Source organism: Apus apus, chromosome 3 (genome assembly GCF_020740795.1).
Source record: "Apus apus isolate bApuApu2 chromosome 3, bApuApu2.pri.cur, whole genome shotgun sequence".
NCBI lineage: Eukaryota > Metazoa > Chordata > Aves > Apodiformes > Apodidae > Apus > Apus apus.
In genome coordinates this window covers 112,664,954-112,737,042 of record NC_067284.1, presented here as the reverse complement: position 1 = coordinate 112,737,042, position 72,089 = coordinate 112,664,954, and the positions used below count along the sequence as shown (strand labels likewise).

Sequence of the window (72,089 nt, the reverse complement as noted above, 5' to 3'; positions counted from 1 at the left end):
TTTTCTTTTTTTTTTTTTTTCCTTTTAATTTTCTTTTAATTTTTATTTTCTCCTTTCTTTTTAATGGTGAGTCCCAGCAGAGAGGAATTGCCAGTGTACTCATGAAAAACTGACAGACAGTTCATCTGCAGAGGAAACAAACACACCAATAACCAAGTCTCCAATCCAGGAGAAGTAAATCAGCTTGCACCTGGCATCAAAGTGGCTTAGTCTAATCAGGTTGAAAAGCAGGAAAGTCTTGCTGGCTAGAAATAAACACATAGAATTTCAGGTGTGGTCAAATATGATTTAAAAATATATGTTGGGTTAGTCTTCCTTCCTTCCTGGCACCTGGGAAGCTGGGAATGTATTCCTGGCCCTACCACTGACCTGCTCTCTAGGTGAGGTGAGCACACCTCAGTGGTTCTGTTTCTTCCACTTCTAAAATTTGTGCTACTCTGACTACTCTGAAGTGTGTCCTCTGCAGATGAAACATTCTGCAACAGGGTAATTATGGCAGAGTTTATAAAGACAGACAATCTTTTTTATTAATGCCAGAGATACAGTTGAAAAAAATTCAAGCTTCTGAGATTCCCAAACCTCCTGGACTTCGTTATTGGTCCTTGTTCAGAATGTTTGAGCTCATTAAGATCTCATAGTGTTCATTCAGCTCCCATGATAAAAGCTTTTCCTCACACCCCCAGAGGAGCACAGAGAGGCAATGATGAGGGGAAGCCCAAATAACACCCTGCTCTGGTTTCTTGCAGGCCTGTCCCAGGAGCCACCAACCCATCACAGGCCATCTCTACAAGGTCAGGAGAGTCCAGAGGCACAAGGGCAGGTGGCAACTCAAACTGAGGACTCAGAGGAAGGGACACCCCATCCAGGCCCCTCCCTGGGCTATCACAGGAGACCCTCAGCCCCAGTGGCCAGGTCTGAAACTCAATATGACCAGCCAATGCACCTTTTGGGTTAAGAGTGTGGGACACGTTCCAGGATGAGCTTCAGGATTGCATTGGACTTACAGGGAGATGATGATGGGAGGAAGTCAAGGGGGGGGAAACAAGGGATTTAGGTGATCTGATGAGGAACCAGCATGGGCAAACAGAGAGATAAAACATTGCTGGTTGCATGAAAATAGTTTGCTAGTCAGTATGTTCACCTGGCCATACCTGGCACCTGATCAGTGCATTCTGTCCTGCCTTCTCACTAAACTCCATTTCTCTCTCTTTCCTGGGTGAGGGGCTCACCCTTTGGTGTCCATGTGTGTGTACAGGGGTCTGAGTGCCAGCACCTGGACTCAGACTGTTGGTCAGATGGTGTGACAGCCCACAGTGCCAGAAACTCTGGCAAGTGTGGGTGTGCTGGCACCAGTCAGGCTGGACTACCTGTTGAGTAGATGAAATGGCCAGAGAGATAGGCCAGTGTGGGTCTCAAAGAGTGACACCATGGGTGAGTTGGCTACTGGAGGGGCCAGGGGAATCCTGGCCAGATGCTGGAGAGCTGTACTTCTATGTGTGCCCACACTTACATGTGTTTTTGGGATGGCTTCTACCAGCAGCTGGAGTGGGGCTGCTGCCTTGGCAGTTGGTATTGCAGGGTGGCAGCAGCTGAGGAGACTGGGATCACAGGCAGCTGCTGGGCTCAGCTGATGGAGGAATTGGCATTGCACATTTCTATATACAAATACACATATTTGTCTAGGTATATATTTTCCACCAACAGACCTTCCTCCTGACCAGCCAGAAGGGGCAGTGTTTGCAGTGGTGTGTTTTGAGTGTGTCCGTGGGAAAACATGCTCAGCCCCCCCACTGGTTGGACCTGGGGCATGGAGCTGCTGCAGCCTCACCTCTGTTGGGCTTCCAGATTGGGCCCTACCTAACAGACACCAGTGTTCTTCTCTCATAGGATCAGAGAATGGCTTAGGTTGGAAGGGACCAGATTGCTCAGAGCTTCATCCAGCCTGGCCTTGAGCACTTCCAGGGAGGGGCTTCCACAGCTTGTTTGTGATGACAGAGTCAGATGACTCAAAGTTGCCACATTCAGCTGCTGAGGGGTTCAGTAAAATAGGTATTTAACACTTTGCATTGACAACCACTAACACCTGGAGAGGTGAAGCTATAGGGTGATACTTGAGAGCAGGGCAAAGCAGGTAAGCTTGGCAGCTGAGTGACCCAACTGAGCATGGATGTTGTCCTGACTGAAGTGAAACTTTGCATCTACCCACCCACGCAGCAGACATGTGAGTCCACTCCAGTTATGTTCTTTTCGTTGAAAAAAAACCAACAGACTGTGGTTCAAAACCTGCTGCAATTGCTCAGGAGGCTCCCATGTGTTGGCATGATACAACATGATGAATATAGACATGAGTCTGCTTTGGGAAATGACATTATGGCGTGAATGTATCCCAGAGCGAACCAGCCTGGAAAAGAAAAGCCTCACAGCAATGATGTTGGAGTGGGATCTTCCTCTACATGTCCCCAGCTACTCCCCTTTGCCTCCCCCTGTGTTCTGTAAAAGACAATTGGGCTCAGTGTTGAAAGCTTAGAAATATTGTCATAAACATTATTCTTGGAACATTGTATGTATGTGCTGAGGGATGAGAGGGAACGTGGGGTTCTTAAGGAGGCTTCAACCACATTCAGATTAAGGCCAGATTTAGGCTCAGCCCAGGAACTTGGATGGGCATTTGTTTCCTGTTTTCCAAAGCTGAAATGGAGAACACTGATTGAAAAGAGGGAAAGAAGTGTGTTTACAATGGCAATCTATGGTGGGGTATGAACGATGGAGGATTAGAATTGTCAGGCTTTATTAGGGAAAAACAGACACTGAATAATTTCCAGTGTTTGTTGTAAATGCAAGCACAGTTTAGCAGCATTTGCAGGGTTGTACTGTGGGATCTGCAGAGCAAAGGGAGGCCTGGAGATCTTGTCTACCACCAGGTTTTGTCCTCTCTACAGTGGGCAAAGTCAAGGCATAAACTCTGCTGATTCTCCAGTATAACCTCTCCACATGAAATGGCACCTGCCTGTTTCACTGAAAAACTGCTTTAGGAACGTGTTCGTGAGGAGATTTGAGGATCTTGCTTATAAAACCTCTAGATCTCTCTTCTACGTAAACTCTGAGAAAAAGAATAACCAGTAAATAGAGCTGTGTGTCCTGCTTATTGTTTTTTAATTCAAATTTTAGATTTAATAATGCAGCAATTTTCATAGTTTTCCTCTTCAGAAGAAAACAGAAGCACTACAAAAAGTGAGATAGCTTTTCTTTGCTCCCCCGAAAAATCTAGTGAGTTTGAGTTTTTTTCAGATGTTTGGTTTACTTTTTTTAAAAAGAAAATTGATTATGAATAATACTGTCAAATACTACTGTCTATAATAATGATGTGGTAATGGAATGAGACTGTCTAAAACAGTAATGAATAATGCTGACAGACCTTTTTGGTTTTCAATGTGATTTTTACATGGGAAATGTTTTCCATGCAAAAAAGGTTGGCCAACTGCAAGAATGCAGTTTTTGAAAAATACCTTTTCAAGAGAAAGCAATGCCACTGGAGGTGATAAAACAGCCCCTGATATCCCAGGCTTGCTCCTTGGTGTACAGCAAGTGGCATAGGAAAGTGGCCTATTAAAATTCAGCTGGTATTCTAGAACACCTCATGTATCTAATCAGGGCTGCAGGAGAGGAGAGCTTTGTGGCTGCTGAGACGTTTAACTTGAATTGTACCCAGCTAGAGAACTTCTAATCAGTCTTTCAGGCTCTGCTGAAATGTTTTTCCCTCCGATTTCCTCCATGAAAAGAAAGGACAAAACAGAGTGGAGAATTTTAGCTGTGCACGGGTTGAGTGAAAAGACACTTTTTAGCTACGAGAACCAGCTTGTTGCCAATTTCCTTCCAAATAATTCCCCAGGTTAAATCCTGGCCCTATTGAAGCCATTGTCCAAGTGCTCATTGGCTGTGAGGGGAGATCAGGATTTGTCCTGTTCAATTCATTAGTGATGGTAGGAACCCCAAGCAGTATTATGCCTCCTTTAAAGAAAGAGAAGCTCCTGCTTACTGTTACACATCCTAACGTTATTTCTCACACGTTTATTGTGTTCCCCTCCTTAATTTGGTGCCATGCTGGGTCCCTGTGGGATGCCACTCAAACATTATGTCAGCGATCTCAAAATTGAACTCCAGTGCTTTATTTTACAAATGGCTTCTAGCAGATGTGTGGCACACTTTATTAACTTAAGTACCCATTAGTTGAAAATTTCATTAGTTTGGGGGAAAGGGATCAGTTTCGTCAATAGATCTGGTATGGGTGGACCCTTTGTGTCAACCTGACCCATATCAAAACGGATTATTGTTGTAAGTGAGACAAGTGACCTAATGTTCTGCCTATTATGCACACATGATCTATAACCTTTTAAAATACTAGTGTGGGAAAGGAGCACACTTCACTGCATCCCCAAACCACGGATTCTTAACAGGTGGCAGCCCCTCTCTTAGCAACGTTTGCCATGGGCCGTCTGCGCCAGCGGGTGAGTTATCGGGGGGTACAGTTTCCAACCAGGTAACCAGGGGCAAAACCGGGGTGGAGAATGAAACCAGAATAATGAAGGGCTGAGCAGAGGTTTTAATGAGGGCAGAAGGCAGCCGGGGGGGGGAGCTGGGTCTGCAGTGCCATCGTCTGACTGATCTGTGCGCTTTCGGGGCCTTCCTCCTGCTGCCTGGAGCTTCTGGGCTGAGGAAGCCCCCGAGGTAAAGCTGGATGTGGTTACAGCAGTAACATATGGTACGTTTTACTCCACAGTTGTAGTGTTTTGATGCTGTTTGCTCCTTGAATGATGGCAGCAGTAGTTTCCAATGCATTCACTTGACCTTGTTTTGGAAACCGTGTTAGGGCCAACTTGAAGGCCCCGTGCAAAAGTATTTGGTGGGACCACCCACTGAAAGGTGCACTACATGACCCTTTGCCTGTTTTGTACAGCAGCTCTCACACCTGCCCTGAGCTCCTTGACCTTCTGAAGGGGTAAAATAACTGAGTCTGGAAATTGAGAATCATTCTACACAGCAAAGGACAGTCATTTTTATTAAGTTATTACTTCAAGTTTCTCCTCACCTTGTCTTCCACACTATGCCAGGAAATAACAATAACATTACAGTAGCATAGCAACTTGTTTCTGGAGAGCAACCACGAATCATGATGAAACCTTCAGCCCACCAAGAGCTCTGCCAATACACAGGCAAAACTGTTGTACACTGTTGGAGTGTAATAAGTGGGCAAGACTACGTAAATCTTTGATGGTCCCATAAGTGGATTGGTAGAACACACTGTTGAAAAAAAGCCAAACAAAACCAGCAACTCAGATGGAAAAGTATAACCCTCCAGAAGTGCTCCCAAGCTGCAGGGCACTGGTGCCCAACCATCTTGTCTTGGTGGCTACCTTGCTGTCCTTGGAGATGTCCTGTTTCCATTCCTCCATCATCAGGCAGTGAGCAATGTAGGCACATGTGCAGCAAGACTGATCTGACTTTGTGTCCTTACCCCATCCTAAATGAGATACATCATCATTCATGTATGTGAACCATAAAGCACATGCATCTTCCTGCCATATAAACCTCTACAGTGCCTGGGAAACCCCTGAAAGCAGGATGCTGTTGCTGGGAAGCTTAGCTCTGCTGAGCTCTGTGGGGTGGGAAGCAGGGTTAAGCTGCAGGAACTGCTCCATCTAGGGCAGCCCACTAAAGCTACCATCCTCAGGGGGACTTCTCATCCTTTTTGCATATATTTCCATGTCATTCCCATATGTTTGCCATATATTGGACACTAGCATGTTGGTGATGGGATATGAGGTGTGAGATAGCCAGGAAGATACCAGATGGGATGAACTGATCCTGCCAGAGCCATTGACCTGATTCACAGGCAGTTCCTCCCAGCAGTGTCTGGACAACCAACAGATGGGACTGGTCAGATAGGACTGATATAGAAAAAAGGCTTGTTTTTAATGTCCTGAGTTTGGGAGGCAAAGTTTGGCTGTGCTCAGTGGTTGTGGGGAGAGAATCAGTTGTGGAAAGACCTGTTCATCTTCAGTAACAAAAGTATGTTTTCCTGGAGCAAGACACTTCTTTGTCCTGCTACTTAAAAGCAAAGACAAAACACAGAATAACTAAACTCCTAATTGAACAAATCAAGGTGGGCAAACTAGATTTCCCAGTTCACTGAGGGTTTTCCTTCCTCCTCCTGCCAGCTTGGATTGATTCTCAAAAAAGCAAATAGGTTTTTTTGGGCAGAGCCAACTGAGCAGACAGAGGTTGTCTAGGTTCTTCAGGAACTAACAGGTATGCACTGATTTCTCTGAGATACACATGTTGGGTACAGAAAAAATAGCCCAGGAAACCATAAAGGATTTATCTTGGCCCACATAAATGCAGTTGGGTTTCTGGGCTCCTAAGTAGTTGTGGGACAGTTAGTTCACTTTTAGCTGCTTATGCCTGTTTCCCAGCTCTAAAATTCAGGGATGTTTGCCTCCTACAGGAAGTATTTTCACGTAGACTGAAGAAAATTTATGAGAGAACAATGTGTGTCAATTCTTTTTATTCAGTGTCACATCATCACCAGTCATGTCGTGAAGCAAAACCATGTAACCATCTTCATATTATGTTTAACTTTCTGCCTTGCACTGAACAAAGAGCTCATGGAGATTTCAGTTTGCTTGTTGCTTCTGCTGACAAGCTGAGGACCTGCCTCTCTGAAGTCAGCAGGGAAACATGCATTCCAGTTGCTTCTTCAGCTCAGGTTCATTGCAATAATTTCAGTATATTTTGCTGGAAAGTGCCTTCTCACAGCCAGGTCTCCCATGACACCAATCTGAAGCACACATTATATTCTCTCCCTGTTTCCTCCAGAGCCCCATATATTCTGTGCAGCACTTTCAGCTTGAAATGAAGTGTATGACCTACAGTCTATAGAATAACATGAATTACTGGACAGTAATTTATAGGTTCACTTCATAATTCCTATTGAGTATAACATGACCCTGCTTATTGGAACATATATAGGAGAAAGGTTATCTTTTTAATTTTTTTTTCTTGTTTTTGCAAGCCAAGATTGCTCCAAATCAGACTGGATTTTTTGACATCATGTTAAAAATAAGCATTATCAAAACTACAGGGGGGAAAAAAACCTGAAAGTAGCAGCATCTTCCTGCTCCTGAGGCTTTCTTATGGGGAAGTGAGGATTGATTGGTGGTTTTTCTGAGAAAGGAGCCTTTTTTCATGAATCAGAGAATCTAGGGCTTCAAAGGGACCTCTGGAGATCATCTAGTCCAAGCTCCCTGCAGGTTCCCCTAGAGCGGGTTGCAGAGAATGGAGTCCAGGCAGGTTTTGAAAGTCTCCAGAGATGGAGACTCCACAACCTCTCTGGGCAGACTGTCCCAGGGCTCTGTCACCCTCATAGTAAAGAAGTTCCTCCTCATGTTTAGATGGAACTTCCTGTGTTCAAGTTTATATGAAGAACTGAGATCTGTAATAAGAATGTACTAAGCAGATGACAACGAAGCATGTTGCATGTTAATGTTAAAAAAGCCCAACATACTGTATTTGGAAGGAAAGCAGGCTAAAGCTAAGAAGAAACCAACAACTTGAAGGGCGAAAGTTATGTTTTGGGCTTGTTTTGCAGATTTTCAAGTTTCTGCATTTACTGCCCTTAAGTTAACCCCCCACCCCCCATGCTCTTATACATGGAAAGGGTAGAAGCAGTGAGGGGTAGAGCAGGCAGTGCTCAAAGCAGTGGTGGTTTTGGTAGTAAGCACAAAAAAATATTTGGGCGAAACCCTTTTGTGTTATTTTGATTATCTGGAAAACATGGAGGGTCTGACAATGAGTTTTCTTTTTCGTGTGGCCATACGTGACTTTCTTGGCCACTGGGAGCATCTGTGGACTCCTGAAAAGGCTCAACCTTGATGCTGTAGCCCCCCTCTGTACTTCTGGTGTTCAGCTGAGGGAGGAGGAGTTCTGACAATCACAACATTTTCTCTTCTCACACCCCTCCTTGACCCCCAAGCCAAACTGTCCCCCCCTCTCCAGACTGGGGTAGGGAACGTGAGAAACACACTGTGGGTGGAGAAGATGTGAAGACCCATTGCCTTTTTTTTTTGCTTGGACAATAGCTGCAGGTACAGGAGGGACTGTGGGGTATATGACCTTGTGTGCTTTTAAAGAGCTGTGGTAGGAGGCTGGAATGTCTGACTGGTGTCTGAGCAGGGCTGCACACCTGCAACCTGGTTGGTCATACATTTTCAGAAGCTGAAGGAAAGATTTTACGCTGCCAGGAGAGGTGTTGTACAACAAGTCTAGCTTTGGTGTATATTTGTGGGATCAGAAACAGAGACCTTGTTGAATTCTACCAAGACTTGATGGGTTAAAAGCACCAAGACACTTCACACCAGAGCAGTGACCATTAGAGGCCCAACACAACCAGAAAAAAAGCAAAACCTGTGCAACCAAATAGTAAAAATATATATAGTAAATGCTGTGCTCCAGAAGCCCAGCTTGTTACTCTTCTGGTATCCAGGATCCCTTAACTCTGTCACACATTCCAGATGTGCATTCCGAACTGCTCCAGCTCTGCAAGTATGCTTGGCTTGACCAAACATGTTTTTTTCTTATTCCAAGTAGAGATGTGTTCATTTGCAGTCATCAAAATATGTATATTTATGGAGGAAGGCTGGGGTGCAGCACGCCAGCCCACCAGTTCTGAGTGTGTAGAGTGAAGAGGTACTGTCAGGCTGCATATGTTTAAAATATCTAAATTCAGAGACCAAAATACTTGGGGATAGCAGATGGATTAGTGACACGTTCAGAAAACTTTGGGGACTTGTATTCTGGTAAATTAAACAGTGTCAGTGGGCACAGGAACATAACTGTCCACACTGTTCAATTGTTAGAACAGTCCTTGGTGTGGTTTTGGCCCAGAGCAGCTAACAGTCTTCCAAACAATTCCTAGGTATGGTTTGGGAGTTAGTGCAGGCCAGGGAGCATTGCCAGTAGGCAACATGCAGGCAGCTGTCCTGTTCTAGAGGTTAAGAGAGTTTAATATTATAGATGCAATCAGATGGTTCCAGATGGCTTGATGGTCCTGACACTGTTTAGTTTACTAATATAGATGTAACCTTTAGGTTTTTATACCCATCCACTTGGACCCGTGACTCACACACAAACAAGCAGCTGTGGTGATTTAAGATGTTATTGCACCTGAGCTCTTTGTTACTGGCTCTTGCTGGAAGTTGCTGACCCCACTGTGGAGCTGCCAGAAGTAATGTACTTCAAGTGCTTTAGACCACTGAAGGTCAAGCCACGATGTGAGGTCTGTGCACGTACTGAATATGGGGAAAAGACCAGTTTAGGGAGATTCTTTCTCCTCCCCTTACATCCATGTATTTCTAAGCCCTCAGCTAAGGCCAGAGCTCTCACCAGAACCATCACAGTCTCCTTTTTCAGCATGGGTTGTCCTTAATCCTGAGTGACCTTTTGGATAATACCCCTTTCTTACAGCTACTATTTGGCTTCCATGGGCTGCACTTCATTTCCTGAGCCTGTGCCTCTGACTGGTATTGTACTGGAGATTTGCACCATAAAATGTGGATAGCACTGTTTTCCCCAGTCCAATCATACTTGCTTTTAGAGACAAATAAGCTTTGAAGAGTTTAATGTCTGTTCAGCTGTGCCAGGCAGAACTATTGTGATCAGAGCTTCCAGCAGCCTGCAGGACCACGGTGGTGCAGAGAGATGGTAGGTGGTGCAGAGATGGTAGCTGTCCATGGCTGTGAGGAACCTCTGGCTGCTGGAAAACCTATGATGTGGTACTGACTGGGGCTCTGTGTGTTTCCTGATATCTTGGGAAATTTTCCTCTTAGAAAGTTGCAACACTCTTTGGCTGATTGGCAGAGGCTGTGGTCTCATTTCCATATCCAGGGCTGTGGCTGTCAAAGGAGAATCAGCAACCCGGGCAGTCACCATCCATCTCCATGGAAACCCTTTGCCTCGTGGTCTCCCAGTCTCATGCCAAGATTGTTTATTCCATGTCTCCCTGATAGCCAGGAGGCAGCCCTCCAGGGCCACCCCCACCCATGCCACTCATCCCACTGAGACATGGGCCACCCCCAGTGTTCTGCCCACCATGACAAGGCCATTTCATCAGCAGGGATGGTGCCAGGAGATCATGTGGGGCCCAGGCAGCACTTGGCTACCCAGGGTAAAAGGGTGGCAAGCTCACTCTGCTCATAGCTCTGGAGACCTTCAAACTCCCTGCAAGACCGTGGTGGGATATAGGTGGGGTTACTTGTCTGTGCTGTATTTCTTTGACAGCTTTCCAGAGGGACAGGACAGGAGCATTCTGTGGTCTGGTTACATCCCTGTCTCTGTGTCCAGCTGCAATGCATAGCAAAAGCCACAAAGGTGGAGCAACAACAACAGCAATAGCAGCTGATAATGCTGGGGAGGGAAATTAAGTAGCTATAGGAACAATTTAAAGAACAATAGCTCAGCAAAGGTTAAAAGAAATTAGAAAGCAGTGGTTCTATACACTACCTGATTTTCAAGACTTGTGCTGCTGCTTGTTGCTGAGATTTGTGGGTTTGAAGGCAAATTCTGGAAGCAAAATGCTTGCCAAGTTGGCTGAAGGTACAATTTCACACCTTTGGAATTAAAGACACATCCACCTCCAAACCTGCATCTGCCAGTTCCCGGTGGCCCTGGGGATGTTTCAGTGTGAACCACAAGACATCTTTCTCCCCCTGATGTTAACCAGAGATTTGGTCACTGTCCTGTGCTATGCATTTCAGTCGGACATTGGAACAAAATACATATATTAGCTTCCATCCTCATGGTTCAAAAATATTGCATCCTCTTCAGCTGACAGGATCAGAGGTAACAGGCACAAATGAAGCACAGGCAGTTCCCTCTGAGCAGTAGGAAACTCCTTTTTATTGTTGACTGAACACTGGCACAGGTTGCCCAGGGATGTTGCAGAAACTCCATCCTTCAGATATTAAAAAGCTCTCTAGACAAGGTCCTGGGAAACTGGCTCTTGGTGGCCCTGCTTGGGTAGGGGTGTTGGACAAGATGATCTCCAGAGATCCAATCTCAACCATTCTGTGATTTTGATTATGTGAAAGTGTTTAATGAACTGGGGCACGATCTGACAGTCGCTCACTGTGACTTTTGCCAGCCAGAGCAGTGGCTTTAAAAAGGGGTAGAATATGGAGAATTCCCCCATGGCTTTCTAGCAGACACCTCCAGGGCAGTGTCTGAAAGGGTTTTGAGAAGAACATTAACAGCTTTGAATACAAGGGATTCAAGCCAACTGCAACCCTCTGAAAAGGGTTCCCAAACTCTGGTGTGCATATTGCAGTTGGTGAACATATTGCAGACCAGGAAGATGGGCATGTATGCAGGAATGGCCTTTCTGTGCTCTTTTCCCAGAGGACACTATCCCAAACAAATTGTGCTTCACAACCTGGTATTAGAAGACAAGCTCAGGGATGAAATCAACTGGGCATGGGCTGCTTATCTTGCTTAGAGTCTCCCTTGCTTTCTTACAGAGCCTGTTTGGCTGGAGCAACATAGAACAGTAAATGTAATTTAAAAGGCATCCTCAACATTTCTGACATCCTCAGCATCATAGCACATGCCATTCTTGTCCTCTAAAATATGTGGGGAAAGTGTGGTCATCTCACACAGTGCAAAAGGACAGCTGTTGGTTAATGGTTCTGCTAATCACAAGTGCATTCTAATAACAAACAAATTCTACAACTTCTTATTTTAAGCCAAGTTTATGTGTTTATTTTAAGAACAAAAGCCCAATTGCATAAAAGATCAGTGTTGCTCTAGCCAAAAAAAATGGTAGACATCCCACCCCTCCCTTCCACAAAAGAAAAAAGAAGCCTTATCTGGTTGACTGCAAGAGCAACATTCTTAGATTAATCTCAAAAAGACATCTAATGAGCAAGAGGAATGCATTACATCAAAACAAAAGATCACATTTATTGGCCTATCTTTTCCCAAAAACAGTCTCTGCATGTGTTGAAGATAAAAAAGCAGCAAAGCAGGGAGTCTGTGGCTACAAAATGTTGGCTAGGGCCATTTTTGATGACTTCCAATGTGAGCAGGAAATATGAACGTGCTCCACTTACATTTCACTAAATGGTTTTGGGAGCACAAGAGGTGCTGAGGCAAGGTTTAGTACATGTTGTGTTGCGTGGTTGATCTTGAGTTCCACTGGAAGGTTTTTCCTGGGGCTGGGACATCCATAACTACATTTTCCTTTGAGGAATCTGCCCTTAAATAAGTCATTAAATAGCTGTGAACTCACAGCCTTTCACATTTTTTAAGTGCTTGCAGGTTAGGTCTTGCCATGAAATTGAGTAATGCTGGGTGGAAGATAACTCTGGAGATCAGCACCCTACCCAGAACAGGGCTCACTTTGAAGTTATTTTGAACTTGGAAGTTAGATGAAGTTGCTTGGGATTGTGCTCATCTGAGTTCTGATCATCTCCAAAGGAGATTCCACAGCCTCTCTGGGATCTGGGCTGGTGTTTGATCTCGCTCAGGGCAACTTTTTTTTTCACGTCATATGACTTTTGTCCCTGGCTTCTTGTCTTTTCAGGCTGAAAACAGCTTGACTCTGTCTTCTCTATAACCCTGCAACAGGTCACAAAAGGCAGCAATTCTCCCCTTAGTCTTTTCCTCTTAAGGCTCAGCAAAATCATGTATCTCCCTCGTGTTCTCACGTGGTGTGCTCTAGCCCCCTGACTAGGTTGCTGGCCACTGCTGAACTCACTCTGGTATGTCCATGGCTCCCTTTCACTGGGGATCCCCAAAACAGATGCAGATGTGGGCTCACAAATGCCAAACAGAGGAGAAGGATCTCTTCCCTCACCTGCCAGCTACAACTGCCCAGTATGCCACTGGCCTTCTTGGGCAAAAGACCATACTGCTGACTCTTGTTCAACTTCTTGTCCACAAGGAGAACACAGACAGGTAGATATAACATGTAAATGGATATATTATGCATTTAATATTACATATTATACTTATAAATATCCCAAACTTAATCCTCCCCCCCAAAAAAAACATGTGCTTAAAAGAGTTCTGTTGCAACCTCATCCACAGCAGAACAACTGGGCTATCTGCTAACTACATTATGGTGGGTATCAGAAATCACTAGGGGAGTACTTGACTTCAGAAACAGAGACTGGCTGCACACCAGGTACAGAGCAGAAGTGGAGACAGGGTGAAGAAGCAGCTGAACTTAACATCAGACTTTCCAGCATGTGCTGACTTTTCAGTATCAATCTTTGCAGGCTGTGCTTTTCTACTTTAAACACTTTTTTTTTCGGGTTGCAATTCCTTGTTGTTTTTTTTTTAATGGAAAAAAAAAAGTAGTATAATTTTATTAAATAAATCATCCTCTCCCTGTAATATGGACTAGTTTGCATGTTTTGCTGAACATTAAACCAGATGAAATGGGGCTTGGTTACCTACGGTTAAGTGGCCTGTACTTTGTGAAGGGTAAATTAGATAACTATTTGTTATTTTTAAATACATGTTCACCAGTAGAAAGAAACATCTCTATGAAGCAGAGAAATGACTTCACAAAGGTGCATTATGTGGCAGCCAAAAACTGAAACGGGTGGCAGATTATTTCCAAAGTTAAAAGTTTATGGCAAAACCACGATATAAATTAACTGCTGGCAGCCCTTGAGTCCGTTCCTCGGATCATTTATCTGTGTGAGTGTTATATGTTTGATGCCTGGTATGTGTGATGGTTTTGGGGTGGACTAGAGTGTTTCTGAGTGATTTAGCACATGAAACCAACTCCCAAGTTTCTAAAACAATAAACATGACGATGGGAGAGAGCAGTCAATACATGTATCTTGGTTTCTTATTGCCATTACAAGGGATCTATCTACTTTATGGTCTTCAGCACCATTAAAGTTACTGGTTTATCTCCAGGTTGTGATTTAGTTTTATTCTGTCAAATCCACTGAAAAGTAGAAAAGTGTAATTCCTATTTTACTGCTGGGATATTAATATATGAAGAAATGAGGTCACCAAAGCATGCAGTGGATCCAAAGCTGTTGTAGGAACTGAACCCCAGTCCAGAATGTGAGCTATCAAGCTAGATCCTGTCTCTGTAATGGATAATATGTCATAAAGGTCATCAGACATGGGTGCATAGTAAGGAGATTTGTAAAAAGCAGAAAGATACGTTCAGTGGAAACCTTAAGAGGGAAGACATAGAAGTCCACATGACACACACATACACACAGCCACAAAGAAATTGCCAGGTTGTTATCCCACCAGTAAAATATCAGTATACTTTTCTAGAACAAAATTGAGTTTCTGAAAGGACTGGAATATTTCAGTTCAAATCTTTTGGAGGAGGAACTGGCCCATGTTAAAGAAGATGAACCATACCATTTTGCGAAACTGCATCAAATTCATCAGGTTGTTTCAGCTAAAAGGAGAACAAAACTAAGTCAAACTGCCTCAAAACAACATTTTAAAAAATACAACTTTCTGATTTTGCGTTGAAGCAAAAGATTGAAGCTTTAGATTGTGAACTTGGTGGAACACCTTTGGTGAAGCTGCTGGATTAATGGAACCTGAGTGGGAAGAGTTAGGTCAGCTAGCTGCTGACAGGCATGTTGGGGAGGCTTGGCTGGCTCCATGTGCTGAAATGAAGGGGATGACCTAAGGATTAAGGATTCGCTTCAGGCTTTTAACTTGACAGCAACGTAGAGTGTAGGTGTGCCTGGGTGTGTGCACTTACACACAGATGTGTCTGAGAGAGGGACGAGGCTGCAGTGCTGGAATGCATTTGACTTCACAGCTTTGCATGTATGGGCTGTGCGTGAGGGATGTGTATCCCTTCAAATTTGGCTGGTTTTCTGTTCTGCAACGTGAAAATGAAATGCTTTTGCCTAACTTTCCATGTTGCTTGTAAGTAGTTGTAAGCCAGTCATTACCATAGAGAAAAAACAAAGGCTTACTAAAGAGGCTGGTATACTGACAACCCAGTAAGGGCATTATGGGGAGACAAAGAGTCTGCCAACCATGTGAAGTGTCTGAAGTGTCACACAACTCAAGGGTAGTAGGTGTTCCTGAGACCATTTGTATTAATGGCTCTTGGAGAACATTCAAAAGTAGTAATCCTGAAATAAATTAACACATATGCTAAACTTCAGAGACACTGATACCACCTCATCACTTTTCTTCCTTTTTTTTTTTTTTCAGCATAATGTGAATGGGAGTGTCAGGGAGTGACCGTGAACCAGGGAAATGGGGATTATCTGGTGAAATGCAGCAGCTTGGTTTGATTGCCTTTGCATAAGGGTCTAGCATCTTGTTACTTGGCTTTGGATCTTACCTGCCTCTCAGGCTTGCCACTGATTCAAAACTTAATAGTAAAGGGCTTAGTAGGAAAAGGAACAAATAGCATTTCAGACTCACTGGTGAATGCTGTGTGGGGAGAGACTGGTGACAAAACAGGGTGTGAGTAGATATACTAAACCTTCCACCAATGAAACTTGCCAATAGAGCTAGAATTACCAGTGCTTTCAGAGCAATGGTAGAGTTGAATACAAGGGCATCCATAGAACAGTTTCTACAGAAAAGAGAATAAGCAGATTGAGCAGAAACCCAGGAGTCCCCAGCCTCTTTCTGTATAACATCCATAGAGTTAACTACAGAAGTGACAGGCAGCATTCAGACTTGCAGATCTGTTACTTTTCCTCATCATTGCCTTGATTAAGACCATCTTTACTCACCCCAGTGGCTTCCTCTAAGTGTCTGACCATGCCATTGTAAGGTAAATGTTAGTATTTTCATTCTGTGTGCTCTCTTGGCTGTCCAGTTGGTTCACTCCTTGCTTCAGACGAAGTCTCAGGTCCCCCAGACATCTATACTGCATATGGTTTTTGGCTCCAGTCAGAAACAACCAGAAGTTCCCTCTTTAAGGAAACTTGGATACTGAACAGAGAGTTGTTCCAAGTCCTGTTTCCTACAGGTTATATAATGTTTAAGCAAGCTCGTATCATTTGTCCAGAGACCAGAACTTGCTCCTCAACTCCCAAAGGCAGTATAGATTTATCCATAAATTCAAGATTGTTTCTAGCATGTCCTCAAAATAATGTGCTGGGAAATCAAAATGTGGTTATAACTTATGGTGGGTCTCTGCTTACATCAAACACCTGGCAAATTCTTCACAACAGAAGCATCTCACATGACTTCTGTTACTTCTGTAAGTCGGTGGTGGTGCAGCTGCTCAGTGTGCTTGATCTGCAAATGCCCAGACTAGCAGATGACCCTTCTTCAGCCATTCTGAGAAGCTCTAATGTTGCTATTTATTCTCCTAACAGCTACCAAAATCACTCTGTCAGAATACATGTGCTATAAGAATCTCAGCATGCCTTTGTGGTTGGTTCCTGCATGCTAGGAAAAGCATCCATGGTTTGGTGAGGTAGAGGGATCCTTCTGCCTAAGCTGACAGGAACAGCACAGAAGAAGAAAGATGCAAACTGGCTGAGTAGATTTAAATTGTTGGAATGTTTCAGGGAAATTTAGGATGCTTTCAAAGTGACTATGGACCAGATAAAGAACACAAGATATGGTTGTGGGGAATGACAGCATCAGCCATGAAGAATTTGTCCTACATTGTTACGTGCTACCCACCTGATTTTTCAAACTTACACTCACGTAGGTACATAGCCAGTATCCTAAAGAGTGACTGGCTGGTTGTGAAATCAATTACATGCCCCAAATGCGTGGCAAGCTCACAGAGAAAAAGTACTTAAAGAAAGGTAAAGTCAAGGACAGGCCTTTGCCCATCCCCACTGAAGAGACATTCCCATCAGTAAGAGAAGCAATGAGGTGTTGCTTCTTGTGCAAGAGCAGGTGAAAGAAAAGGTTTCAAACACTGTAGTTTAGAGCATGTTTGAAATCTGCTGGACTCACAAATTCTGATGAGGCTGGAACCCCAAAATATTAAAGAGAAATTAAGGAAGATTTCCACAGAAGATGGTCCAGGTCAATCCAAGTGAGTATCACAGACTCAGTACCCTGGGAGCTGTGCAGTTTGCTAGAGAGTTTGTGTGCTTTGTGTATGGTTAGGGATGGAGCTGTTTACTGGTGAGAAAACAGCTGGAATAGAAACATGGTGGAAGAACTGTTGGAATATCTTACTGTCAATCTAAAGGCAGAAGCTCAAGCTTCCTGACAAACTTGCCCTGACACCTGCTTGCCCTTAGTTCAGCCATGACTGGTTATCAGGTTGCTTGAACTGGAGATAAGAGATGGACTGACCTGACCTAGTTTGCCTTGATCACACTGTTTCCATTTCCTGCTATTGAAACCTGCCTTGATCATACCAGTTCAAAACTTCTGGCTCTCCTCTAATGGGACTGTTGAATGGTGGTTTTATCAGAAATACACTGGTATGTACATGTTGGTCTTCGATGCTGCCAGAACAGTGGCAGGCTAGTGACAGAAATATTCAGACTGGTGGTTGCATCTGAGTTTGGTATCAGGGTCTAAGCCTCATGGTTGCAGTCAGAATGATAATACATTTACATGCAGGGATACCATGAAACTTCTCTGTCTTCGTACCATATATTAGAATTATGATGAAGCCAACTGCTCAGAAACCATTTACCAAAGGGTGAGTATGGCAACCTAAAGCCATCCCACCTCACACAGAGAATCACAGAGTAACTGAGCTGGGAAGGGAGGTCTCCAGTGCAACTTCCTGCTCAAAGCAGGGACAACCTCCAACTCTCAGACCAGGCTGCTGGAGGCTTTGCCCGCTCAGATCTTGCAAACCTCCAACATACGCTTTTGTTTTACAAGGTCTCAGCTTCCCTCTGTGCCCTGATGGATAATGAAATGAGGGAAGGGGTGATGAGAGGCATAAGGATGTTTACATGTCTAAGGTATGGGACCGGAAGCCAGGATTCTTGGCCCTGGCAGACTTTCTCTGTGATACTAGGTAAAACTGGATAAAAAAATATATCAAGAGGCTCTGGTTAGTGTTGCACAGGCAACCTTCATTTTAGCATGTCCTGAATTGGTTAGTGATTTTCCTTTCTGCATGGCTTTTGAAAGATATTTTTGTGTAGAGCTTTTAGAGGTAATAACACACCCTTTGTCCTACAGGTTCCCCAAGTGCTTCTCAAGTTATACAAGAAACTGGCCAAAGTCTACTCCTGCTGAGGCCAATAGACATTTTGCCATTGCTTTCATTTGGGCCAGGGTTTGGCTGTGTAGAAATGGAATACAAGCAATTCCATCTGTCCGTATGGCCTTTAATAAATTCTGGTTTCCCACCTGAGCTATAAATCTGCCAGCAGAAGAGTCGTACAAAATTTGGTATCACTTACTGAACCACTAAATGTTTCAGTAGAAACTTTGTAAGGGATCAGCAGGCCATGATGATAGGTGCTCCAAAAAGTGTCAGTCGCATAATTTGGAGCTGGAGATGGACAATGCACTAGATGGTGTGTGTGTGTGGACGTGGAGAACCTATGCAGAGGCAGCAAATGATACATGTATTTTTAAATCACTTAATAAAAGATCATCTCTAGTCAGTTGCATAATCTAAAATTCTGGAACATTTTTGCTGTCCTACATCTGCAAAAGTTTTTCATTTAGGAACACACACGTTTCTTGTCAATGTTATTTCTACAATCACTTAGTTAGAGCAGGGCATATTGTTCTCTGAAATTCTTGTTAAAATGTTTCACTTAATTAAACTTTTACAACCAGTACTGCTCTATGTCTGATACTTGCTGTAAATTATAAAGAAAAAGCCCCTCTGGCATTTATGAGAATTCAGACCATGAAGACTATAGAAAAAAATAAATAAATTAACAGTGTCACTGAGCCCCAGATAAATGCTGATTCCCTCTTATCTCCCACATGATTCAATCCAATGAAACAGAATATTTCTTATTATATATAGTAGAGGGAAGGGGCCAAAAGACAACGAAAAATATTTCAACTTATGATATTGCAAATGTTTCATGAGTGAAGTGCTGCATGATTTGAATAATCGTGGTTTTGTCCACACTTCAGCAACATAATGCAGGGGGAAAAAAAGGCTAAAATTTGTAAGAACATGAAAGAAAAAAACACCAACCAACCAAACAAGAAACAACAGAAAATAGGAAAAGCCATGGAAATTGAAGCACCTACACCTGGTTGTAGGTGCTTGTGGGACTTACCTATACAAGCATATACAGCCCCTTCCTGTGCTAAAACATTGCCAGGGTTTCAAAGTGGTGCTTGGGGTGACCCCTCTGGTGTGGGGATTGAACGACAACAAAGTTGTTCCAGCAAGATCTCATTTTTGAAAGAAATGTTCTGCTTCCAGGCCCTCCCCAAACCAACCCTGGGATGAGTGCAAGATGGCTGTGCCATTGACTGCAGGCCTGAGAGCTTTCATCCGACTGGCAGCAACGCTGCTGTGAGAGTTGGAAATCTCCTCTAACCTCTAACCACAGTGTGCAAACTATTGTGTTTGCTCTAGGGAAGCCTCACTCTTGCCAAAGAGAGCCAGTATTTATGCTATTTGGCATATTTATTATTCACTTAACCCGTTCCTTAGAAGTAAATCCTTTTTTTAGATTTTTATAACCCTCCCAAGAACTATGGATGATGGACAGAAATAAATTGCCACGAGGGGGAAAACAAAAGGAAACAAATCTTTAAATCTCTCTTCTCCCATAACTTTAGTGATTTCTTCTATTGTCCTTTGTTTCATAGGGCTATTTGTCGTGATGAAGGGAAGCAAGACTCAGTGTCTGAGAAATCTGGTTGTGTTTGAACATTTGTGGAATTCAGGGAAGCAAGTTGTACAGTCTGACATCAGATAAAGATCAGATGACCCATAGGCTTCAGTTGCCTTGTGAATGAAGGTGAAAGGGCCCTGCAGCCAACATCTTTGTTTTCTGAGATACTCAGTAGGACATATAACCAGGGATTTTTTATACCTGTGGTTCCCTCTGGCAGGGTGATGTATGCAGATTAGTTCTATTCAGAATGAAAACTCCTTATTTTGCAGTCCACAGGGGACAACTCATGTTCTTTAACTGAGAATTACTGCTGTAGTTGTGATGGCTTAAAGCTCTAAAGAGAAAACGGGTTTGCCTTACTTTTTTGTCTTTTTCTGTTTTATTTTTTTTGTTTGTTTGTTTTTTTTTGCTCATGGGGGTAGGAAGGCACTGGCCCAGGTTGCCCAGGGAAGCTGTGGCTGCCCCATCCCTGGAGGTGTTGAAGGGCAGGTTGTATGGGGCTTGTGCAGCCTGGTCTGGTGGGAGGTGTCCCTGCCCATGGCAGGGAGGTTGGATCCTGATGATCTTCAAGGTCTCTTCCAACCTTCACCACTCTGTGATTCCGTGATTGTAAGAGACACCCACTCTCTGGTGACAGATAGATAGGTGTGTGTCTACTACTGTGATTGTCAGATTCTGATTTTGGGGTTAATGTACCTCATCTGAGAAACATCATTAAAGGCAGAGTAACTCAGGTAATATTTTTAGATCAACATCATACAGACCAACTTCCTCTGAGATCTTGCTAGACTGGTGTGGACCAGCTATGGAGCAAGGACCATTGTTTCTGCATAAACCCAACACATGCAGTGGAGTCTCCTATCTCCAGGACCTCAGCTAGTATCTTCACCTGGTGCTGTTCTGGGCTGTAAATATGTATATGCTGCCACAAAACTTATTCAGGTATTTGTAAACTGGCACTCCACTGTTCCATGTATGTCATCAATCATAGCATGGGATGATACCAGGCTCTAAAAGGTCATGGCTGCAGACAAAGAGATAGGAGACTCTGTTTTCCCATGAATGAACAAGCAACAACCACATTACAGAGTAAACTGATTGGATCAGAACAGATGTGTACACAAAATTTCTAGTGGTGTTTGTTAAAGAGTTTATTCTCAAAGAGGTAACATTATTTCAGCCTGAGCATTCCTTGCTCCAGGACTATATAGTATTCCAAGAGCTGAAAAAAGCCATAACAGGTCCACACATTTTCCACTCAGAAGTAGTCCTGTTGTGTGAGTGAATTCTTCTACATTCTTTAAATTCATCTTTAAGTTGAGAATTCATTTAAAGGAGGTCTAGGCTTCAGCCTGGGGGACTGAGAGGGAAACTTTTGGACTCCCATTATATTCAGTGATGCTAGTGAAACTCTGACAGTTAACTGAACTCATGAGAAGTGTTAGGCGACTTGGTGTGAAACCAGAAATATCATGGGAAAACAGGTAAGAAACCCCTGTATTTCTGAATCATCAATTAGCCAGTGGAAAGAAAACCCATCTAAAATTCTTGGCATAGTTTTCTGAAAACTGATACATGCATAAACTTATTTTTCTTAACAGAACATTTTCACTTCTTGATGTTATTTCCAGAATTCATTTATTTTTCATTTTATTTGTTTTGTCCATGTTTTTTTCCTCTTTCTCCCAAACTTATCTATGAAGTTCTCTCTATGCCAGGGAACAGATGTCTTTCCAAGTGATTCTTCAACCGGCTTATGAATGTGACCTTTTTCTTAAAACCTGTTTATTCTATGTATTCCATAGCTTGACTATTTACAATATGTATTGCACATTACTGGCTTGATCCAACATACAGTGAAACCAAAACAAAGACCTCCCATTGACCTCAACAATTGTTGGATTAAGTCCTACAGTCCAAGCAGAAGCAGCTGTAATGAATGACACAAAAATGTAATAAAGAACTCATTTATTGGCTTATTAAGCTTATTAAAATAACCTCGTGTAGATTATTCAGTTTTCATTTACAAATTCAAACAGTATCTATCTGAAGCTCCAGTGTTTTGATTGCTGTTATGTTTAAATACATTGTGGTACAAAGTTTACTTCTCCTCTTCTGGATGTCCATTCAGGTCCTCACGTGCTGCTGGATATTTTCCATGATCTGCTGCAGACTCAGTTGCTCAGTGGCCAGTTGTTCATCAATGAATCTCTGCATTTCTTCCCATTTCCTGCTCAATGCCTCGCTGGATCAATGCACGTGTTAGTTCCACTTGGTTTCTAAGAGCCTATCTGCTTTTTTGGGGCACTTCAGAAATGGACTGCCAGTCAAATGGCTTGGGCACATCTATTCTAAGCTCTCCTGGATGAACAGCTATGTAAGGCTTTATGCTCTCAGCTGTTCTTTGCTCAAACCAACGAAGAAGCTCTGAGATGTATTGCAGGAGCGCAGAGTAATTTTCTATAGTTAGATCAATTAACCTTTGGGCCTCACTGATGAGCTTTTCTTGGGAATGACTAAGCTGCCCATAGATCTCCTGGAGTTTTTCTTTGACTTGCTTATTATGTTCATCGATTTTCCTCTTAGCAGCTGCAGACCAGGATCGGATTTTTTCCTGAGCAGCAGCAGAGAGCTCCATGACCTTCTGTCTTCCTTTTCCTTCAACATCAGTCAGAAGGTCATAATACTCCCTGCTGTAGGTTTCCACCAGTTCCTTTACTTGGTCTGTCAGGCGTGTAACCGAGTGAGCAAGGTCTCTGACAAACTCCTTGTGCCAACCCACCACTGTGTCTATTAGATTCTTCAGCCATTCTAGTACCTTTTCTTCCACCTCATAGTATTTCACTGACCATCCAAGCACAGTTGGATCAAAATACTCCTCCCGCAATGCCTTTACATAAAGGAGCAGCTGGTGTAGCTTTTCTGAAAGGTCCTGGAATGTCTTCTGGCTAAAATATTTAAATTGAGAAATGTATTTTTTAACATCTTCTGCCAAGGATCTCAGTTTCTGTGCATAGTCTGAAGCCATTGCATCTTTGTACAGCTGCTGCATTTGGACTTTGAGGTCTTCAAAATTTTTGGATTGCAAGCTTCTAACCATTTCTTCTGCCTTCTCAAACACTTGTTGCACTACTTGTTTCAGTTCCTTAAGTCTTCCCACAAAGTCAGCTTCCTGGAGAGCAGCAAATGTCTGCCTGCTTTTTTCCTGCAAATGTTTCAGCATTTCTTTAATTTGATCAAGTACCTGTCGACCTCTAAGAATTGTTTCAGAAGCAGGAACTCGGACTTCCAGTTCATTGATAGCTGCAATCAAGGCATCAAAGTACTCCTGAAGTTTTGAAAGGCATAAGTCAGCACTTTTTGCTACTTTCTCTGTAGTCATGAAGTATATGTCTTCACCAGTGTACTTTTCAGACAGCCCAGGAACTTGGAATTTTGTGGTCTTCAGGAATTCAATAGCTGAGTCAATTAGGTGTTTTATTCTCCTGTGATACTCTTCTATTATGTCAACTGTAGCATCCAAAAGCTTTGCTTTTATTCTTTGATAGTCAAACTGTTCAGCTTGATCTGCTGCTGTCTGATAGACCTGTTTAGCTTTGACCTTCATCTCCTGATACTTGCCAGAGGCCTCATTGGCAGCTGTGCGAAGCTGAGCATCTATCTGATCTATTTGTTTTACAGCAAATGTGTAAGCTTTGTCAGCATGATTCTGCATGATAGACTTCATCTTCAGGGTGGCTGCACTGATTTCCAGTCCCATATGCTCCTTGTGATACCGATTCACATACCTGTAGACTGCATTTGCCATTTTAGGTACTTTTTCTCTTAGACCTAACAGCAAGTCTTTGGCAGCATCCTCTTTCCAGCTTAATTTCATTTGAATGTGGTCAGGTTTCTTCAAGGATATCTCACTTTTTAATATGTCAATGTCCTTCTGAGGAGCAGACTGAAAAGATAGAACAGGATAAGGAAAAGGTAGCTTGTATATAAAAAAAATTCCAGTATTATTTATAAAAGTATTTTAACATTCTCATTTTCCATATTTAATTTCATTATATATTAGGATAAATACACTGTTTTTGTCTACTGTGTGTTTGCTCTCATCTTGAAATATTATCTTGGAAGAAATTATTTTGCATCAAGCTACTTTGTGCCTCTTCAAGTGGCAGGAGAAGAACATAACTCAGTCTGGTCTTTTTAAAATTTTGACTGGAAATCAGAATTTTCCTTCCTCTGTATTAAATGTTTCTAATGTTTCATAAAGGACGTGAATTACTTGACAAAATGAGCCTTCTACTTGAAATCATTTTAAGGAAATTCAAAAAGCAGTTTCTTCATATGAAAATAATTATTAGAGGCTTTTGATTTTGTAATAATTCAAATCAATGAGACAATTTAAAGAGTTACTCAGAGTACGTAAAGATCCCTGAATAAGAATCTATTTATAGCATTTTCCAGTTTTCAGTAGTTAATAGTCAACTATTAGTTGCTTGTGATTCCTAAATTAGTATATAATCTAGGAAGCTAAGATTTTATGTTTGAAGTTATTGTAGTATGCCAACAATAACAGTGTGTTTTACTAGCAAATCTACTAAAGGTTTTAATTCTCATAACGTAATTGATATATTAACGGATTAAAAAAGAGACTCTGCAGATGGTCTGACTTCTTCTTGATTCCTGTAATGGTCACTTTTTTAGTAATTATAAGTAGGCTGATTGGTACACATTAAACATGATGGGTGGTTTATCTAAAACTGGCTTTATGCTTTCCTCCCTTTCACTGGATGTGTTTTCTTGATCATAGGAGAGGGCAAAATTAACCGTGTGGAGAAGCCGAAACAGCCTCTTCACACAGATGCTACTTTAGCAATGGAAAGGCCAGTGCAGGAAACAAAAACTTTGAATACTGATAATACACCTTTTCTTTGGTCAAAGGGGGGTGAACTTATGTCTTAACATCAACAGACTTGGACAGGGAACTTTTTCCTTTTTGGCTTTGTATTGCTCATCTCAAGCTTACCCGAGTTCTGTAGTAAACTTTGGCTGTGAGGACGTCGGTGTCGATTTTGATGAGGTAGCCCAAGGTGCCAGCAGAGGGGGAAGACACTGAACCAGAAATGCTGCTGTCAGTCTCCTGGTAGCGCATGTGAACGTCTGTAAAGGTTGGGCTGATGATGTCTAGTGATGCAGTGTTGTCCACGATGCTACAACAACAGTGAATACACAGCTATGAAGGGATGCACAAAGCACAAGCCTAATGCAGCATGTTTAAATACAATACCACCTGTTCTTTTAGAGATACATATATATATATGTATGGAGACAATGCCTTTGTCATCAAAAGAAAATGTAGGGTTTTACTATCCACATTTCTTAGGACTTAGCCTAATACATTCAAAACCTTATGTCACTCTAATTTTCCTGTTTTAGAGAAAATTCTCAGCCCTTTTGAGAATTTCCATTAAATTAGGGATACAAAATAAAACTGCAGCTGCTAGCTTTCTACAGACTTCTACAACCTGACTGCAATTTTTTTCCACTGACACAAGTATAGGCAGTATATTTATCTGTATTTGCACTTGACTTTACAGACTGGTGTCCCTTGGATATCTCAATACAACATTAGAGGATCAAACCAGGCGTTTAGAAGGCCAACCGTGTAATCCCTAGTACAGGTACTTGTAAATAAAAATTACTCTTTAATGGCTTGTGATGACAGAGAGATCCAGTGGAAAAGAAAACCAAACCCAGCCTATGCAGATGGTTAGATCTAGAACTGCTTGGATAATAAAACACTGTGCTTATATCTCAGCAGCTTTCCAAGATGGAATTATTCTAGAAATGCTGAGAGGGAACAGGTTTCCAACTACTGTGAGGGGGGAAAAAGGCACAGTCTATATTGACAGAGGAGCTATAAATGTTCTTGATTATTACAGCAAAGCATATTGAGGAATTAGAGATCAAAGCAACAATACAGCATTAGCAATTTTGTCTATTGTAAATGAGATTATTAGAGCTAATCTTTACCTAGTTCCTGAAATAATAAGATCTTCTTTGTAGTTTGCGCTCAAGTCACGATGTGAAAAGCTGCCAGTTGTCTTCATAACAAATGTGCCTTCTTCATATTTGTAGTTTGAAACAACTGTGAAAAAGATTTCAAATGTGTCTATTTCCAGAACTTAGAAGCAAACAATAGAATATACATATCCAGTTGTATCTTAGAGAACCAGTTTGGGGGAGTTTCAGTAGTATGTAAATTATGTGTCAAGAAACGGAATGCCCATAATGCCCCAAATAAAAATGCATTCATGTATTTGTTTAACTGGAGTATTTTAAAATTCAATTTTCCCCTAGATTTGAACAACACAGATAGAACATTTTGCATTCCTGCAGATCATAAATGGGGATTCTATTTTCTTGAGAGTTCAGAATTTCATTCTGAATGATATTTTTACTGTTATTATCAAATCTAAAACTCAATGCTATATGGGACTCCAGAGCCTTCTGAGTTGAAATAATTTTTTTTAATCAAATATGCTTAGTTTCCAAGGAAAAAGACAGCTCTTTTTAAAATCTGAACCAAATTAGATAAAAAGTCAGCCTGCCTTCTCCCTTTTATATGTATTGTCATTAGTAAAGGGGGAATGTTATGTTTTCCAGAATTAAAAGTAAGAAACTGCTGCAGAGAAAAAAGGTATTTTTCATATTTTTGTTATGTTTCCCAGGATGCCAGATATATCTCTAGTCATTAGCCCTCAGAGTGATTGACTGAGACTCTGATAATAAATTATGAAAAAAATTCTAATTATAAAAGAAGTATAATCTTATGTCAATGTTAAATAAACAGCAAAGTCCTGGTTAATAAATAAATCAATCTGAAAAACCCAGTATGCAGTATTGCCCCCAAAATTGTGGCATATAAAATTTAATGTCTTACCATTCAAATCATATTCCAGGAACTGCAATGTTGAACTGCTGGTAGAGTCAACAGACTGCTCAAAAGAGTCCTTTTTGTTTGTTAAGTCTGTTCTCCAGGTGACATTGTACAAAGGGGAAGCAACTTTGAAAGATCCAGTCAAAGCACCAAATGATGGGATGTAAATTCCAGCAGGCAAGGATATTTTGAGAGGAGGGATCTCAATTTTCTGTTCAGGAATTGTAATTGTGGGCAGTTCAAAATCTGCAATCTTATTAACTACTCCGTTCAGATCTACGTGGAAATTGTCAAGAGAAATGCTCCTTGGAAGAGTGAATGTAGAGATAGTTATTTGGTATTCAGGTATTGTCACCTCAAAATATGGTATTTTATATTCTTCTAATGTAATATAATTGGCTCCTACATCCACTTTGGGGAATCTTAGTTTTGGCAGTTTGGGTAAATTGACATCAAATGGCATTATGTTTATTGTCTGTGGAATTTTTATGTTGCGCAAGTCAACGTTGTATGATGGGACCTCAAGAGTGGTGAAAGGAACGCTGAACTCTGGAGTGCTGAAAACAGGGCTTGGTGCCTTTAGGTGTAACTCAGGAATACTGAAAGTGAAGCCATCAGTCAGCTTATTCACAGGTATGGGGAAAAAGTAACCATCATCGCTCTTCGTGTACACAAGGGATGCTGAACCATTTAAGTACTGTTTTCTGTCAGGGCTGGTCGTGACGTCCAGCTTCAGGATATCCCACACACTTTTCTCAGCAATGGGGAGCTTTACGTTTTTGAGGAAGCCCACGTATCCTTCCAAAGATCCAGAAACCTGAAACTTTGCCTCTGATTTTTCATTTGATATCTGCATATCGTGACTGAGGGATAATGACTGAATTTGGCCTTCACCCTTCCAACCAACTTTCTGGTGTGCAGTACTGATTTTCACTCCAACAACTTGATTAACTGAGGCTGTGTTCAGGAAGGAATTTGGCTGAGTGGCTTGAATCTGAAGATCTACTGATATACTCCAAGGAACCAGCTCTAAGGTTGCTTTGCATCTCTGAGCCCCAGTTGTTGTGAAAAGAGGTGTGTATCGGGCATAGTTCTTCCCGTTGTGCTCCCAGACTGCGTAAACACGACGGGTAGATGCTTCAACTGCAAGGATTTCTTTCATTTCATTGTTCCAGAGTCCATCTACTTTGGAATGGGCCTCAAACTTGAGAGATGACCGAGCTCCATTAGAATTCAGGTAAGTGTGTGCCTCATGGTCTAGACTTCCAGAAAACGCATTTCCAGTGTAAAATTCTCCATCAATATCCCCAGTTGTAGAAGTTTCTACTGATATGTAAGATGTAAGGCTCTCCAATGCGAGTTTGTGAGCAATTCCTCCCTTAGCACTGGTGCTGTATTTAGGAACATTAAAATCATACATTAATTTTAGCCCTGAGGAAAGAGTGGGTTTGGACTTGGTATTTCCAGAAAGTTCTTGGCTGAAATTCATTTTTAAAACTGGCATGTTGATTTCTGCAGTTGTTTCCACTGAAGCTTCCATGTTCCTTCTTGTGAGACTAATAGTGCTGTCATGATTTCCTCCTAGAAATTTGTTATTACTGAGGGACAACGCTGTGGCCAGCTTCAAACCCCTTTTTCTTGTCAAACTTGTTGAACCATCCAGCTTAAATTGCAATGCATCGATGACAGAGGAGGATGAGACACTGAATTGCCCGGCAATGTCTGACTGATTGAACAACCCAGCAGTTGCAGTGAAAGTGATCACACTGGATTTAAATGACAAGTCACAAGTAATGTTTCCCATGGCAGGAATTAAGATGTGGTTTGCTGGGCTGTTGATTCTGAACCTAGGAAGCTTTAGAGTGCGCAGATCCTGTGGGACGTGAAGGACTGGAAGCTCCAGAGAAGGTAAGACTAGTGTGTAAGATGGTACTGAAAAGCCAATAAATGGGACTGTGAATCCTGTTGTGCTTATTTCTTTTGGGAGGATGTAACCAAAGGCTGGCATCTCAGCAGTAAAAGGAGAAACCTCAATATTCACAATTGGAATGGTGTATCCTGGAATCCTGAAGGTTCGTGGCAGTTTGTTCAGTGATGTCTGTATTTTGTATTTGTCAAATTTTGTTTTGGCTTCATTGTATGACTTTGTGAGAAAATCGAGGGCGGCGTTTCTTCCTCTCTCAAAATGCTTGTTGAGGACAGTGATCTGCTTATTGAGTGCTTCGTGCACTACGGCTAAAGGAAGTGGGATGACATGCATGTCTTTGTTTTTCTCATACTGAGCATTGAAATTGAAATCAAAAGATTGTCTTGGTGTCTTCAGTAAATTCTTCAGGCCTCCCTCTTCCCACAGTGAAAAATCTTTTACCTGAGGAGTTCTGATTCCTGTGTAGGGAACCCGAAGCTGAGGAACCGAGAGGGGAATATTCAGGAAGTCTAGGTTGGCATCTCCATTCATTTCGACATGAGCTTCAATTCTGTCATTGTTGTTGGCAGCAGACATATTATGGGAGTATCTGTACTGATTGAACCTGCCTATAGCTTGCCAGCTGACCTGCTGAACAGAGGAACTGAGTGCAAAACCATAGTTATTCAGGAAGTCAATTTTGCCAGTCAGTTTCATCGGGAAGCTGATTTTTACATTTCCATCATTGTTTGTCAACAGACGGATTTCAAAAAGCTGTGCCAAGAAGGAAATCTCATTATTTACAGTTCCAGTGATCCGTCCATTGAGCCGAGCATTGTGAGAGCCACTTAATTCTACTTTCATTCCTCCAAGCTGTCCTGCTACTTTCAGAACACTACGTCCCACACGCTGCGACTCAATTTCAGACTGAATCTGAAGGTTTGCATAATTTAGGAAACCACATTCGTATCTCACAGCTTGGTTGACTTTCAGGTACTTATCATTTATTCTGTTGTTGGCAGAAAATGTAATAATGGGGCCCTCAACCCTGAAAGTAGCATGTGAATCATGAGTGCCTTCATCAGAGAAATTAGGAGAAGCCCATTTCCAGTTTCCTTTACCGGTGGAGGCAAATGATATGTGGCCTGCTTCTACCTCTGTTGTCATATTATTGACAAGCTCAGCCTGGCTGGAGAAGTCAGCATGTGGAATATTCAGTCTGTGGGAATATGTCGTTCCACTCTGCATCCAAATCTTTCTTTGCAGTTTGACCATTACATTATTCTGTAGTTCTACTGAATTTTTTGTTGTGTGTAAGTTTGCTCTAGTTTCAGCTTCACCTTCTACCGAAGTCCCTAAAAATACTACTTCACTGGTGTGATCAACTTTAAGGAACCTGTGGTTGACCTTCATGGAATTTTTAAGGTTCAGCTGCTTCATCTCAGGGGCCAAGAGACGTGAATCTCCAACAACGCTAAAAACAAGGAAGTCTAATTTGGATGTTGTTTGAGCTGAAAGGGAGGTCACAAATTCTGGACTGCTTGCAGATGTTGTAGTATTATGAACCTCAACTTGTGTAGACAGTGTAAAGAATGGAGAGGTGACTCTGAAAGCACCAGACAATTTGCCAAATGTAGGGACAGTCACAGTACGTGGAATACGGGGAAGCTGGAACTCCGGTATCTTCATGTTGGGAATCTGGAGCTCATTTAGATTTAGCTTTGGAACCAACAATTCTGGTATTTGAAACTGAGGCATTTGTATTTCTGGGAAAGATATATCAGAAAAAGGCATATCTCTCATCTTCAGGTCTTTAAAATGCAAACCAATTTCTGGCAACTGAAATTCAGCAGTCATGAGTTTGTCAATTGTTTGCACAATCTGAAGTTTAATCTCTTGCATGTCAATTGTAAAGGAGGGGACTTTAAAGGTATTTAGAACTGTAAATTCTGGGGTAGTAAATTTCACTGGGATTTTCATGTCCTTTAGTCTCTCAATATTTATCTCGTAGGAGGGGACATGCAGATCAGTCAGTGGGACAATGAAGTCTGGTGTTCGAAATGTTGCTTCCCGAAGGCTTCGGAGACTAACCTCAAAGGCAGGGATAGTGATTATAACAGCTCTGATTTCAGGGACTTGAAACCCTGTTTCAACAAACTGGTTTAAATTTTCAGCCCAATTTTGTAGATCATATTTTTCAGCCAAAACAACAATTTTCTTATAGGCTATGTACCACTGGTCAGAAATGTATTTGACAACCGATCTGTAGAAACGGCTGACCTCCTGAAGACACCACTGGAATTCCTGGGAAATATCCACTTGAGAAATCCTCTCTCGAAGGTCTTCCAGGTGTTCATTTACCTTGGCTTTCAGATCAGCAAGTGTTGTTGAGTTTATGAGCTCCATCAGCCAGTTAATTATTGCAGCAAGCTTGGTGTCCCTTAGTTGTTCCATGTATTTTGAAATCACACCTCTGAAATCTTTCACATACAGTTTCAGTGCTTCTACTTTCTGTGGAAGTTCAAGATTTCTGAGTTCCTCATTTATTTTCTGGGTCACTTTTCGGATTCTTCTATTTGTGTCATCGACAAACTGGTTGTAGTCAAAAGACCTGAGCGTTTTAATGACCACATCAAGGAACAGGTTGACTTCTTCTATCATCATTTCATAATCAACAGTTTGCACTATTCTGACAGCATAATCAACAACATCAACAGCCGAATCAAAGCATGACTTCACATCAATCTTTTTCAGATAGATGGCCAGTTTCTGGAGAGTTTCTTTTATTCTGTACTGGTTAAGCAATTCTATCATTCTGTCCATTAAAAAATATACCTGCCTATCAATTTCATATTTTACAATCAGTTTCTGCACATGATCCTGAAAAGCACTGATCTTCTCAGATACTTCATACTCATTCATCCAACTTAGAATGAAGTATTTGATTTGTTCAAGAACTTCATAAATTTTTTCAATTGGTAATGAACTCTTCAATTTTTCTAAAATTTCTTTAGCATCAAACATCTCAATCTGCTGTTTCAAATTTTCTGCAATGTGTCTCACGTCAATATTCTGAATCTGAATCGTGAGTTGTTCCAGGATTTCCTGTAGTCTAGCTGTAATCTTGTACTCATCATCTATGTTTTTAAGCCAAGCCAAAGTGCTGCTTCCAATTTTGCTAGGATAATACTGCCGAAAAAAAAAATGCAGTTTCTTTATAATGTCAATGACAGTCATTCTTATCTTATATTTGTTATCTAGAGCAGTCACTGTTTCAACTATCTGGTCAAGAAGCTGTGAGATAAGGGCTTTAATGTCATACTGCTCATAATGATCTTTGATAAATTGCTCAATTTGTAGCAGATAGACCTGCAGCTGAGACAGTATTTCCTGAAGACTGTCCATGGCTTTTTCCAGCATAATTAGGAGATCATCAGATGTTATTCTGTAGTCCTTTGTGAAAGCAATCAAATTATTTTTCATGGTGCTAACTCTGCCTTTCATATCTAATTTGTCCATGTAATCATTAATGTGCTGTGGGAGTTTATCCAAATTGTCCTTGTACTTTCTCATATGGTCTTCTATGTTAATGTTCTTCAGGTAACTTTGTATGGCCTGCAGTGTGGACAGAGTGGTGCTTCTGATTTTTTCAAAGTACACTGGCAAGAGTCCCAAGAATGGTAGCTTAATTACATGTATATCTTTATTTTTGTCATACTTCACAGAGCCATAGATGCTGAATTCTTGTGGCTCTGACACGCTGCCCCTGAGGCCCAACACATCAATTAAATTAACTTCTTCAGATGCAAAGGGCAGTACGAATGATCTGTCCATTACCGAGAGATCTGCTAAAGCTTTTCCACTAAGTTCCAAACCTGTCTTTTCTGCATCATTGTAAGCACTGAGATCTTGTGAATATACATTATTGTTTAGCTGACTTTTCAATTTCCAAGCACTTGACTGCTCTGATGGAGTAAAAAGCGCATGAACTTTGTTATCAAGCAGTGTTGTGTATCTTCCTCTGGACTTCAAGTTATGACTGGTAGATCCTCTGTAATCGTGGGAGAAAGTGAAAGCAAGGGGCTCTGCTTTTAAAAGGAATTTGCTGTAAAGGTCTCCTGTGTGCTCCCCCAGAACAATCAGCTTTCCATTCCCATTGGTGTGTACGTCAGCAGTGATAGTAAAGGGGGCCATAGTGGAACGCACAGCATTGCTGAAACGCAGGGATCTGGAGTCACAGTTTGTGTTCATAGTAAGTGAGGAAGCAAGTCCTGCCACATTCAGATTGACTCTGTGACTCACTGCTGCCCCCTGAACATTTGCAACTGTGTCTGTTTTGACGTTTGCAGCTAGATCAGCATATGTGATGGTGTAGGTGTGCCTTATTTCATCTGCTCCGTAGGCTCCTCTGATGTTGCCACCCAAGTTCAGCTTCAGAGGCTCGAGGAGCAGGTCTACTTTGTTGGAAACTTCTGTTTTAGTGTATTTAATATTGTTGCTCAGTTTAGCTGTAAGTGAGGTAGGCTGCAGCTGCAGGTCAAAAACATGCTTGTGGAACTTGTCAAAGCTGAAGCTGTTGTCTAACTTTGAAGCAAATGTTAAGGATAAGCCAGGAATATTCAAGTCATTGGTGTACTCTAGCTTAATCTCTTTGAATGATCCTTGAAGATTATTTGAAAACTTCAGCCCTTCTCTATTAACTCTGAAGTTTAAAACATGTTTGTTGTCCATGCCCAGAACTGTACTCTGGTATTCGCTTCCCAGTGTTATTTCTGCCAGGCTCACTCTTCCACCTAGGTTGAATTTTGCGTTGTTTTTGCCGTAGCGCCCAAAAGAAGACAGTGACATGGAGCCCCCAGCAGTATCAAGTTTGGCATTCATCTCACTCTGCATTGCTAAGGGACTAAACTGCACATTCGTGGTTGCGCTGCTGGCCAGGCCGTACTGATTGACGTTGAGTGATGACTTATGTGCAGCTCGATTCCTCTGGTCAGTGATAGAGACATCAGTGTTGAGAACAAGATCCTGGGAATTGAGAGAACCTGCGAACAAGGCGTAGCCCTGGGTCTGCTTGTAGGTGGCCTGGTACTCAGATCGAAGTGCTGCCATCTTCTTTGACAAAATGAACTCAATCTTATTGACGCCTGCAGTATGTTGATACCTTCCATTTGTTTCGGATGTCATTTTCAGCTGGCTGTTTTCATACTTCAGTGAAGCTGTGTTCTTTAATAGTCCACTTTGTACGTCAGAAACTGAAGTAATGGAAAATACATCATCACTGTATCTGCCAGATATCTGATTGGTGGCCTGAAGGTAAGAAGAATCCAACTTCAGATCTGATTTTCCTTCTAAAACCCGCCTCTTTTCATGGTATGAGCTTGACAGAGTGTAGATGCTTCTTGCAGAGACAGAACCCACTTCCAGCTGCCCTTCCATCTTGACATTATTGATATTCACATTATTTGTCTTCTCAGAAACAATGTCACCAGAAAGGGAAAGCTGAGGACCCAAAGTGCTGGATGCTGTAAGTGATACGGTGTAGTTTGCAACTGTACTAGGTTGATAACTATTTGTCCTGGCCAACTTAAAAACTGATGTTAAGAGTCTGTGCTTCAGGTGATTTTCATATGCACAACTGAATCCATTTCTATTATATGAAGCTTCTCCAGAACCTGAAAGAGGAAAAAGGGGACAAAAGATAATTTTGTACCATTTTGTAATAATTTTGTACCTTTTGCACAAAGGTGATTTGTACCTTTTTGTCTTTAGGACTTTGTCTGATGCCACTATTATGTTACTGCTTGAATTGAAATTAGTGCTATTACAACATTTTGCTTTAAAGGCCATAATGTTTTGGTAACTCCTGAATATATCTATTAAAATGGTTACTGTTCTGATATTTCGGGCTAAAGTTTTAAACTATGAATACATTAAATCTCTACACTACTCTATAATTATATGAAGCAACATGACAATTATGTCATTAGTTAAATTAAATTAAGAAATGGACTCCCAAGAAAAATCCATATCTGAAATTCCTCTTTTTTAATGTTTTCTTTATCATGCTTCATTTGTAGTGGGGAGTTTAGAAAAGAATCAAGTTATCTCATCCTTTTTCAACCTGAGAAAAACTGCAATTTGTGAAGAACTAACTTAAAAATACCCATCTTAAGACCTACTCAGTTTAGGTCTGGGATGACTGCTGCATAGTTATGGAAGTATATGAATATATATAAATGATAAAAAATATGCATATATATATTAAAAATAGAGTGAGAAATAAATTGTTGCCATATCTACACATACACCTGCACACTTGATTTTGGAAACACTTGACTTGTCAGATATCCAAGTGTTTATAGAATCATGCCTTGAGTTTTGAAGGGTTTTTTTCTTACTAGGGAATTTCTAGGAAAATAGGGACCTTAAAAGTCTTTATTGAATTATCTTACTTCATCTTTAGTGCCTGAATAAACAGATTCACATAATATCTTTAAAAATAAAGAGATTTCAGATTATACACTGCCTTTCTTTAAACAAGCAACAGGAAAAATGAATGTGCTGTACTTGATACATGGAAAATAAAATCATTAAAATAGTTTTGCCCACATTGCAGCACTAAGACACATTCTTACCTTTCACACGGTAGGAAAGCAGCTCAAAAACTGAATCAGCATTGTTGGTATAAGTAGTTTTTATGCTGGCTGCTTTCTCTGTGGTGCTGTTAGCCAAAGTGTAAGCTGCTGTCCAGTTGTAGTAGTTGCTGTACAGATTAGCAGAGAGCTCTAAAGTGCCAAGTAAAGGCACAAGAACAGGATAGGATTCTGGAATAGTAAATGTTGGGATTCTGTATTCCTGGGACGGCACACTTATTCCCATTGACTCCATCACCAAAGGAGGTGTTTTAACAGTCTGTGGCACCCTTATGTCATGGGATGTTCTTCCACCAAATGGCAGTGGGATATTAATTAGAAAACTGTTTTCATTGAAGCGGTATCTTATCCGGCCGTTGCTAGAAAACAGAAGTGACTCTATTAGAAACTGGAAGTCCATGATGCACATACAGAAATTTCCATCATTCCTACTATTTCCATGGTACTGAGTTTACTTACATGCTCATATCAACATCTTGACTTTAGGTTCAGAGAGAAATGTAATGATAATCTATTACCAGCATTTTTTAAGCACTCACCAATCAGAATTTACTGAAAGCACTTTCAGGATCACTGAATTCTGTCAATGTTTTTTCCCCTCATTTCATAATCAGGAAGACTGATGGGTCAAGCAGCCCAGAAACACATTCCTTCTGTAACACCTTTCATTAGAATGTAAAGGTTCCTGATTATTTGTTTAGAGCTTAATTAATTTTAGCTCACAGGTGGAGAGTGTCATTCAAGGGGCTTGACAGGCAACTGTTACAAATCCTGCTTTCTATTTTCTACTCTGAGAATCCAAATCTGCTTTATAAACATTCATTAAAAGATGTGTTGGCATGAAAATGATCCTTAAAATAAAGGAATTGGCATGAAAATAGCTGACATGTAGGAAAAAGATAATTTCTCCAAAACCACTTTTGCAACGTGTCATCTTGAGTACCAGAAAAAGGTGTTTATATTTTTCCTAAAAAAAATTGATTTATTCTTATAGAAATGCATGAAAAGTCACAGTAGCATTAGAAGTTAGAAGAATCTAAATGATCAAGAATTTTTCTTTCTCATTATAAGTGTTTCATCCAAATATTCAGCATTTATTTTATTCTGAACACAAATAAATATAAATCTAACTGAAAAAATGGATTGTCAGCTGAAGTTTGTGGAGAAAAAGTGTAATTATGAAAAGGCAAAACAGGAGGAAACTGCCCTTATTTGTGTAAGAACAATAAGCTGGCAAAGATGCTTCTCTTGTTTGGCTAACTGGTCTTTTGTGTTACAAAATCTTCTTTTTACACTTAGAGCTACACCCTAAGATGAAAATTAAGGAAACACTTAAAAAAATCTGTTCCTTTACATCAAATAGTTAAAAAGCAACCTCCCAGAGCAGTAGAAATTCCTATTATTATTACTGTAATGTGCACTGCTGATAAGAACATAGGACAATAAACATTTTTTTCCAGTGGAAGCAAAAGACGTGTGTCATTAACATACAATTTCATATTAGCACAGGAAAAGATGGAAAAATAGTGCTAGGAGAGATCAAATCCAACACTGTTCTCCATCTGTTTTTGTAATCCAGTCTTACACCAGCTTCAGTTATCCTCTACATTCACTTCAGCCATCAATACTTCCCTAGCTGATGGTATAACCATACAGAGATGTTTCTATTTGTCACAGTGGTAGCTGAGGGAGTCTTCTGAAGGTACTACCAAGGAACATTGTTCCTTGAATCCTTATGCACAGGCAGAGCAGCAAGGTGATATCAACACTAACTGTCAACAACATGTGCTAGGAACTGTAATGAGAGCAAATCCTGGTAGGTGCATCAGCATTTTAAAGTCTAGATCCACTCTGTCTGACTTATAGTCTCATCTCCTAGAAACAGAAGAAATACACCATTTATCTGCCTTTCGGTCTCTCTTTTTTGTTTGTCAAACTGTACTTTTAAGAAATTCTGAACATAATGGATGATCTCCATGAAATTTGACAGAAAGGTAAAAGTCTCAAGGGTAATTACATTCATGCAAGTTCTGTGAAACTCTCTATTAGGTGGAGGAGATGTGTCCAAAATAGGGCAAACATCCAGTCCATATGTGTACAACCATGGCATGTGTTCCCTCTGAGCAAGTGACAGATGAAGTCAGGGTACTAGATTGGTGGAGGTCAACCAGTATCTGTGGGAAATGGGAAGAATTGTCCAATAGGACTGCACAGGAAAAAGTGGAGATACTAGGGTTATAGCCAAAGACAAAAAGGTCTGTAGAGATGCAGGGCACACGTCTATAGGACACTTGGCTTCAGTAGTTCTGTCAAAGATTGCTGAACACTGTATTTTTGTGCAGTTTTCATTACTGTATAGCTCAATAGTTCAGGATATATAAATGAAGTGCAGGAGTGAATGCTGTAGTCAAATCTCTATTAAAGACTATATAATTTCTCTCTCTGGACTTAAAATTCCTTGTTGTGATTCCAATTTTATGCTAAAGTTTACAGCAATTCCGTGCTGTTTTATGAAACAGAGTAAAATAATGCAACATAAAAAGAGAAAAAATAGCTGTTCTCAGTTTCTATGTGACTATCTTAATTTCTCTCCCTACCTTTTCAGGAAAAGTTCTTCAGGAATGGTGATAACAGGCAGGTTAATATTCTGAATGTCCAGTTCCTGCAATGCACTTAGTTTGTCTTGCAAAGTCTGGGCATAGGGGACATCTTTTGATGCCTTTTGTAGCCAGGTGTTGGTTGCCTGCAATGAGGAGAGAAGTTTTTAGAAACAAGTAAGTTTTTCAAAACAAATAACAAGCTTTAGGACTTCCCAGTAAGTTGTCTGAAAGCCACTGTAACTCTATACTGAGCTCGAGGCATCTGATAAAATGAGGGACTTGATTCACGCTGGAAATAAACATCTTATTCAATCTGATGAATACTTTTACAAGTAGTTCCCATTTTGGCTTCCATGGGGGAGACCAGAATTCACCAGGGCTATGTGGCTAAGTTGTAATATCTGCTGGATGTTGAGACATACCACAATGAATTGTGACACAATGTGTCGCAGCGTCATGTCTGTATGAGCCACCTTCTGATCCAGCAGTTCCTTGGCGTGCTTCTCTAAAGTTTTTGGGTAGTCTGAAAAGTCAACTGGGAAGGCAGAAGACATTTTTTTCACAGCAGCACTGGCGCCTGAATTCCACTCCAGCTCAACCTTTTCAGAATCTGAAAATCATGAATTTAAAAGGATAACATTAGTAACATTTTCTTTAGGAATATACTATACACTAATGTAACAAGATGCTTAGATTTATAGGCTGTACATGTGGATCATGCTTTTGTCCCTACCATATCTTAGAAGAACTCTTTCTGAAATGGAGTTTCCATGAGATGTTGCAGTTGAGCTCATCTGAAGATATCCTTTGGTTGGTGAATAATTCACCAGTGCTTCAGACTTAAGTTCAGTTTGCAGGCGAGGAACAGATATGATGCCTCTTAACATTGTCTCTTCCATTCCAGCATACCTGTGAAAGCAAAAACTAAATGTCAATATCAAAGATTTCTCTGGAATTTTTCACTTATGTTTCAGGAGGAATTTCAGCATGTCAATCTATAGTGAAGGCACAACAGGTGTTATAAAAAAATTAGCTTAACTCAAACTTGTAAACTCTGTTCCAATTCAATGAAAGATTTCAGCTTCTGCTAGTTACTTTTGGAAACCTATGGTGAATTATTACAATGGTACCATGCAGATACACACAATAACAATTCTGTATTAATGCCATAATACTGAAATAGATGGAAATATCTACCTGTCTTGGTAATGTTGTATCTGACCCAAATTCTGAGCTCCTTACTTAAGCTGAATTGTCTACTAAAGGGTAATGACTGTGGTCATGAATCACATAGAAACAAAACACTTGACAAAATACATTATGCCTCGGGGCTTCATTTTCCTTTATTCACATTTATTTTATTTCTCTGTAACTTTGTTGACTTGAGCAAACTTCTAATATTATTTCAGTGCAAATGAAAGGGAGCTGAGGTCCCTGACATCTGTCCAAAGCTCCCACTGATATCACAGGCAATTCTGCATGAACAGCAAAAACAAAGACTCTCCAGGGTACCATCAAGATCACAGAATTCCATGGAAGACTGAGGTTTATTAAAGAATGTGATCAGCTCATTTCACTATAGCCTTGTGAGGCAGACAATTTTAGAAACCCTGGCAAGCTGAACATTTTTGTTAGCACCCCTGTAGATATTCCCGGAAATATTCCCTTCGTGAAGCGTGGGAATTTTTACAGGAAGCTCTCAGTTATTTTTGGTTTTGTTGCTTATTGAGTGCCATTAGATTTCTTCACAGGGAGATGTTATAACTTCTTTTAGGGCTGAACATATCCAGCAAAAGGATAATACTTCACTGAACAAACCTTGCCTTGTTTATATCCTTGGATTATCACACCTGCAATAACACTACCACAATGTCATGCTTGTAGCTGTGTGTGCAGACATGGAAGAACTAGCAACAGGAACATGTACTACAAATTGGATGTATACATTCAGTAGGAAAGATCATCTGGTGTATTAGATGTATTTATTTCATGTGTATGTGATGGATTGCAAAAAAAATACCTCAAGGGTTTTTAAAGGGTGTTTGAATGTCAGGTTTATATGTCTCTCTACATAAGCAATTTATCAAAAGTGGAAAATATATCCCAGAATTTTCTACCTTCAGTAAAACCTTCAGCTATTTTACTCAAATGTATCTGTAAGAGTCTAAGTGGTTTTCTGAGTTACCTTATCTGACCAGTAAGAGTAACTTCAGAAATCTTCTTATTGTTAAAGTCTAAGACAAAAGTATATGTTTTCTTCCCAGGAATGGACTCATCAGTAATTCTGAAGCTTGTACCAAAGTCAGCATCAATATCTGGAATGTGGACGTCACTGGTCAAAATCTTTCTGTCTCTGTTGTACCTTAAGGTCAAGGTGGCTTCATGCTGCTTTACACCTAGAAAACATAATGTGCTTTGGTTATTGGCAACTATGGAATCTGTTTGTGCTTTTCTGAAAAAGAGAATAAAAAAGGATCAACTGGAAATTACATGACCCTGAAGATCTAATGCAACTTTAGATTAATCTGAATCAGAAACTAAGTAATCTTTTTTCTCCTCGACTTCTAAACCCAAGATGGACTGATCCACTAATCCCTGCACTAATTATGTTACAGAAACTTCCTAACCCACAGATTGTCCCTTTGAAAAAATTGCCATTTATACAGTTCTTCTCAATTTGTGTGCTTTGCTGCCATATTTCATCAGAAATATGCTTATATAAAACCCATTAACTTCTTCCTTGCTTCTGTTCATCAGCATCACACTTATTTAAATCATTGGAAAGCATTTTTGGGATAAAATAATCAGCTGGTTATCATGAAAATCTTGCACCAGGATTGAGTATATGAAATGAAATGTGAGTGTTCACTTGTGTGTGAAAATAGTATTCTGTTTTATATTGTGAAGGATTCTACTATGATTTATTCTTACATATATTTTTCCCATTAAATGACCCATTTAAAAACTAAGCTAAACCATATTGCTTTTTCAGACTCTTACCTTCTGCCTGGACAGCAAACCTTAAGGTGTCTATCAGGTCATTTCCCTCTCTCTGCAGGTCATATTTTGCACTTGCAGAATATTCCTTCACTTCACCTGTGGACACTATTTCAACTTCAAATCTAAAGAAGGAGTAAACAAATGTCTTGTAAATAACCCCTTTGTCCATGACCACAAATAGGAGAAATCATAACAGTTGTCAAGAGTCTTCTTTCTGAGCTGCTCCTGCTAGTCTGTTTTTAAAGACTTTTAAAAGGTAATCGTGATGTGAGAGGGTATGATAGATACTAAGTCATAAGAGGGAAGGCTAGTTAACACAAAATGAACATTTTCAAAGCTGATATGACTCACCTTGATTCTCCAGTCAAGGGAAAATATGGAGCTGCCTCTGTGGCACTGGCATTAGAGTACAGTAATTTGCTGCAGAAATTCAGACCAGCAATGAAAGGCTTGCAAGAAGTCCAGGTTTCTTGGTTATCGACCAGAGATGGAATCTCTTCAGTTTTGGTTGGAGACACTAAATGTAGTGTATTGCTGGAACAGAAAAGTGAGCCACTTATTCCCAGGACAGGTATTCAGACATTGTACTATTAACAAGGTTACTTTCTGAATAAAAATAACTTAAGGTAGGGGCTCAATGAAATAACATTTGGTGGTTAAATGATCAAGTGGTCTGTTATTATAACTATTATTCTTCCTAATTATAATTCTATGTATTGAGCCATTTACCCTCTCCAAAATTAAAGAATTGATGTAATTTAAATTAATTATAAAAATTGCCATTGCTATTACAATAATTTCATGTGAAAGAAAACAAACCAACAGAAATGTTAAAAGTCTTGTTGAAAATTTCAGAAAATAGTGACAAGCTGAAGAATTGTAGGCCCTTGGCTCCCAGTTGCCTCTTATCTGGGCTAGTTACTTTATCTTATAAGTGAAGTTATCCCAGTTTCACAATGTCTGGGATTTTTCTGAATTGAAAATTTCTCAGTGTCTGCCTAGGAGGGCAAAGGAAGAACACAGCCTTGAAAGTTATCATTCAGTTCCCATTACCTGATACTGAGGAGCTTTGTTGGAGTCTTTGGAGCAGGAATGCTGAGTTTCAGTTGTCCAGCTTTCATACTAACAAATGCTTCAATTCCAGACTCATGGAATATGTTAGAATTCACCTCCACACCACTTCTAGCAAATTCTGGCATGTTTATTCCTAGGTGTGTTACAAACTCAATTGCTGCTGAAGGCTTAGCCATGAGTTCTGCTTGCATCTATTTAATAAAAACAAAAGGGTGTATTTATTTGCCTCGTGCACTTCTTACTGGTTTTATACAGCAAGAGCAATATTCTTGATAATTTAGAGGTAGGTTTTATAGAATTCATTTTGCTATTCAAAAATGTCATTCCCAAGTCACATAAGCAGAGGGACCACAAAAGTGGTAAGTGTAAAGTACTAAATACAGCAAGATGATAACACCAAGGAACCTACCCTGCCTTAATGTTAAAATTCTCATGCTTCAGAAAGATTTTGTACGTGGAGCTACTTGCATGTATTTTTAAATTTAAAAGCAAGAGCCAGTTTGCCATTGTAAAATAAAAAAAGCTGTTTTCCAAAACCATGAGTAAACTATTGGACAAAAAAATAAATGGATCCAAGATTTTAATTTATCTAAACAGAAAACAGCTTATTTTCAAGCTTTCGGTTTAGCAATTACAGGACAGAATGCCAAATTCTGGAAAAGATTCCAAAAGTAACTAAAAGGCAACCAGTACTAAATTTGAGGACATTTTTTTGCTTTGTTTTTTTTTGTTGCTTTTTTTTTACTTGAATCATGTGTGCAGTGGAAAATTGAAAATCTAGATGACCTGAAACTCTTGAGAAATTTATATGAAGTATTGTCTAAACTACAGCAAAACATTTATTAAAAGTGGAAAAAAGGAATTGTTTTTTAATTTTAACTGGATACTTAATTTTGTGTCACATGCTGTTAAATTGCTACAATTTTGAAATATTTCCCTTTGGATTAAAAAACAAAACAAAACTCATTTTCAGTATTTCTTATAACTGAAAATCATTATTTTCACTTTGAATTGGCTACATAAAAACATATTATTAACTGTTTTGTTTGAACAGCAAATTCACATGCTGTAGCTTTTTTACTATTCTTATTTGAGGGCAGGGAGAGAGAAATAAACAGATATTAAAAGGATTATTTTTGAAAGCGTGATGGAAATATTTTTAATTAAGAAATTTTATTATGTCTCACACTTTATTTATTATATGTGTTGCTTCTTTTTCTGATGTAAATGTCATCCACAAATTAACTGGAAACCTCTAATAAGTAAGTTGCTTCTTTAATTTCAAGAGTATTTTGTCATCTTTAAAAGTCTGGTGTTACAGTTTTATCCCTGAATAAGATCACAGATTATTAGGAGGAGGCAAAATCAAGACAAGCTGTTGAGACTTACACTCTTTTGATGAAGCTTCACAGTCACTTTGGCCCCTGGTGTTGCTAGTCCAGACAAGGCAAACTTCAGCTGCAACCCTGCTCCAGTTGGGAGCTCAAACTCATTGTCCATGAAGATGTAGTGGACAAATAAATCCTTGTCAACACCTTTTGATATGACTTGTGCAATCTGTGAATTAAACAAAGAAATGAACATCAGCCAACCTACACTTTAGGATACCTACATTTTGCACATTAAAATTGAACATGGAACAATTGTAACTGTAAAATTAAAAATATCTATTTCAAGCAGAGGTCAGAAACTAATTCCTACAGATTTCCTGCTTTAAAAATGTGATAAAGGCTGTTTAACAAAATCCTGGCTTTAAATAAATACTAGATTTTGTCACCTGCCTTAATACACACAGATCATCTACTTCAACAAAATCAAAAGTGAATTGGCTTAGATAACATGTAACTTTTTGGCTTCACCAAAGTCAAAGGCAAAATGTTTTAATATTTCAATGAAAAATGACCAACCCAAACCATTCTATTATTCTATGATTTATTGCTCAATATTAAGATAAATTTCTGTAATCAGAAATTTAGTAGCATATCATAATGGCTGGCACTAAGATGTTGGGCATTGTTCCAGTATATATCTCAATTATACAATAAGATTTGGACTTTCCCTTTTTCCTTCCCCTCACCGATCTTCCAGGACTCCACTTGGTTATTGGGGAGTCTTCATGGGTCTCCCAGAGCCCTTCAAACTAAATCTGGGTATTTTATTTTAAATAATTTTATGTTCATGCTGGTATCAGTTATCCATTCTTCACATAATGGATATGTACAGCCCAAATCTTTAAAAAGTCTTGTAGAAACCCCCAAATTAATAATAAACATTGGTGCATCAGAAACATACCATCTCAGGTGTAGCCAGCAGAGCTTTAATGCTCTCCAAAATAATTTGTCCCAGAAATTTGAAGTCACTGAGTTTCATGTATCCAAGTTCTTCTCCCAGGATTCTGAGATATGCTCTTCCTTCAGGAATTTTCTTGTGGCGCAATTCTTTCATCAGTTTTTCCAGGTTAAACATTATTCCTTTCAAGACATCCTGAAAATTCAGTCAGAAATTAGTAAAACAGATTTATGAGAAACGTGTAAGATCATACATCTAAAACAGTGAGTGAATGTCAGCTAATCTACACATGGGCTTTTCACAGATTCATCTCCAGATAAAAGCCTCTCCCAGATATAATTAAGAAAAAAAGATTGGTGAACAGTATGAAGGGTTTCTGTTTTAGCTTACCAGAAGAGGAGGGGGAAGGCTTATATAGAGCAGAGAATGAAGTGCTCTAAATATTGTGTAAACACAGGAAATGCTGTGCTGCAGAGAACGTTTTCAAACTGTACCTGATCCTGCTTGTCATCTTGGGAGTAACCAAAGTACTCAAAAAGTGCCTTGGAAACCTGCTCTGGCACTTTGCCATTAACCCAGTACAAGGCCTTGCTGGCGGTGTCTGGGAAAAATCCCTTCTCTCCAAACAAAGCTTCCAGTGTTGGTTCAAATCCTTTTCCATCCAAGCCAAGCTGAAATGAACAGGACAATGCAGCAACTGAGACAGTTTCTCCACTTCTTTGGAGCTTTACAGCAAACAGACTTTCTAGGGAACAACCAATGCATTTAAAGTGTATCCTACAAGCCCAAGATTCTTAAGGAAAGATACAGAATATTAGGTCTTACAATTAATTTTTATCTCTGTGGTGAGGCCCAACAAAAAACCTATACATAGGCAGTATCTCACTTAAAATCTACTATGTGTGCCAGTAATGATTCATTAGCATGAAGTCAATTTGTTACAGATGGGTTCATTTTACCCTGGCTGAGGCCTTTAATAACTCCAACAGGGTCGTCTATCCAGTCAGTGGCAAGTGACATCACATAATGGATGGTTTGCTCTAAAACCCATTGAGATCAAATGAAAGTCCCCTTGTAATCATAGTGATCTTGAAATTTCTCCCAAAGCTTGTAAAAACAATACATTATGCAGAGAAAGTTGTTATAAGCAAACAGAAATGAGAAAGAAAACAGCCGAGTACTAGCAGAAGTTTTTGATAAGAGTTGTACCTCAAAGATGTCGCTTGGGTGAAATCCATACACATTCAGGGTGGTTTTTAGCATAGTCTCTTTAGGAACATAGCTGTTAGGATCAAATACCACATTTCCTTCTACTTTGGCAGAGATAGGATCAAACCCAGGTACAGAAACTCTTTTTGAAACCTGGTAATTCTGTGAGAGTCTTTTGAAATCTTTGGCTGTTGGAACTTGGTTTCCCTTCAGAGCTTCTTCAACTCGGCTTTTTAGACTAGGAAAGATGATTAAAATGCAAATATGATTAGTGTAAATTCCAAAACCACATTTCATCTTAGTTGAGGGATTTCTTGTGTCACTTGCAGACATTCATAAACCTGAGGTGATTGTAAATGGTTAGTTCCCTGCACATATTAATAGCAAAAAAATAAGACTTAAATGAAAGACTGGAAGCTGACACTGCTCTGACAAAGCCATAGATGTACTCAGCTGATGTCCTTGTTCAAACAAAGAAAACAAACAATTAAACAAAAGAAAACAAGCAAAAAATGCACTGCTAAACAACTACCACTGCAAGTATGGTCATAACTTTGTTCTTCCTAGGAGACCAGTATACAACTACATTTTACTTACTCTTCAATGCCTACTTCTTCAGACTCTAGGATGTTGGCAATGTGGGAGGCAATAAAGTTTTTCACTTGCTCATTCTTCTCCTTTGTGAGGACTCTCAGAATCTTTGTGAGATCACTTGGGGAAGGATTTTTCATCAGTATGAGATAGGCTGCTAGACGTTTGTCTGTAGATGCTTCCCCTTCTTGGAATGTCTTCAGAAGTGCTGAACGGTCCTATATAAATAGAGGAAGGTTTGCACTAATGAGCTGGCTGGTATTGCTAGACTCTTGGAAATATATAGGGTGAAATAATTTCCAAAATGTATTTTTTTCAGGACTGCATGACTGTTTTCTATACCTTATTTCTGTAACTGACCAAAAATGTTTCATTGAAGCTATTTTGATGATATCTTTTGACAGAAAATGTCATTGAAATTATCGTTTTACTAAACCTGATTTTCTTATCCCATATCTGGCCATTACTTTTTTGTTTAGGAAGTATTCTAAATAAACAGTGTTGATTTTTGATGGGAATCAGAAGTGTTCTGGTCTGCAGACAAATTCTCAAATTTTAGAAAAAATGATCATTCAGTTTAGGAAAAGATGATGATCAAAATCTGCTGCAGGAAAATTAAAAACATAGTTTGAAAATAAATAATAATTAAAAATTAATTATTTAAATTAAATTCAAACTGAGGAAGTGAGCTCTAGGTGTTTCCAAGTGTCTCTTGATAAACTTAGTCTGGAAACAAGTGCATGTATCTTAAAAGTAGAAATTTGCTGATATTGAAACTATTTCATTACACTAAGCTGAAGTGCTCTGAATGATGACTTCCATCCTGTAGGAGGTGCTTTAATGTCACTGTAATGTAAATGTTTTTGCATATTCAATAGCTTCTGTGAATAGTCAAGGTAAACTGAAGATATTTTATGCTGGTTTTTGTGATCCAATTTACCTCTTCAGTAACAGTCATTTTCCTGAATGCCTGGATGGCTGCTTTCTGAACGGAAAGTGATGCAGCTTCATTTCTGATACATGTCTTAAGAGCAGATTTCAGGTTGGGTTTAGCTTTCTCCATTACTGCACCCATGTTTCCAATAGCCTGTCAGTGATGAAAACACAGAAAGATTATAAACGTTCCTTCTCTACTAAGAGGAGTGATACATGTGTTACAATTTTAATGTGTTAAAACAATAGCCTGCATGAGGAAAGAAGGAAATAAAAATACCCGAAGGGTGAGGTATGTGAGTTCATCTTCCCCAGAACAATCAGTGCCAAGCAGTGATACCATGAAGTCTGCAACATCTGTTATTTCCTCTGTCACAGTCTTCTTCTCATTGTAGAACCTAAAGAAACAGAGAAACACATTAGAAACAAAGCAGGAAATGGGAAATGTCTATTTATTTTTTATTCCCAAAGGGCAAATTTATGAGAACAACAAAAAAATCCTTCAAAAAGTGACTACTCTTAGGGTTTACTCTAAGCATTGTACCGTTTTTTTGAGGATAATCTGTACAATTCCATGCTAACATTACTTACTTAGTAACAGAATGACTCAAGCCATATAAAGAAGCTCTGCTGGGCTGATACTGGGCCATGTTAAGAATTTCCCGTATTCTTTCTGGAGTCGGAGAAGGCAACAGCGCCAGGGTGTATGTGACCAGATCCACCACAAGGGGATTCACGTCTCCACTTCTCAGTATTTGAAGGACTGCACCATAGCACTCTGGAGTCCCACACTGGATCAGGGCCTGAACTGTGATAGAGCTGAAAGGAAAACAGATGACTTTGATTAACTAATTCCCTGTTTGCAGTCATCTCTGCGTGTTGCATGTTTGAAAGAAACATTTCATAGGTTTATTAAAATGTTTTAATATAAATGACATATACTTATGTGTGTCTGAAAGCAAATCACACAGTTGTTTATCAAAATGAAGGTTCTTACTTTTGCTAATATATACTAGTAACATTATTAGGTATGAACAACAATAAAGTATTAACAATGCTGTAATTACACAGATACATCTTGGATTTTTTCCTCCACAACAGACTTTCCCACAACTTTTAAGTATTGTAACATAATATATTGAACTAGACTGAGGCTCTAGTCATTCTGACTGAGGACATAAAATATGAATACTGTGACTTAAGTCCAGCTGGGTCAGGGAGTAAGGGTGAGGAGTGGAGGGTAGGGTCAGAACAATGTCTTGTGCCCTCCCATGTCTCCAAAATGTTCACTTTCAAAACTGTGTTCTTTGCTATAACTCAGAATTTGGAATTATAGTCCAAACTGCATACAAGATATTTGGCTATAATAACATATCCACAGGATTGTATCTGGCACACATGCTTGGAATGGCAGTGGGGAGAAAAGCACTGTGCTGGGCTGTGTTATACTCGGTAGTTCAGCTTCTCCAATACATTTGGAAGATTTGATGAGGGAGTGATCAAAACAATATTAATTCTTTATAGAAGGATAGAATTTTTAGTTCTGTTTGAATTCTTACACTGTTTCCATATATTTAATGTTTAAGTTCCAACTAACAACAGCAATTCTGATGAAAATATGGGAAATGAAAAGGTTTTACTCTCTCCAGATAATTCTGAACTTAATTATTTTTCTGAAAGACACTCTTTACATCTAATTAACCTCTAATTTAAAACCACTTGCAGCAAATTATCAGCTTTAGAATGCATTTGCTATGGCATTGACATGTGTTGTATTTACACCACAAACTTGTAATATACCTTGAAGTTTCCATCATCTTTGGTACAAGAGAGCCAAGAGTGGAGTTATGTAAACTTCTAAGTCCAGAAACAAATTTGTAGAAGAGTCTTGCTCTCTGCTGGTTCTGCTGGGAGGCTGAAAGCTTCTGCAGTTCCTGGAGGATTTTCAGAACAGCATCCCCCTGCCTGGTAACTCTGGCATCTGTACTTTCCAGTGCAAGTCCCTTCTCTTCCAGTTCATCTAGCAATTAATAAAATTGCATTATTTATATCTTTATCAAGGAGATGTTCATTTTTATCTTATACATTCAGTATAAACTGTAGATTATGTTATATGATAACAGTTGAAGTTTAACAACTGAACAGTTTCAATAATAAAAGAATGGAATTTAAATAATTCTCCCAGAAGCTGAATATTTGCATAAATCCCTTTACATTTTCATGAAAATGATCCCTTAACACCTCGCATATCAGCACAGTTTGCTGTTTCAACTTCTAATGAATATATCTTAGGAGAAACATGCTGTGACTAGGAATAACAACCGCATATCAAGAAAGTGTGTTTCAGAACCAATTATATAGTAATCATGTGCTGTTTACATTTGGCAGCTGAAGCTAAAATTTGCATAAGAAATTATCATTAGCTAAAAAGGGTTCATTAAACTGTTTTCCTCTAAGATTAAAATTACTTTCCAAGCAAATGATATACTTCTAATTATAAATAATAATTTCAATATTAAAATAAAAAAGAAAGATTATTTAAAATCAGAGAGTGTTTTTAAGCTTTTCAGGTTTTCTCATTGAATACCCCAGCATTTTCCTGACTAAATTAACCAAACTTCATTAAAAATTATTATTTGTTTTGGTCCCCTCAGCTGAACTTTTAATGTATTTAACCTGTATTTATATCTTGCCCCTATATTTGTATTATTGAGAATTGCAGCTATACCTCCATCAAAATTTCTGTTACTGATCTTTGGGGTGTCTTCAAGCTTCAGTGTCTGGTTGACCTCTGTCATCACACCATAGCGATTTCTAGCAAGGAAAGAAAGAAATCAGTGCTTTACTTGAGTCTCATTACTTTTGAGGGGGTCTTGCCATGCCTCCTGCCTTCTTGAGAACAAAATGCATAGTTGTGGATGAAGTCAGGGCAGGATGTGGAACATCACCATTAAAAATGTTTATGAATAAAGGGTAATGATAAATAGTGAGGAACCTACTTGGAGGAGGAAGGCAGAAACAGGTGTTTCTCACTGCAGACAGCATCTCTTATATGCCTCTTCTTTGCATCAATATTATAATGACAGAATTGAGTGCTTCTTAGAAGTGTAGATAAGGGGATGTTCTGTAAAATAGTTTGGAATTCATTTGAGTGAATAGGATAGGAAATAAACATCATTTTAAAGGCTGCCACAGTTGTCCCACAATATTAACAGTTACAGTGTATTGGAAACAAAGGTGCAGGACTGGAATCCTTCTCACACAAAGACAAAATTGTGCCAACATCTACCTTCAGTCTTAGGTCTCTTCACGGACAAAATTCCCACCAAAAGTTTTCCTCAGGCCTTACTAAGGTGTTTGGCTTAGTAATTACTTCATGGTTGATCCCCTGCTGCCTATGACAAAGGTCTCCTTCATAGAAACCAGCTGGAGATTTTTTGAGTAATTCAGGTCCCTCATAAGAGCTGATACTCTTAAATTTCACTCTTATTTTACACATTTTAAAGACTTCTACAACAAGGTGTGAAAACTGCAGAAATTACAATTTTTTTAGCATGACAAAAAATCCTGTTTTTAAAAAAATTTTTAAAAATTGTTTTTAGGGAAAAAAAACCTCCAAAGTACAGATGCCATGGTAGCAGGAAGAAATCTGCCAGCACCTGCACCTGATCACTGTGGATTCTCAGGTAGCCTGAACCACGTGGCAAACCATAGCCTTTGGGGCATTTAGAACCTTCTCCTCTTGCACATCACATACACATCAGGTTTTTGGTGATGTTTTACATGAAATGGGAATGTTGATAGTTTTGACTAAAATTAAACATTTGGATATGATCTGATCAGTTATCTTGCAATCAACAGTACCAACTCCATCTATGAAAAGCTCTCCTTTAAACACTCATGAGAAGAATGTGAAAGAAGGTAAGTACACTCTTCCTCTGCATCTGTTTTCCTCTTTTGACTTCCAACAAAATCACAGTCTGATCTCACATCAGGGTGTAGAAAACCTATCTAAGCTTTTCAAAGATAAATACAAAATATAATTGTTCTAGATGTTGTTTATAATTTTAAGTGATGTTGTGAAGAACGTTATATAATTTTTAATGGTGTACTTACTAGTCCCTTTACAATGGCAATAGGGCTGACATAATCTCTGATGGGACTGAAATTGTCACAGGCTTTCAGGTCCCTGTTAATTGAAATATCTTCTGCAACGTTTCCTTTTCTGGATTTGAATTCAACTTCACTGTCACACTTTCCATATATAGTATCCTGGAAAGAAGGAATAAATCAGTGGCATTGTTCATGCTTTCAGACATTTCTGATCTTGATTCTGAGAAAGGCACCCTTTCTCATCTGAATTTCCAGATCTTCTGGAAATTGTTTCAGGATTGACTCTTCTATTTATTCCATTTGTTAAGGAAAAAAAAGGTGAGTGTTTTTTCAAAATACCTACCATGGAAATTGTTTTTGTGTTTTCTACTGTTTCTGTTGGCACAAGGAGAGCTGAGATGATCCCTCTCTTGAGATTCAGTACATTCAGGGGTTCATCCTTCTCTGGATACAGCTTGACTTTTGTTCCATCCTGAACACTGAATTTTAGCTCATGTCTGCACAAAAAAACCCCAACATTAGTATGAAATCATGTTAAGACATGCAGGGAAGCACACATTATCAATAAACTGCTGAACTAGAACTAAAGCACCATGTTTATTTTGTTCTATCATTACTTACTATTCACTGTTGTTACTATTACAGAGCATTACTATTAGAACAGCAAAATTCTAACCAAGGACATTCTGATATCACCCGACTACGTCATCTAAGGGCAAGCAAATATCAAGAGCAATGGCTGGAAGTTGGAATTGCACAAATTCAGAGAGGAGATAAGTAAATTTTTAGAATGAGGTAATTATTAACTCCTGTAATAGGCTACAAAATGATGGGAAGGATTCTCTATTAGTTGCAGTCTTTCAATAAAACCTTGATTGCTGTCTGAAAAACATATTTTAACACTGTGTCAAGCTGTTTTGAGATCTATGGTTTGTGAAACAAGATGGAGTGGATATTGAGGCACTGAAACAAGCATGAAGGAGCATGAGTAAAACATGCACTGACAAGCACTGGAGACTAATTGGGTGGAGGGGGTAGTAGCAATAAGTTGCAAAAGCAGATAAGTAAGGAAAAGATAAGTTGCAGAGGTCATTAAAGATAATGATAGGAAACCTGGACTTCAGTCTCAAATGCCCTTCTATTGCACAGTCTTTGTACCATGTCAGCAAAGGAAAATAATCTTAAGATGGCTGCAGATAGCCATTTGAGGATTTGCTTACAAGAAGGAACATTCCACCTGAAATATTCTTTTAGGGGACTACCCAACAGTTTCCTGGTGTAGATAACAGAAATGACAAAGACATTCCAGGTGAAAATTCTGGATAGAAAAACACCCTTCCCTACCAGCAATTGAGAACTGTGCCAATTCAGCCCTAAATTATATCATTATATTTTCTGTGGAACCAGCTTATGAAGCTGCCATGTTATCATGAAATGTGTTTTATGCCTGGAAAAAACATCGCCAGGGTGGAATGTAACAATACAGCTTGTTTAATGTTAAGGCTAGAGGTACTGATGTATTGGTTATTGATAACTGATAGTGCTTACTTGGACATGGCATTTGCAAAGTCCTCTGAGTTCTTTGACTTCTTCAGCACAGCCCTTCCCTCAGCATCAACACCAAATGTCTCCCTCAGGGAGCAATGCACTGTCCTCAGGACGAAGTGGCACAGCTGTGGTACCTCCAGTTCCACCTAAAAACACACATAGGATGTATTTCTCATTTTTCATTATGAAGTTTCCAGAATCATCCAGTTACAGTTTTGGTAATATGGTCTTCCTTGGGACTGGTAGTGTCAGAATCACTCTGCTAGCAACTATTGGGAAAGATTCCAAAGTACTCTGAATAGCTTAAGGTAACTTGAGGGAGAAGATATGAAAGCAGTTACTTGCTTGGCTAATGGCACAGAGTATAGTATATACACAGTAAACAAGCAGCTTAGGTTCTGAAAATGTATAGGACTGGAAGAACTGTATGAAAACTTGAGTTATTGCACTGATCCGAGTTTAGATTCACAATAGTGTGTGCAAAATAAAATATAATTTCACCAACTACTCCACTTCAGAAAAAAAACAATATTTGTGATGGGAACACCCTGGGCAAGATGGAGGGACACTGGGTCGTTTAATGGCCAATGGGACCTTTTGCTCCTAAAGCCCTGATCATGGCTTCAACTTACCACCAACAGGCTATCAAGTGGTCTTCAAGGCATCAATGAGCTATTTTAGTTCAACTCTAGAATTGTTTGATGGACATGGGTAGACTCAGTCTGGGAGCCAAGGAAAACTACCATGTCTTTCCTCTCTCTCATGTAAAAGTGCAGTCAGATCAGGATTGAAACACACTGGCACAATGGTACAAAGGACCATCCTCAGTGCCTTCTGTCTGGGACAGGGAGGGCATAGTCTTCAGTACTCTGAACATGTGCCTCTTAAAATAATGATCTTTTTTTTGGAAAAGCACTGAAGGTGATCCCCAAATGCTGTCTCCCGTGTTATTCAGTGTACAATCCCAAAGGGTTGTGTGTATTCCTCTTTCCCCACCTTGCAAGTGATCTTTGAACCGCTTCGAGCATCTGTTGTTCCCGTGATCCCACTTGATGTTTCTGCTTCATATGAGTAAACATATTTTCTGAGGGGCTTGAATCTTGTTGCATCTTCTGCAATTAGGAAAACAAGAGTACTTTAATGAGTTGGTAGAACCCTACAACACACACCTAATGTATAACTAAAATGAGTGCCACATAAAAAGGAAGCATAAGTTTTTGTGTTCACTGCTCTGTTTGATGAGACCTGGCAATATGACCCCATCTGGCCTTCAAACAATGCCCCATTAAAGTTAATGACACAAATGGGAGAAAACCTGGAATGTGGAACTGCTTTAAAAATTACCCTATTGCATCTAAATTAAGCCAATCAAATGGTAGTTTTCAAATTGGTAACAAAATAATTCATTTCAGATCAGATTTTTCTACCATTCAAATGCCAGGGCTGATTTCTCAGTCACATGGCTGAGACTGAAAGCATGTAAGAAGCTACTGAATATCTTTCTGCCCCAGACTCTCCTGAAACACAATCTGCTCTAAGTCACTTACTAGGTCAGCAAATTTTACTACAGTAGACTCTTTTTAATGGACGTAAACTGTAGTTACATGAAGAGCATCCAGAACACGGCAAAAACACGAGGTTCTGTGTAAGAATAAGACAGGGTGAAGTATTTGCAGAAGTGTTTATCTTTTTTATTAAAGGAAGACTCAAAACCTAATGAGCCTCCTCAAAGGGATGAATTTCACCAGTGTTTAATCTGTCCCTGTTGCTTTCAGAGGCAATTAATCTGTAATTGTAAAGCCTACAAGCAGGAATGAATGTGGTAACAGACACATAAATAAAAGAATATTTTGGCTCACTGTCAAATACAGGGATTTAAGATCTTCTTTTGGTGTCTGGAATGCATAATGTAGTCCAAACAGTGTTTTCAATTGCAATTCACTCCCAATTGCAGGCATCATTTTCAACTAAATATATGATTGGCAATTTTAAGTGACTGTCCTAGAGCAGTTTAAGTCTATCTGAATCAGAAGTTACTGTTCCTTGTTTAGACTGAGGAGCTCACAGGGTCTGTGATGCTGTTGTGATGCTGAGTGAAAAGCAGTTTCCTAAATTGCTTCTCTGTGGTTATTTGTGACTGTCTGAACATATTAGAATCATGATCTACTTTTATAGAAAAAAAGGTAAATTCTCTTCAGTGTCAACCCACATGCCTGCCATCAGTTGATTTTGCTTGCCTATACATGCCACAAATGTAGCTTACTCTTCTTCTTCCAGAAAATGTTTGTCATGTCAGAGGCCAATGTAGCATTAAGTTGTCATTTATGTCACAGAATTGCATACTTAGAAAGGAGAATATTACTATTAATCTCATATTTCCTCCTTGGACTATCACATTTATAAGCCTGACATACTTTAATAGAGGTTACTTTGATGTAATTGCTAAACACAATTAATATAATTAATACTAGCTATCATAAAGTAATCAGCATCTTACAAACATTTGAAAACTGAATTAAGTTAGGTAATTAACTTTAAAATTAACTGCTATAAAAAAATCAAACACTATCCCTGTCACTTGTGTCTATCTTGGACTATAACACTGCTTAATTGTACATTCTCAGAAATTTTTGCAACACCAGTAATTGCAAATCTAAAGCCAAAGGGCTAATGACTGCTTCCTTTCCTGCTTTTGAACAGAAATAAGAGGAAAAGGAATAGGGAAATGACAAGATTAGAAATGTAAATACCAAATAATTTATTGTATCAAAAATACACAGGATACTGGCAATGAAGCTCAGAAGTCAGGCAGCTGAAATGAACCTAGATGCCTGGAGATGGTGCTAAGGCATCCAACAAGGGGGCAAAAAACCCCCTGAAGATCCGAAGGGACAAAGAACAAACCAACTCATTAGGTACTTTGACCCTATGGTGGAACATTATGTATCTAACCAAGCAGTCAGGGACAGTCAGAGTTCATTACAAAGACAGGGCATGAGGTCAGCATTTCCTGAGTCTTGACTTGCTTTGGGAAACTGCTGTCTTTGCTGACAGAGTTGATGATTTATTCTGCAGGTATTTAGTTAGATGTTCGAGTGCTATTTTGTGGGTTGAGCAGCCAGTGTGAAGGGTAAATGAGAAGTGAGATTCAGCCCATCGTAAAGTGTAAGGTATTTAACCTCACTGATCAACAGGGATTTCTAGATTAAGGAATTTGCACCTGATTAAGAAACTACTGGAAAGTAGTTTCTTAATGGGAGCATTTTAAAGATTTAGAAAGTTATCTCCACTTCTCTGACCTTAGGAAACTTAATATTATTTTAGCCAAATCTTATGGATAACTAAAGACTTCATCATATTGCAATCACTTCTGTTTCAGTTATTTCAGAGGAAGAGTTTTATAGAAAAGGAAAAGTCAAGCTGTGAAAGATGTATGCAGTTAATATAGCAACAGAAGAAAACAAAAGCAGATGCAAGAAATCAGTTACTTGAACATCCTGGATTTCCACTTTCAAGCGTATCTTCTTCTGTAAAGAATAAAAACAAGAATTAAAAGCTAGAAAAGTAGTTTATAGCTATAAAACAAAGGCTATGGAAATATAAATGGAAATACTACATTTTCTTTATAAGACCTTTTTAATTCATACCAACTTTTGACATAGTTTGGCACACTGATGTAAATAATAAAGCTACTATTAACGTCGACACTCCAGAGTAAAATCTAAAGTTACAGTAGCTGCCTTGATACTGTGAACTAAGACCTCAGAATTGGATCTTTAGGTCACTGAATGAAATTGCTTCAACTTAAACTAAGAACGATCAGCCTCTAGATTAACATGCATATTTAAAACCCCTGTATTATCTGAAGAAAGTTTATAAATGATGGGCACAACATGTAGAGGTAGACAGATGGAATGTACTATATAACACAGTTTATTTTAAAATGTCAGCTTCTTTGAGCACACAAAAATACTGCATAACAAATGAATGATTGTATTTTGCTTTTTGCACATTTACAAAAGGACAACTTTGATCGATAATACTACAGTTCTCTGCTGTTATGTCTTTTCTGAATATTGAGAGTTCACTATTTGGAGGAAAAGAACACTGATTGGAAGCCTCTCCAAGTTAATAACGTGTTCCAATCCACCTTAGGTATGTCCCATTTCACTCCTCTATTTACAACAAAATAAAATATAATCTAGTAAATTTTCTGCATTCATTTTATGCTATGTCATTCTTGGGGATATCACATGAATCCCAGCAGTTTCCACAGTATTCTCTGTGGACTTTCCAGGTTTTCATTCTGGAAATTCTAACATTGACCACAACATAGAAACAGATTGTAACTTTAGTTACAGAAAAAGCAATAGCAACAGTAATCCTACTGTTACTATTACTATTGTAATAGTAATGACATTAATAATAGCCATTAGAAACAAGTGCATCCTTTGAAAGTGCACAGCATCAGTCAAAACCAGTATGTTAGTTCAACAAAGGTACATTTATTATGAATCTGATCTGGGTGTAAAATGACCAGCATAATTAGCCCCTAATTGACTTTCCTCTTTAAGGTTCCTGAAATCCTAAGTAACACTTCAGTGCCATTCTAAACAGCAGCTTCTTGGGAAGCAAGGATAGCTCACAATCCTCAGCACCATATTGATCCAGACTGTTGTTTCTGATCTTAGGGAAAAAAACCTCACCTTAACTAGCCTACTTCTTTTACTACTAATACTACTACTAATGACTATGTCTCTTTAACACAAAATTGCATTTAAAATGTCAGTATTGCCTGCCAAATACATTTTGCTTTATTCACATTTGCTGCAAAATAGGGTAGCAACAAGGAAGATAAGTCTCATTGGTATCTCCAAGCTACAGTATGGCCACGAGGGTTTAAAAGGACAGCATTACAGAAAAAACAATTAGGCCAAAATAAATGATGAGAATTCCATAAAAGTTGCAAGATACATGAAATCTGACCAGAAGACATCAGGTGACATTTGTGACTTTTTCTACATTGGGATCCTCCTATAATGGCACAGTCCTACAAGGGAGAGAGATGACATCCTTGCCATGATTGCCCTCCCTGATTCTATAAGCCACTGTCTTGTTCATTTTTGCATTATTGTTGTTTTAATGGGTTCAGAAACAAAGCAGCAAGAAACACTAACAAAAGGCAGCACTTACCTGTGAGAACACCACTGCTGAGCAGCAGCCCAAGCAGCAAGAGCTGCACAGGGCCCATGGTGAGCCCTGAACACTCTTGCTGCTTTGCCTTCTGTTGTTCCTTCCCTCCCCTCTTCACCTCTTCCCTACCGCCTCCGAGGGGGAATGAGCCTTCTGACTTGGACCTCCATTTATATAGTCTGTAGCAAGCAGCTGAGGCAAACGGTTTAGAAAGCTGGGAGCAAACTGCCAAAGGTCCAAAGGTGAGAGTCCCAGATCTTCACGCACTCCAGACCATGTTCTGCTTTGGTTACTGGGAGTCCCTGAAGTCAGAAGACTGAGCATATACTGGAGATAAGTCACTATACTGGAGATAAGTCACTCTTCCAGTTCATTGTGGTCTGTTTTTTTCTTTAACAAGAGTTTTAAAAGCAAAACCCCTCAGATACAGACTCTAACACTGTATTAAAATAAATCTCCCATGTCTACGCAGGAATAATTACAAAGCATAAATTAGAGCTGGAAGGAAGGAATGATCACTGCAGCTTTCAATGTAGAAGTTGAGAGGCTTAAGGGTATGAGCACTTGAAAAATGATAGTGTTGTGCAATTCAGACATCTTCCCTTTACAGGCAGGAGAATAAAAGTTCAAGATTTTTTCCTTTTCTAAAAACAATTTTACATTCACTTGCAATATTCTGGTAAATCAGGCCATGTTCATGTTGAAGGTAAGCTCTGTATAATTATTTTGTTCCTTTATTTTTAGATTAAACTGGTTTGCTAATAATAGCAAAAATATGAAAATAAGATGACACCATTTATCTGAATGAAAAAGACAAAGATATGAAGCAGATAAGCCTAATTAGAAGACAAACAAACAAAAAAATCTTTTAATAAATATGCATATTGGTAAAAAAGACTGATTTTATGTCACGAGACATTCTAGTAATTCGAATTCTCTCTCTTATCTATCAAAGCTAAAGGCGGTAAAACAATTGACTATGGAAATAGTTATGAACATTTTGTTCAGTAAATTTAATTTTTATTTATCTGATCAAATGGACATGTTTTGACATGCCCAAATCAAAATATTTCCTCTTAGCTTGTTGAATCAAAAAATGAAATTTCGGCTTAGCTAAGCAGTAATTTCTTTTCCCTTGAGTTGTTACCATGTTTACCATGCATCCTGGCAGTAATCTTTCAAGTCTCTTATTCCTTCATACTCTTTCTCCCTCAGACTTCATTTTTTGGTTACATTTCCAAGGATGCACTATGATCATGTAACCCCAAACATCAGTTCAACCAAATGGTATGAACTGATGTACAATGGGGGGTACTTCCTACTAAGGGAGACAGAGCAATGAGACTGGTGAAGGGACTAGAGGGAAATTATGAGGAGAGGCTGAGGGAGCTGGGGTTGTTTAGCCTGGAGAAAAGGAGACTCAGGGGGGACCTTCTCACTATCTTCAACTACCTGAAGGGAGGTTGTAGCCAGGTGGGGGCTGGGCTCTTTTTCCAGGCAACCAGTGATAGGACAAAAGGGCCTGGCCTGAAGCTGCTCCAGGGGAGGTTTAGGTTGGATATCAGGAAGCACTTCCTCATGGAAAGGGTGATCAGACATTGGAATGGCCTGCTCAGGGAAGTGGTGGAGGCACCGTCCCTGGAGGTGTTCAAGGAAAGGCTGGAGGTGGCACTTAGTGCCATGGTCTGGAGATGTGGTGATGTTGGTCACAGGCTGGACTTGATGATCTTGGAGGTCTTTTCCAGCCTTAATAATTCTGTGATTCTATGATTTCACAGAGATTTCTTGCAGAAATTTATTTCCTGGATTCATTACTATAGGAGTCATCATCAAGAAACATTTTTCAGATTTCTTCTATTTTAGTTTCTGTCCTTGGCTTATACCAATCATAGATACAACAAAACAACAAATAGGGGATTATTTTATAATTATATCAGTATTATATGATTCTATTATTTTTAATATCCAAAAAAGCAACAAAGATTTTTGTTTCCTGTTGTGTCCCAGCTGCCTCAATATATATTGTGATATGTAACACTGATTTTACTTGGCAGCATGATTCTATCAGAGAGACAGTTTTTGCCCATAGCATTTGATCCCTTTCTGCATTCAAACATCAAGAGATTTTGACTGTTACTTAAAACCTATTTATTTGTTTGCTTTAGCACAGCAGAAAAATAGAGCTCTGGAGTGCACAGAGTTCAGAGGTTTGTTGGGTATTTCCCTGTTTTACCTTTGTCTCCTCCTCTCTGCCTTCAGGTGGTTATCTGGGCTCAAGCTGAGGTTGATTATATTAATATGACGTCACACGGACAGAAGCAGGTACAGAAGTTATGACTCAGCCCATGAGCATGCAGGTAACATGGGTGCACCACTCTACTGTGATAGGTTCTCTTGCTGTATTGACTAGTCAAGGGACAGCATTTTTTTCTCTTCAGGTGGCACAAAATGCTGCTTCCATCTCTTCAGTCATTAAGGAAGTGTGCTTTTAGCTCACTGGAAGAAGTCAATGTTCACATGAGTTAAACCACATAAAGTTCTTATTTCAGCTATTTCTGTGAAATCGTGGGCTTTGACCTCAGGACAGTTTATCTTCTAGACTAGTCTGTTTTAAACCATATTATCTCATTTCATTCTTTGTGTTTCTCAATTACTTTTGGCTAAGTCCCACTCTCTGAGTGCATCTCTTGGAAGTGAAAGGAAGACTTTGGTGAAAGAACCATTCTGAAGCCCAGCGACTGTATCACAAGTCTTACATCTTTGCATCTTTTTCACTCTATATCATAGAATCATAGGCTGGTTTAGGTTGGAAGGGATCTTAAACACCACCTAGTTCCAACTCCTCTGCATGGGCAGGGACACCTTATGAAATGTAGGAAGTATGACAATAATTCTGATGTGCTGAATTAATTTAGTTTGTACAGATAATTTGTGAATATTATGGATATGGAAAACCTCTGACATGATGTGGAAGCTTTAACATTTGTAGAATCAGAGATCTTAATAGATGAGGATGCTCTGACCCTTTACAATGAAGTTAGATCCTATGCATGTGTCCTGTATGTAATGCTACATGTAATTCTGGCTGGGAACATCCTTTCTGATGAATGTGGACTACCACGTAGCCATGATCTGAAGTCTGTAGAACCAGAAAATAGAAAAAGTAAATAATTAACAACTCCTGTGCATGTTTAGACATGTATCTGGGAGTATGAAGTCTGGAAGCTTCAGCTATGTATGTATTGCACATGTGGAATAAATATAAACATAATACTTGTAGCAAGGACCAGGGCTCAGGACTAAGTAAACATATTACTTACTTTTAAACTGCTTAAATTCTTATTATAAGCCATGGCACGTCATACACATAAGTATAAAACTTTTAATGAAAATGGACTTGATGGTCACAGTCACCTATAGAATCTAGAAAAGCTATGGAAACTGAACACAGTAAACTAATGTCAGTGTATAGCTGGAAGTCAGCAGGCAAAAGCATTTTTAATAGCTCCTATTCCACAGCACGTGCTCTGGTGTCCTGTATTTACAGCCCACATGGCATGTCTTGAGGGCCTCCACAGTTCTGTGGAGGGACACTCTCTGATCCCTTTATTTTCAGTATACATGTGTGCACCTTCCCCACATTTCTTCTGTTGTATTAAGGGAATGTCATATGAATATAATTATAAACAGAAATCCCACCTAACACCCAAACTTAAACTGAGACTCTTAAACTGATAGGATTTGGGCTTCACATTTGTTTCTTAGCCATACTGTGCATTAACACTTTATCTTTTGTAGTCTTAGTTGTAGGAGTTCTCCAGGCATTCAGAGCCTAGATTCTAGAAAGAACAATTTATCATTTTTTGTCTTTAGACCTCACTACACTGTTTTCCACAACTTCACAGAGAAAGCTGCATCAAATCACTCATCTGTAATTGAATCCCCTCCTTCCTACACTTGAATTTTCCAGTGAGGAACTGGTTTGGCTGTGTTGGCAATGCCAGCAACGGCGTTGCTAATATTACTACAAATACAGGAAATCCATTAACCTTGAATTATATATTCTCTAAGATATATTATTAAGTTAATATTATCTATTATATCCTATATTCTATATGCTACATTATACATTATAAACCATAGTCTTTTATTTTGCTTGCTTATGCTGACATTTCCTTTTGCTGTCACTGCAGACCGGTCAAATGTTTTGATGGTACTGTTAAGAGTGGGACATGGTAACACCTTCACTGGACATATCCACCAGAAATTTTATCTTGTGCTTGTTGTTGCCTTGTCTTAGGATAAGACCCTCTTCAACTAACCAATCTATATTCTTATAAAGTTTTTAATCTCATTTTCATTCAGTGACTTTTGCAAGACAAAAATACAGATAGTTTATGGACACAATTGTGCTTTGTACTGAGTTGCTTATATTCCAAAGAATTCTTGTGCAGCTTCCCTTCTATCCTTTTCTTCCTTCTCCTTTATTTTTTCCTTCCTTCATTTCACCTTCCTTTCTTACCTTTTTATTTCTTCTTTTCCAAGAAATAGACCCAGTACACAATGTTCACTATTTTTTTTTGCTATTACTCATTTAGGTCAAGGCCCAGCACCTCAGGTTCTTTGGGAGCTCCTTGGAAACATTGGTCTTAGCCTTCTACTGTGTTTCCCAGATCACAGTGTCATCTGTTTAGGTCTTAGCATGTCCCTCATCAGAGAAAAATGGTTGTATTTTCTGGCAAAACACCTATGGTGCTAACTTTAACCCAATGGCAATTGGAGGAAACTGGGTCTCCCAAAGGAGGTGGTTGGAGGTGCATAAACATACACTCTGTTTGTCTAAGAAGTACTGCCAGAAGCCTGCTGAGGCATCAAGAGTAGAAAAATATTTGGCATAAGCCATCTCCTCCAGAATTTCTCTGCTTGTAGGTAGTGGAAAATGTTTCCTTTTTACATATTTATTTAGTTCTTTTGAGTATATTCCTGGGCAATGAGTTTGTCTTCTTTTTGCACTAACAAGAAAATGTACCAGTTCTGTTGAACTCTTCATTCACACTCCCAAAGTATTAAACCTCCCCAATTCCTCCATTTTGTTTTGTCCCTCAGCAGTTCAGTTCAGTTTTGAATTCAGCTGAAGGATTCCTGCAAAGATGTTGCAAACCTCTGCTTTAATCTCTCTCACTGACATGGTGTTGCAAACCTCTGCTTTAATCTCTCTCACTGACATGGTGAAGCACTCAATGTATTTCTAAAACAGCATCTTTTCCATGTTTTTTTTTCTTCCAATTTCATATTTATCCCTATATTCCATTCAAATGTTTCCTTCAAAGCTCACCACTGGAAAATTGATCTGCTACTGTCTCTCTTAGCACTAATAACACTTTCTGGTACAGATGTTCAGTGCATCTGCAGAAAAAGGTAAGGCTAAGAAATAACCCATTCGCTTTCACAATGACAATCCAGGGATTTCCTGTAGAAAAATTACACACTGCTGTTCTAGTAACTTCCATCAAAACACTGGCATTTTTTTTTTCTCTAGGTTGTAATGTTCTAGCATTGCCAGCCTTGCAAAAATATCATATCCCAGTGAAGTGTCATGACACAAGTGGTTCAGTGAACCATGGCTTTTGAGAATTCCAATCTGAAAATCTGTGCACCTTTTTACTTCACCTCTCCCATGGTTTCAACCCTCCATCATCTTCATGCTTCCACAGCTCATGTCTCCACAGGTTTCATGTACACAGGATGCCATCTCTGCCTGCAAAATTTCAACACCTTTCCCAAAATTAATTCACACCACCACTTATGGTGCTTTTCCTCATCTCCACATTTGGCCATTTCTCAGAGACTCAATTTCTTTTCCAGACCTACAAGTTGAGTTCTTCAATGCAGAAACAGTTTCTTTCCTTTTTTTGTTGTTTTCAAATATTTATCTGTCATGTGTTCATTTTCTACAGAACACCATGTTCCTCAAAAAGGCACATTACAATTACTTCACCTTCTACATGTCAATTAAATGGAAGCTTTCAATGTAAGAATTATCATTTACAAAACTACTGCCTTCTGCTGCTCACAAATACACTGAGCACAGTCAAAAACTTTTCCAGTTGTTTTTAGGGCTCGTTTTTCCACTACTCTGAGTAGTTCAGGGTTTTTTAAGCTTTTGAGAGCTGTTCAACAAACACTCAGAGTCTGACAGGTCACCTTCACTCAGTGTCCAAGCTGATCCACCAGTTTGATAGTTTTAACTGATCGGAATTGTGCAACACACATTTCTACACAAGATTACATGGAATTTTGCTGTATCAGCCTTGAGCTTGAATGCACTGTTCATAGAATCACAGAATAGAATCATAGAATGGTTAAGGTTGGAAGGGACCTTAAAGATCATCAGGTTCCAACCCCCTTGCCAGAGCAGGATCACCTAGAGCACATCACACAGGAAGGTGTCCAGGCAGGTTTTGAATGTCTCCAGCAAAGGAGACTCCACAGCCTCTCTGGGCAGCCTGTCCCAGGGCTCTGTCACTCTCACAGGAAAGAAGCTTTTTCTGATGTTTTAGTGGAACCTCCTATGCTCCAGTTTGCACCCACTGCCCCTTGTCCTATCACTGGACATCACTGAACAAAGCCTGGCTCTGTCCTCCTGACACTTGCCTTAACGTATTTGTAAACACAGATGAGGTCACCCCTCAGTCTCCTTTTCTCCAAGCTCAAGAGACCCAGCTCCCTCAGCCTTTCCTCATCAGGGAGATGTTCCACTCCCTTCAGCATCTTTGTGGCTCTGCCCGGGACTCTCTCAAGCACTTCCCTGTCCTTCTTAAACTGAGGGGCCCAGAACTGGACACAATACTCCAGATGCGGCCTCACCAAGGCAGAATAGATGGGGAGGAGAACCTCTCTCAACCTATTAACCACACTCTTTCTAATGCACCCCAGGATGCCACTGGCCTTCTTGGCTACAAGAGCACATTGCTGGCTCATGGTCATCCTCCTGTCCACCAGGATCCCCAGGCCCCTTTCCCTACATTGGTCTCCAGCAGATCAGCCCCCATCCTGTACTGGTACATGGGGTTGCTCTTCCCCAGATGCAAGATTCTACACTTGTCCTTGTTGAATTTCATCAAGTTTCTCCCTGCCCAACTCTCCAGCCTGTCTAGGTCTCACTGAATGGCAGCACAGCTTTCTGGTGTGTCAGCCACTCCTCCCAGTTTAGTGTCATCAGCAAATTTGCTGCTTTAAATACTGAACAACACCGGTCCCAGTACCAACCCCTGAGGGACTCCATTACTCACAGACCTCCAACTAGATTTCGTCCCATTGACCACAACTCTCTGACTTCTTCCTTTCAACCAGTTCCTGATCCACCTCACTACCTGATCATCAAGACCACACTTCCTTCTACGAGGATGCTGTGGGAGACAGTGTCAAATGCTTTACTGAAATCAAGATAAACTACATCTACCACTCTACCATCATCTGTCCACCTAGTTATTTCCTCATAGAAGGCTATAAGGTTGGTCAAACATGACTTCCCCTTGGTAAAACCATGTTGACTGCTCTTAATCACCCCCTCATCCTTGATATGCCTGGAGATAGTGTCAAGAACAAGTTGTTCCATCACCTTTTCAGGGATGGAGGTGAGGCTGGCCTGTCTATAGTTACCCGGGTCCTCCTTCTTGCCCTTTTTGTAGACTGGAGTGACATTTGCTACCCTCCAGTCCTTAGGAACCTCTCCTGTTGCCCATTTCACCAAGCTGCTCATGCTATTGAAGGAAGAAAAAACTAAAAGGAGTCAGTACTTTTAGTGTGACATTACCAGAAACGATAACAAAACGTATGAAGCCACAAGAGTGATAGCAGACATGGCTGTCAGGTGGGAACTGAGCTTCAATCTATATATGGGCCAGGTTATAAATTTCATTACTGGATGATGAACTACATGTGTTAGGCTTGAGGCTCTGAAAAGTTAGAAAGGAAGGGGACATGTAATTCAGCTTATTGGTACTGACATCAAAGGCTTTTCACTTTCTGGTCACCTTTGTAAATATAGCCTTAATGAGCAGTGGGCTCTATTTCCTCCCCAGGGTAAATATGTTTTCAAAATTAGAAACAATATTGTAGTGGCTGTGATTTTAAATTCTAGGAATGGCAAAGGGTCACAGAGATTTGGGAGAAAATCCTGCCTTTTATCTCTCAATTGGCTTTCATTGCATCACTGAAATATCTTCAGCTTACCCATACACCTGAGTATTTTGCTGAATAAAGAGCACAATTCTACTGATGATAACCAAAATCCTTGATTTTTAGAAGAAAAGTTCTCTGAGAAGAAGGGTCTTTCTACCCTCTGTCTTGGCTCTTTTCTGAAATCAATATAGCAGCCTGGATTAACATACAACTGACAGGAATCAAATTAGTATTTTAAAGACAGGTATTTGAGATCTGTTTAATTAATATTACATTGAATATTTATACCCTTACTTCTGTGTAGCAACATTGTGATGCAGGAAAATACTATGTACTTCCTCTTCACAGGAACAAGTCATCTTAAATGTCCTGTAAAATCTTCAGATATTTTTCATGGTTTTTAAGGAAAGCATTTGTCTGTATCACATGAATCTTTCAGTTTACTGGGAAGTTTCCTTTTTCCTGATCTTTGCTAATTTCTTATTACCCCTTTTCTGTCTAGCAAAATTGCAGTGACAAATGCTATCCTCTTCATAAATTGTTTTCATTCCAGAAACCCCTGTTTGAAGTCACCTCATTGTCAGTTCTACTGTACTGTATTTTTAAGGACTTTACATCCCTATAGCATACTTCAAGCTTATCTATGAACTCTTGGTTCTTTTTGAGTGCTCTTTCACTCCTTTAATTCAGTTAAAAATTCAGTTTTTCAATACTAGATACCTCAGTACTTAATGGATAATGGCAAAAATAAAGTATGGGAAGGAAAGGAAGGGAAAGGAAGGGAAAGGAAGGGAAAGGAAGGGAAAGGAAAGGAAAGGAAGGGAAAGGAAAGGAAAGGAAAGGAAAGGAAAGGAAAGGAAAGGAAAGGAAAGGAAAGGAAAGCTATTTTTTCATCTATGCTTTCAGTTGTGAGTCTCTTTGGAGGGTCAGTGAAATATGTATACCTGAATCCACCCCTGCAAGTGGCTACAATAAGAAATTTGCTGCTTTCACCTTGCACTGGGTATATGGAAGTTTTATGATTGGGTTGAAAAGAAAATGTAGCAGCCTTCTAACTAGGATAAGAGTTGTTTGTTTTTATTGCATTGCAGAAGAAGGCTGATCTTGCAAATGAAACCAAACCTCATTTAACTCTAAGATAAGGTATAAACTGCAAAAATAGGTTAAAGTTCATCTCTCAATAGCAGCTGGGGCTCAGAAAAGAAAGGGAACATCCTGTTGTTCAGATGTTATTTAGTTCAGATGTTATTTAGTAACAGGAGGAAAGCTTCCAAAAGTTAATTTTTTTTAAAGTTATTTGAAAACATGCTTAATTGAGTCAAATAAAACATTAAATATTTATTTATTTAGCAAGAATTAAGATTTCTGAATTACACTTTTTTGACCTAAAATCTCAACATATCAACGTACCAATTCTGACACAGTTTAAGGAAAAAGGGCAGGCTTTTCAGGGAAATGTAGTACTAAAAATCATTTTATTTTCAGGAATGAATCGGCTGACAATGGTGGAATTACATTACTCTGTCTGAGGATTTGGCTCAATTCTGAAGCTTCCTCATTGTTCTTATTTGTTGCTCTCAACAGCTACTTCTCTGCTGACTGCTCCACCATTTGCCTTTCTATTCCTTGACCTTGATCTGGTTCCTCTGACCTTCATCCCCTTTTATCTGATATCTCTGTTTTTTCATTGCTACAATTGTACTTAAAGAATTTTATTTATTAGGGTTACTCTTTCATTTCTTATTCCTATTTTCTCTGTTCAAGCACATCATCTATACCCCAGTGTTATCTTTACTTCTTCCTCTCCAGAGTTAGCATTTTGCTCTCGCTTTGGTGTTAGACTGCTGAAATCATCTCTTTAAGCCCTTGTAATCCACTATCCTACCCAAAACTCCCCCGTGAGAACCACCTAGCACATTCTCATCACATACCACTCCAGCTTCTTAAAATGGCCACTTCTGTTACATTAAACAATGCTTAACCTCAGAGTGCTTTCTTGTGTGGCTTCCCAAAGTAACCCTCTGCCCATTTCCCAAGCTCATGAGCCAATGCTTGTGCTCAATTCCCTAATCTAGTGTAGACTTCAGGCCTACAATGTTCAGATGGTAAGATTATCTAAGATGTACTCCCCTGGGATGGTAAGGATTTGGTGGAGGGAGGACATGCATGTAGATGTGAGCAATTCAGAATTGTGGTCCATGCATAGAGGTGGGCAAAAGAGCAAAGCAGTAACACAGCAAAGGAAAAGAATAAAGAATAGTGGGAAATATTATAACAGTATTATAGTAATAGAAGCAATGCACTGTTCTCAACAGTAATAATAGTAATAATAGAAGCAAACAGAGCTATTTATTCAGTACCCATGGTTCCAGTTAAAAGAACATAGAGTGGAAACTGAGGAGGACCAGAGACAGGCAGGCCAGAGCCATGGAAAATACTGCATTCAGAGAGAGACTGAAGAGACTGAAATTGTTTGCTTTGAGGAGGAGATAAGAAGAGCTAAGATAAAGGCAGAGGAAATAATTACAAATATAGAGAAAGATGAAAAGCACTGATAGTCTCCTTTTTTTTGCAATACAATAAGACATTTGGGGGGTGCTTGTGTGGGACTCAGTTGCTAAAATGTAGCCATCCAATTTTATTTTCAGCTCTTGGGGTATCAAGGATATCTGTGTGGGATTGGAGATAAGACAGATCTTACAGGACATATGTACCCTTCTCAGTTAGCAACTCAAGGTCAGAGAAGATAATCCACTGAGTAAAAAATGATACCAGATGCTTTCAGTGAATTTGAAAGTTTCGCAATAAATGTGAATGCAAAACCTAAACTGACTAAATAAAAGTGTTAAACATGATCCACAGATAGCTTTGGAGACCTGTTTGTAGTTTATTCATTTGTGTACCTCTTGGTTTAGCATATCTCCTGGACATCCTATTATAGCCAGACTAGGACCTTATCACAGTAGTGTTTTACAAAAAGAAAGAAAAGAGAGAATACTTTCCTTGGCTGAGCTGGTGATCTAACTGCAAACAGACTGAATCAGGCAGATACATTAACACAATGATACATAAAGTATGTAATTTACATATTTGCCAAAACTTGGACATCTTAAGTCATCTCATACACTAGAGTATCTTGCCTGGTTTTCAGCTGCATCTTCAAAAGGGTAAGATCTCTTCTAGATACCGGACCAGAACTGCCACTGCTTCAGTAACATCAGGAAACTGAAATAGCATCAGACACGATCAGGCATCTGAGGAAACAGGCAGATCTCCACTAATTGTAAAGGAAACTTAGACATCTAGATTACCTGCAGAAACCTACATCACAGCCACCATAGTTTTGAAAGCAGTGTGAGATACTTTTCCTTCAGAATAAGGAAATTCTGTAACTCCTGATAATTTCTAGCATTTTCTTGTGAATCACCTGACATTGCTGGGGAAAGAGTGTTGGTGTTTCTGTATGTCTACTTCATATTTTATGAAAAAACATATTTTAGTCTCAATAATAATTAATGAGACATGATTCTAGAGGGGCTAGAAAACAGATTTGAAAAATTCAATTGTGTTCTCAAATAAAATTTGGTCTCCACAGACTTACACCAATAGACTTTCTTTTTTTCTCTGTATCTTAAGTGAAATAATTCCTGATGCTCTCAAGTAAGAGTGTAGAATGCAGATTAAGGAAGAATGTAAAGTGTAGGATCACATTGCGTGGTGATGAATGGCAGAGATTGAAAGTGGTAAAGCTGGGAATGTAAATCTTCTCCAATTCTTTGATATAGCAGTTAGAAACTCAGATGTTAGCATTTTTATTGTTCAGTTTCATGGAATTAATATCAAGCATAATGCTGAATTTCAGTTATCTGAGATTTATGTTAGGAAAGAGTTTGAAACTTCCCCATGTCTTTACACTTTGGTAAAAAATTATTCTGAAATAAAACATGGGCTTAATATTTCCATCTCAGCTCTTAGCTGAGTCTGTGCTGGAAGCTTTCTCCCTTTAATCACTGCTGATGGACATCTAAGTCAGCCATTGCACAGAAGTAGAATTAGACTGAAACACTAAATGGTCAGCAGTCAAATAGATGACAAACAGGGTACTTTGGATGGGAATTTTTTCCCTAAAGGTAGGGTCTGGAGAGAGAAGATTATGATGGTTACAGGACAGTAGGTCCAGAAAGCTAGAATGTATATTATCTTTGGATGGGGATCTGAATAAAGCTATGTATTTAAAAATAATAAAAAGGGGGAAAATGTCTGAGCAGTGGAAAGGTGGTGTTAAAATAGGGATGGAACAGAAAAGTTAATTTAGGAGACTGAATGGGCCACTCAAATATTAACACATCAAAAGATGCCAAGAAATGCAGATGATAACTTCCATGAAGATAAATTAAGAAACCCCTTACTAAAAAAAGACTGATTTAACAAACAGATTTGGTGTAGTAGAAAGAGAGAAAGAAAGAGATGCAAACTGAAAATATCTGGTGAAGAAGAAGAGAATTAAACTAGTTTGGGGGTAAAAGGATGAAAAGCACACCTGTGTTTGCTTGTACTAAAAATTGAAATGGGCCAAGGATCACTTTCTGGCTCTGAAGCCTAGGGTCATGGTACAGTCCACGTCCATCTAGTTCGGTTCTCTCAGGTCACCAAACAAGGTGCTCAAATGAAATACATGTGTTGGGAATGGTTCCTGATTTAAGTCTGAAGCACTACCTGGCATTATTTGGGAAAGTGCTCATCAAATTCAGTTAAAAACATTCTGTTGACTGTGCTATTTAGCTGTGAGAAAAACTAAGGCCCAGTTGCCATAGTTCTGTTTAGTTTACTAGTGTAGGTGCAGCCTGGGAGAGTAGAGTCCAAGGAGACATGAAGATAATACACAAAGAACTGCAAGATTAAATAGAACGCTGTGATCTCAGGACAGAAAAAAAGCAGGGAGGAAAACCACTGGGATTCTTCTCAACTGCAGGAGAGATCAGGTCTAAAGCCCTGGGAAGCATCTTACCAAGAAATATTTAATAAGCCATCTAAACCATTGTATTTTGCCATCAAAGTGTATCCAGCGAACAGAAGTATGCAATGTTTGCCAAAAGTAAAGACATGAGAAATCTGAGGAAGCCTGAAATCTCTATTAATTTTTAGGTATGATGGCAAACAATGATTCTGCTGATTTCATACTGGAACAGGACTAGATTATGTCAGTTCAGAGAAAACATGCAAGAAAGTGGTGTTATTTCCAGTGATTCGTTGAGTGGAATTTTAGAGATTTTTTTCTTCTAAAGGAGGAGGATAAAGATTTGACAAGGGGAAGAAAACAGGTAGATTACTGATTAGCCAGCATTCCTAGGAAACTGAGAAATGCTCAGCCACCAACAGGCATTTATGAAAAGAGAACTGTTATCAGGGGAAAAAAAAAATCAAATGAAGAGCATGTTCTTTAGTATGTGGAAGAAGAATGTAACTTCTTTCCTGCAATACCACTTTGGCATTTCCACATTAAACAAGAATAAAAACTTGAAAGGAAGAACTTGAAGCCTAACTGAATAAATAGCTATGTCAGAAAATACTATTAAAATAAGCAGAACACTAACAATGAATAAGAAAAAGGAGCAAATCAGCAAAAAAATGTTAGATCTTGGAAGGGTTAAGGGAGAACTGCCAAAACTCCAGAGGGAAAGTATGAGTGTTGTAAAAAAAAAAAAAAAAGAGAGAGAGAGAGAGAGCAAAGGAAGGATAGGAAAAAAAGGTGCTGATGGAAAGATAATGTTCAGCTTGGTCTGAAAATTAAATTCATATCTACCTCTATTCCTACTATCAAAATGTGGGGCACATCCAGGGAGGGAATTGCTATGGAACTTCCTTGTGATACAGAGAGGTATTTAGCAATGATGCCATCAGAGATAGTGAGCTACTCAGCAACACCAGCAAACCTAACAATTTGACTGAATCCTACTGTATCTCCCTGTGGATCTAGCCTGTAGTCAACCCAGAAGAGATTAGAAGGTCACTCAGGAAGGAACTGTACGATCTTAAGAACTAGAA

The 72,089-nt window shown here is 39.4% G+C and overlaps 1 protein-coding gene across 1 annotated transcript; it reads right to left on the bottom strand.

Moving 5' to 3' along the window:
• Positions 1–21,768: 21,768 nt before the first annotated feature.
• Positions 21,769–57,988, bottom strand: APOB (apolipoprotein B). The gene is made up of 29 exons (XM_051612986.1): positions 57,861–57,988; positions 56,156–56,194; positions 53,664–53,779; positions 52,668–52,813; positions 51,463–51,616; positions 51,123–51,278; positions 50,006–50,130; positions 49,735–49,820; positions 48,807–49,026; positions 47,598–47,825; positions 47,287–47,404; positions 47,014–47,160; positions 46,080–46,291; positions 45,483–45,720; positions 44,768–44,944; positions 44,277–44,468; positions 43,374–43,541; positions 41,964–42,175; positions 41,262–41,444; positions 40,911–41,032; positions 40,096–40,306; positions 38,644–38,819; positions 38,333–38,520; positions 37,908–38,053; positions 35,293–35,669; positions 26,755–34,329; positions 25,845–25,959; positions 24,838–25,021; positions 21,769–23,763 (listed from the first exon to the last, which is right to left on the bottom strand). Exons 1-29 carry the CDS (start codon positions 57,916–57,918, stop codon positions 22,105–22,107), a joined length of 13,728 nt encoding a protein of 4,575 aa, XP_051468946.1. The 5' UTR covers positions 57,919–57,988; the 3' UTR covers positions 21,769–22,104.
• Between the last annotated feature and the right edge of the window lie 14,101 nt (positions 57,989–72,089).

Coding starts and splice junctions, on each gene's coding strand:
- APOB (XM_051612986.1), bottom strand. CDS start 57,918: ATGGGCCCTGTGCAGCTCTTGCTGCTTGGGCTGCTGCTCAGCAGTGGT. Junction 44,945..45,482: donor ACCCAAGCGACATCTTTGAG/GTACAACTCTTA, acceptor TGTTCATTTCAG/CTTGGCTTGGATGGAAAAGG. Junction 41,445..41,963: donor ACAAAGCTCCTCAGTATCAG/GTAATGGGAACT, acceptor TTTCTGTTCCAG/CAATACACTACATTTAGTGT.